The 50,726-nt window shown below is 39.2% G+C and overlaps 1 protein-coding gene across 1 annotated transcript; it reads left to right on the top strand.

Moving 5' to 3' along the window:
- Nucleotides 1-11,135: 11,135 nt before the first annotated feature.
- Nucleotides 11,136-50,452, top strand: slc26a2 (solute carrier family 26 member 2). The gene is made up of 3 exons (XM_059990206.1): nucleotides 11,136-11,252; nucleotides 35,251-35,868; nucleotides 42,340-50,452. The coding sequence occupies exons 2-3, from the start codon at nucleotides 35,263-35,265 to the stop codon at nucleotides 43,867-43,869; spliced, it is 2,136 nt and encodes a 711-aa protein (XP_059846189.1). The 5' UTR covers nucleotides 11,136-11,252; nucleotides 35,251-35,262; the 3' UTR covers nucleotides 43,870-50,452.
- The last annotated feature ends 274 nt before the right edge of the window (nucleotides 50,453-50,726 follow it).

Raw genomic sequence — 50,726 nt, 5'->3', positions numbered from 1 at the left:
GGCAGATGGAAACAGAACTAGATGAGGGAGCGGACAGAAGCAAGTGAGTGAAATGTGCGAGTAGTAGATGGATAGAGCAGGAGAGAAAGTGGGAGGAAAAACACTAATAGGCAGCTGGAGGAGTATTATGGGAAAGGGGACAAAAAATGGGAGTCGGGTGGAGGTGGTAAGGTTGAATGCACCAGAGCTGAAGATTACCTGAATGTGATTCAATGTTCTTACCATTGGGTTGTAGACTATCCCATGAGAATATGAAGTATTGCTCCCATAGTTTATATTGCTTCTCACTGCCTCATCTGGAGAAGTCCAAGCATGGACAGGTTGGAACAAGAACAATGTGTGTGGTTGCAGGAGGAAGGATGAAGTGATAAGCAGGGAGGTAAAGGTGGAAGAGATAAAGGGCTGAAGGAGGAATCTGATAGGAGACAACAGTGTAGCATGGAAGAAAGGGAAAGAGGAGGGACACCAGAGAGAGGCAAGGGGAAGAGAAGGGATAAGAGGGGAATGAAATCGATGCTTATACCATCAAGTTGAAGGCTACTCATACGGAATATGAGGAGCTGCTCTTCCAACCTGAGAGGGGCCTCATTGTAACAGTTGTCAAGGGAGCCCTGCAGAAAGTGGGGTGGCGGACAGTGTAAAGCTGAACAACATCTGCCTCTACACCTTCTCCCTAATGATCTTTCAGGATTCCAAACAGGCTTTCAAGGCGAGGCAACACTTCACCCGTGAGCCTGTCAGAGCCATCTACTGTATCTGGTGCTCCCTTTGTGACCTGACATAGATTGGAGGAAATGTTTCATTCGTTACCTTCACTCCATCTGCCACAAAAGGCGGTATTTCTCCTGGTGGCCACTCATTTCCATTTGACTTACCATTCCCATTCTAACATGTTGCTCCACGGCCTCCTCTACTATTATGTTGAGGCCACTCACTCTGGCTTCCGTCTTATCCCAGACCTTATAAACTTTGACTGCTTGTTCCTCACCACGGAGGCTGCCTGGCCTGCTGAATTCCTCCAGCATTTCGTGCCTGTTTTGCTCAGGACATTTCTTTTGCTCTTCTTCAAACAATACAATGAAATCACTGCTCAAAGCCGAAAGGGCAGGTGGGGATCTCAAGTTCATACATCAATGGCAAAGGAACACTGAGCACACAGGGAATTACAGCATTGGAATAGGACAACAATCAAGTACCCATCATACAAACATATGAATTTGGACTAAGAGTAGGTGGTTCACAACCTCGAGGCTGCATTGCCTTTTAACTCAGAGAGTTAACCATAGGCGATTCATGGAAACATTTCATTTAAATTTGTGTGGCTCTGGACAATGTCAGCAAGAACCAGCTGGTGCAAAGTGCCTGTTTCCATGCCTTGTGACTCTGACCTACTCCCATTTTTCTAAGTTTCTCTCAGAAAGGCGATCTCTTTTATTTTTATATCATGGATATTTGAATGAATTCAGTCTACTATTTCTGTATAATCATTATAAATTGATCTTACCTCCTCAGTGGTAGCTAATATGAAAACAGGTCTGTTAAAACAAACAGTAGGAGATTTAAATTTGCATTTTATTTTATCACCCATTCTACATTTTATCTGATGTCAAAACGGTGAGTACTGTCAACAAGTAATCTAGTTACTCATTTTATGTGGAATTAATGAAATCACTGTGAAGAATTTGAGAAAGAGACAAAATAGTTTAATCTTGGTTACAATGACTGGATCATTCTGAAGTTAGAAGAGTCTCCCTTTTTCCTTCAACATTATGACACAAACAGGAAGTAAAATGGAACTTATTCAAAAGTCTGCATGTCAGGTAACAAGGATAGGCAGAATTTCATTAATGGATTCAGCATAACTGGATGATAACAAATAACATTAAAAAAGCAGTGGAATAGCAGGTTGAAGGAATAGACACAAAGTAACACACACACACAGAGTTAACAAGTTGAGCACATTACACATGCTTTAATCACATGAAACATATCAGTCATTTCCTTATAAATTACCTTACAGGCTCTCCTATAGACAATGATGATTGTTGTTTCTTTTGCCTTTATTTGAAATAAATAGATTCTTTTGAAACTACAGTAAGCATAATCCTAAACTAGTTTCAGCCTCATGCTTATTTCCTTTGGGAATTGTCTATAGCTGGAAATCTCTTCGATATAAGGGAATTTGCAGCAACCACAATGAAAGAAGGAATGGTGGGGTATTTCACTGATTTTCAAATGGGATTTTAAAAGGATAACAAATATTACTGAAATTTTCAGTGTATTTCTAAAATACTTTAGTTTATATTGAGACCTTTTTAATTCTTATTAAACTTCATTAGTGTTCATAAAAATCTTGATTTGTTCTTTAACTTTTTTCTTGCATTACAAGTAAGTGATTTTGGATCTATGTGGTATTGGAATTTAGATGAGTTAAATCACTAAGCAATTGTGCCTTGGCTGGGTTTCTTAGAACACGACTTTCCACTCCTTTAAAGGCTATTCATTTTTCTCAGAGTTTAAAAGACAGCAGCCAAGTAAAATGTAATAAGTGCAATGCTCTTCTGGGAGTTTATTGGAAACCATGAAAGAGCAGCTCACAATCAGGCTTGTCTACGTAAGTCTAGGACATTCTATGGTCACCAGCCAATACCTCATTCATTGTGCAGATTCTGCTGACTGAAGAATCAGTCCGTTAGAAGAGGCCATTGCTTGCCATTGCCTCTGGAAACATGACAAGAAAAAGACAGCAGACGTTGTGAAGGAACATATGTGCCATATTAGTGTGAGGAGCAGGAGGAAAAGGAAAAAGACGACCCAATAGTCAAGCACTATTGACTGGACTCAATCTCTGAGCACGACATTCTTATCAAGAATTGAAAATACACATGGACTAAGATGTTAGCTGTCCTGTGCTATCAGCAATGGGATCATCAGTTGATCTGCCTCCTGTCTTCAGGAGTTCCGGCCCGCTTATGATCAAGACTCCCTCAAGGTGGTGGGCCAGCAGTGCTAAAGCACCACCTCCCACTGATGAGCTTAACAACTTGGCATCTGCCTCTATCAGAGTTGTTGGTCACTTCCATCCAACAGAGAGTCTACTCTTCAGGTATCTATGCAGCTACTGAAGAGCTTACAAAAGATGGATACACTGTCCAACTATCTGCCCCTCTGGACGTACTTGGTCCACACCCATGATGATCCTGCCTCTGCTGCCTCAGCTACAGCCCTGCTGGTTGACTTGATCTCTCTTTTAGTAAAGCCAAGGTCATGCAGCCACTTCTGGAAAGTGAACGCAATAAAGCCACGGCACCCTACTTCAGATGGATAGCATGAGACCTTCCACCCTCTGTCTCTGCACTCTGATCTTAATTCTGCGTACTTGGTTAACATGCTCATGGGCTTCATCAATGTTGTCTTCCCAGGGGACAATAACCACTTCTCTACTGATGTCAGACCAGATGATTATATCTGGACACAATGTGGGGAAAATTATTTGCTCAGGGAAAATGCCTTTCCCATCCAGGTTGGCCTTGACATACCAATCATTGGCTGAAGAAAGTATGCTTGATCGTGGGCCTGTGCTGTACACCCTTGACTTACAGCCTTCTTTCACAAATGATATGCGGTATTCTGTGCAGCATGGGGCATGAGATAAATTGAGCTGCAGTACTCTCTGCTCAACCGCTTCTGTTACAACTTTGAGAATGTTGTTATGTCTCCAAGTGTACATGCCGCTGTAAAAATTGACTCTGCACGCACTCAAAATATGCTGAAGTGTTCCCTTCTCACCACAAGCAGCACACCTGTCCGTCTCATCTTCATACCAGGTGCTGAGGTTGGCAGGTGTTGGGAGCAGGTCATACACTGCTCTATATAGAAAATAAATGCAGAGCGGTTCCATCTGCCACAGGACATTCCAACATAGATGTCATTGTTCAACACTTTCCCACCAGGTCCAAGCCCCTTGTTTAGTCAGGCCAGCTGTTTTAGCTAACCTCTTCTCCTCTCCTACCTTTCGTATTTCATGCATTACAAGCTCACGATGCTCCTTACCTGTAGAAGATAACCACCACTTGTGGGTTGTCTATCCAAGTCCCTGACAGGCCTAGCTGGGTAGCCCCAACTGTCTCCTTGAGCTTCAGTCTAGAGTCTGCCTCATCAACTACTGCCTGGGCTGACCACTTCCTGACTGATCTCACATCTGGCTGGAAGTTCTTGATGACAAGGTCTTTTGAGTCTCGAAGCATCAAGAATGATCCTACCTTGGCCACCTTGACATCTTCAACAAGGGATTGCACTGGGATGGTAAGCTTTGTCTGGCTAGTGTGGATTGCAATATTAGTGAGGCTGCTCAGTGCCCCAAGCCACTTCTTCACATACTTGTTCATCTTCCATTCTATTGCCTCAACATGGGATATTGCCACTTCATAGACAGTTTGTGGCCATGTTATCTGTAGCATCAGTCTGTACTACAAGCACCACAACTTCAACTTGCCAGGCAAGCCACACTTGTTGACAGACATCAGACCCCTGATGATCTGTTCCCCTGTCTCTTGAACCCTCTTGGTGTCTCTCAGCTCCTCTGTGTACCATCGCCTGAGGCTCTTAACTGGTTGGGCCTGAATGGACGGAATCTCCTCTCCACAAAGGGTGAAATGAAAGTCAACCAGCTTTCCTCTCCTAAGAACAAGGCTCCTTGACTTCTTGGTCTTGAACTTCATTCTTCCCCAATCCATTAGCTCCTCGAGTCTAGATAGTACACTTTCCACTGCCTCCATGCTAGGACCCAAAAGGGTGAGATCATCCATGAACGCTCGTATTGATGGCAACTCCCCTCCGCCATCAAGTGCGACACCTGGTCCCAATGATTCTGCAGCCCTCACAATGACCTCCATGGCTAACACAAAAGGGATGAGTGAAATCGCACATCCCATTGGGATACCAATGTCCAAGTTCTGCCACCTAGTTGTAAACTGCTGAGTGGAAAACCTCATCCGGAAATTGTTGTTGTACTGCATAACGAAGTTCCTCACCTTAGCAGGAATCCATAGGAATTCCACCGCAAACTCAATCAAGACATGGGGAACAGAACCATTCGCATTTGCAAGATCAAGACAAACTACAGCCAGATTTCTTCTCAACCTTTTCGACTCCTGGATGGTATGCCATATCATATCAAGGCATCCCAGGAAGCCTGGTATTCCTGCCTTCTGCACAGATGTATTTACCAATCCATTTTCTATTACAAATGAAGATATTCTTTCTGCTAGAATGCCAAACATAATCTTCTCCTCTACATTCAGGAGTGAAATTGGTCGGAACTGATTCAATGTAATAGAAATCTCTTCCTTCGGGATGTATACCCCTTCAGCCTCACTCTATGACAAAAGAACAACACTTTGTCTCCACACCACCTTTAACAATTTCCACAAGTACTTCCTCAGCTCTTCACACTTCTTGAACATCTTATAAGGCACTCCATTAGGTTCTGGCACTGAACCTGACCTTGCCTTTTTGATGAACTTGCCAGTTTGGGTTCTGACAGATCGAACTTCACTCCTGGCACCGTAGGCTTCACAAACCCAGAAATGTCAAGCAAAGGAGTCTCCCGCTGTTCGTTAGAGTAAGTGCTTGTCAGGTGATCCTCAAGTTCTTGTTGAGAGATGGTTAGCTGCCTGCTCTTACTTTGTTCAAACAATCTCTTTGTGAACTGGTGAGGGTTCTCAATGAACACCTTTCTTGCTTTCTCTCTCTTTTTACGCTGTGACTCTGCATGACAGAGTGATGCTAACTTTATTCGAAACTGCTCTTGGAGATCAGCAAGCCCTGACTTGTCACCCTCACTTGCTATCTTCCACCTCTGTCTCAACGATCCAAGTTCTCTCCTCAACCTACTAATCTCCTTCTGGCGCCTGCTTGGTTGCTGTGTAGGCTTTTCTTTCTTCAACTCAACTAAACCAAACCTGTACTTTCCAACATTATAAATTACATCGCCCATCACTTCCAACTTTCTCTTTGATGTTCTCCTGAGAGTGTACTCCAACATTATACTGATATCCTCAGCAAACACACGCCAAGCCTTCTCATCTGCCATTGTTGGCCATTTGACCTTCCTCTTCTTCTCTACCACCTCACCACCGCCATCATGCAAAGGATCTACCTGGGTACTGTAGTCTGCAACCTGACCTGGGTTATCTCTCGTCTGACCTGGATATGATGACTCTTTCCAGAGTGAATCACTGTGGCTTGTATATCAGTGGTTGAACATTTGCATTTCCACTTTTACTTGTACTTACAACTTGCTACGCCTACATATAGGTAGCTTCCAAACTGATGGCATGAACATCGAATTCTTGAAATTCCAGCAATACCCCCTCCACCATTCCCCATTCTTGTTTCTATCTCATACCTTTCCTTCTCACCTGTCCATCACCTCCCTCCGGTGCTCCTTCCCTTCTCTTTCTTCCATGGTCGTCTGTCCTCTCCTATCAGATTCCCCATTCTCAAGCCTTTCCTCTCTTTCATCAATCAACTTCCCAGCTCTTTACTTCACACTGCCCCCCTCTCCCAGCTTCACCTACCACCATGTACTTCGCCCTCCCCTACCCCCCCCCCCAACCTTTTTTATTCTGACTTTTCCGCTCCCTTTCCAGTTCTGATGAACGGTCTTGGCCTGAAATGTTGACTGTATTCTTTTCCATGGATGCTACCTGGCCTGCTGAGTTCCTCCAGCATTTTGTGGATGTTGCTTTGAATTTCCAGCATCTGCAGATTTTAGAAGTCTAAACCATTCTTTGTCATTCTGAATTTCAGTCAGTCTGCTCTGTTTGTGAACACAAACATACAAAGACCTATATTTCTTGGTTAGTGACATGTGTACATATAGAGACACAGAGTATATTATATTTACCAGATAATTCTAAAACTGCATATGATACCAGTTGGACTGTTCTATGAAAACCAAGTACAGTTTTGTTCATGAGATTATATGAAAGACGATGTCACATTGGAGGAGGTGCAGAAAAAATTTTAAGGCTGGACTGGAAGCTGAAAAATGTAGCTAATAGAAAAGGTTGGTCAAGTTCATGGAATTTTCTTTGAAACAGAAGGGGTAAATGTGGTGAATGAAATTATGATGTAATCACCTACATGACTTCACATATCACCTTCCAGTTAGCTTCCTTCCCCTCCCTCAACTTCTTATTCTGGCATTTTGCCCCTTCCTTCTTGGTCCTGAAGTAGGGTCTTGGTCTGAAACATTGACTATCTATTCTTTTCCATAAATGCTGCCTGGCCTGCTGAATTTCTCGAGTATTTTGTGTGTGTTGTTATGGGTACTGAGTCTGAATTTATAGCTAGGAATTATTATCTAGCAAAGGAGTAATAATAATCCATGCTCGTTGGTGTAAAGTAATTGATGGAATGATTAGAGGGAGGATGAGGAAACTAACTTTTACCATAAAATGGTAGGTGTCTGAAACTCAGTGCAGAAAGGCTGGTAGAAGCAGAGTCCCTAGATTTAAAAAAAAAAGTGCCTGAAATAATCAGCCAGTCATACAGAAACTGTAAAGAGGTATATAAAGTTAATGTTGCTGTCCAATTTTCTTTCACCGGAATGAGACAATTCTAGAAAATAAGCATGTTTTAAGTTGCAGAGAAGAGGGGCAGAGAAAACGAAGGGAACATCTGTGATAATGTGGAGATCAAGAGAAGCTGGGCGACATAGTCATTGATGTCAGAAAATATGATAAAGATTATTGTTCTGGGGGAAAAGCAAGGAGAAGTGGATGAGTGAGAATAAAAGGGGAAGGAAAATGACTGGACTTGTGAGACACACAACAATATGGATACAAAAAATCTAAAATAATAAAAAATGTTTGAAATACTCAGGTTAGTTAGCATCCTGGAGGGAGAAAAAACAGAATAAATGATCCAGTTTGACGGCTTGTTCTGATACAAACTGGAAAGGATGATTGTTGAATTTAATGAGCACAGTCAGACAAATGCAGTGCTTCCAACTGCTCACGGTCCCTTTCTGTTTTATGATCCTATTTAGTAAATTTGATTTACATTGGTTGCTGTAATATTGGCTAGGTTTCTAAGCATTTATTTTGCCCTAAAATTCAAGTAACTGACACATATGCATGATCCATGTTGGCACTTAGTATCTACACAATTAGGAGCAGGAATAAACCATATGGCTCTCGTGTCTCCTTTAGCATTTATCAAAATCATGGTTGATATTGTATTCCAGCTCCCATTTTTCTCTATTAGACCTTGATTGCTTCAATATCTAAATATCTATTTATCTTAGTTTTGAATGTAATGAATGACCAAAAGTCCACTGTCCTCCAGGATCTGATTTACTTTTCACTGGGTGAAGTGACTGCTCACCTCAAGTACTTATTCTGAGACAACACTTCCATATCCATTGTTTTCATGAATACATTAAAAAATAAGAGCGAAGTAACCAGCTGCTGGCAGTGTAGGGGTAAATCAGTAATGACACACTATCATACAATACGCAAATACAATTGAACTCTAAGTAAATGCAACACCAGTCAAGGAGTTGTAATGTTGGCCTCAACTGTCCCTTCACTGACCCAGATTCTGCCTAAGCCGCAGAGTACATGCTGAGGGGTGCATTCAAAGCAGCCAGGGCTCGGTCTCTGAGGGAAGGACGACAGTGTAGGCTCTTCTGCCACTCTACATGGAAGTAGAGAAGACTGCTGATCTTAGGTGGCCACAGGAATGGAGTGGTGCTGATGTCAGTCCAAGCAGACAAAGGCCCTTCAGCCTATCTTGACTGAGATGCCAGAGGCAACCTCTTTTTGGAAGGAGTTCCCTTTCACTGGAAAATGCCCAGGAGCATCAGAGGACACTTTGGGCCTGAGTAGGAGGTAAGTGTATTCTGGCCGACACACACACACACACAGTTTGAAACATTTTGTGATGAATCAAGATGCAGACATGAAATAAGCCGATGAGTACATTTTGTGTGTAATTTATGTTATGGTTTGAATAATGATTTGAACTTCTTACATATGATGAACTGAACATTGTTATTTGTAATAACACATTAGTTACAGTATTTGGAAGGTCTAACATCAAACTTCTTGACTTCCCCCTCTCTCTCTCTTTGTCATGGCTTTGGATAGTTTGAGAGTGGAAAATAGTTGGAACAATGCTTTATATTAGTCAATGGTTTTTGAGGCAGTGAGACATCAACAAAGGGCCACTGCCCCCTCCCTCTTCAGTCCTGACGAAGGGTCTCAGCCCAAAACTTTGACTGCTCATTTCAACGGATGCTGCCCGACCTGCAGAGTTCTTCCAGCTTGTTTGTACGTGTTGATTTGACCACAGCATCTGCAATATATTTTGTGTTAACAAAGATCTAGGTTTGCCTTCCTACTGGGCTTTAATCAATAAATACTTAGTAGCACTTTTGCTGGTGTTCTGTCTAAGACCAGGTTTACTTGAACAGCTGCTGCATATTGTATAATCATGCTGGAGCTTGTTGGAAACATAAAGACATATATAATACATATACTTACCTACTGCCTGTTACGCCACTGGCCTTTAGGGCCTCCATGAAGAGCCTCCATCTCTAGCAGAGTTCGGGCTTCCTTCATCACGTCAGTAGCTTTCTCTTGGTTTTCATTACCGTCATTCATACAAATCTTGGGTAGTGACTCAAGAACACTGTCACATTTAGATTTAGATGCAGTTTTGTTTGACCAGTCAGGGTTGTTAGCTCTGAGCTGAACCCCCGAACCTGGAGGACTAGTGGATCGCTCTTCGTCTGACCTCTACCATTTGACTTGTTTGGCATGGAAGACCCTACCAAGAGCCTAATCATAAAGCCCTGACTCCAGCCAACATAGCTCTCCAGGTCATCAAGGTACACAGGTCTCCAAGCCACAACAAGGTTGTGATCCTCTTGGAGGAATAATACATACACTCAAGTCAAATTCAGGGGATTACGGCACTGAGAGTTGTGCATCTACAGAACCTAATGACTGACCAACACCCAGCTACTGTTTCCTGTGTAGAATGGCATCTCAGTTTTAATCTCAATTTTATTTTTAAGAACTGGCTGGATTTTAACATTAATTCTATATGCAGAAATAACTTTTGGCTGTCATTTAAAAAGCTATTTGCGTTTTAAGGAAACTGACTAATGAGTTAAAAAAAACAATAAGGTTATTGCATACACGAGGTAATGTGCAGATGCTGGAAATTTAAATAACACACACAAAATGCTGGTGGAACACAGCAGGCCGGGCAGCATCTATAAGGAGAAGCACTGTCGACGTTTCGGGCCGAGACCTTTCGAAGGGTCTCGGCCCGAAATGTCGACAGTGCTTCTCCTTATAGATGCTGCCCGGCCTGTTGTGTTCCACCAGCATTTTGTGTGACGGTTATTGAATTCCTGCTTGTGATACATTGTCAGAGATCTTTAAAAATGGCGATGATAAAAGTTCCTGAAGAACGCCCCCGGCGCGAAACGTCGAATTCGTTTCACTGATGCTGCCTGACCTGCTGAGTTCCTCTAATATTTCGGTGCGTATTGTTCGGGGCTTCCAGCATCTACAGAATCTCTTCTGGATATAAAAGTTTTACTATTTTGTTTTTTTTTCCATCCCAGTCCCTCTCCTCGACGTTTTATCTGTCCGATTTGTTATTTATGGAAATGAATTAACGTTAAGCCACAGCTTTTGTGCATTCTTTCTATACCATGAATCTGCTTGGCTCCTGCACTGTTTGACTTTTAAAACGAAACACCACCGACAGCCATGAATGAGAAATCTTATTGCACTATTTCTTCCTTTATCTATACTGTTCCGTTATGAATAACATTTCTTTTTAATAAATGAACTGAACTCATCCAGTAACTCGCGCATTTTAAGAACGGGTATCCTCACACAAGTCCACAGAGCGCTCTTCCATTCAGAGTTGCAACACTAACCAATCGCAACATTCAATTCATATCACGTGCTCGCGGAGCCGCTGGGCGCTGCAGGGTTATGACCAATCACAGCGCTCCGCAGCGAAAGTGGGCGGGGACTTGAACAGCCGTCGCTCTTTGAACTACGCTGGGAGGCTTGCGTCAAGCTCTTTTGCTGACGTTTCACGCCGCCTGGTTCTGCCGGGGTCCAGCGCGGCCAGAAATATTGCCACAATCTATCTCGACATCTCAGACAGCAGTTGTCAGTTACATTGTGATCATTTCTTACAGAAATCCTCGGCAGGTGAGTGCTCTGCAGCCAACAGCGTTTTGATTAGCTACAGCTTCCTTCAACGATTGCTTCCACGTTATTACCTTAAAAGTTTTTAAATTGTTTCTTTATTCTCGTAACCTAGTGGGCTTTAAAATGATTAATTGCCACCACTAATAGTGCTTATAGATATTGTTCCTTTACAAGAGGAGGATAATTTGGATTGGTGATGCTTTCTTGTATTTCCTTAGCCGGCTTGGTGACATGACATTTAACAGTAGATTACTCTTGGAGATGGTAGGTAAATGTCTGGGGCGGGGGACGAACCCAAACATTTCTTTTAAGTTTAATTTAAGATTATGACGTGAGAGCAGATCAATTGATACTTTTGGTGGATGGACTTCCAGCGGTGCTGAGCGGTGGACGATTCCTTTGTGATTAGTTCAAACCAGTTTTGCAGGTTACAGGAATTCTCGAATGAAAGTGATACGGTAAACCAGGGAACTGCATACACGCACTATAAAAACATTAATTCGTTGATCTCGAGTAGTATTGTTGCCACATGCAACAATATGGTGTATGGACATAAGGATTAGTAACTATAACCCTTAATGGATTGAATGCAAATATTTTATTTTCCGTGATTACGTGAGTATTTTTAATAATACAAACTGCTATCAGAAAAACATAGAATTACCACAGCACGGGAAGAGATCATCAGGCTCAACGTGCAGTATTAAAAGTAAATTTATTATCAAAGTACATATGTCACCAAATACAGCTATGAGATTCATTTTCCTTGTGGGAAATCACAGTAAATACAAGAAACACAATATAATCAATAAACCATCAGGACGGAGAGCAACCAATGTGCAAAAGCAAAACAACAAACTGCAATTTTATAAAGAAAGAAAAATAAACAAACAAGCAAGTAAACAATAAATGTTGGGAACATGAAATGAAGAGTCTTTGAAAGTTGAGTCCACAGGTTGTGGGAACAAGTGATATGGCAAGTGAAGTTGTCTCCACTGGTTGGGAGCCTGATAGCTGAGAGGTAAGAACTGTTTCTGAACCTGGTGGTGCAGGTCTTGAGGCTGCTGTAGAGTCATCGTGAAGGTAGCAGTGAAAAGAGAGAGCATGGCCTAAATGGTGGGCATCTTTGATGATGGATACTGCTTTCCTATAAAGTGCTCTGTGTAGATGTGCTCAGTGAAGGAGATGGTTTTACCCATGATGAACTGGACTGACTGTAGGCTTTTCTGTACAAGGGTATAGTCATTGTGGAGTTTAGATTGCTCTGCCATTGGGGGAGTTTGTCTCAAGTAGTTACACACTTAATTATTTTAATTACCTCCTATTATATATCCTCAGAAGGAAATCTTGTTTTGCATGAATACGTATAAGTAACAGGAAATAAATCTACACTATTGTACTATGCATTTAAAGTAAAAAGGCATTTAGTTAGATTGCTGATGGATGAGAGCAAGAATAAGGTTGGAAAATAGATCAGAGTTTTGTGTTCGTTAAGTTTTCAATGAATTAAAGAATGTGTTACTATTGTTCCCTACAATGGGCTGGATCATGTTACTGGTAGCAGATTGATGCATGTCAAAGAAAGATGCAACAGCAAGGTGGTGTGACTTTCCACTTTCTTGATATGATTTTAATTTGAATTTACTCCATGAATGAGTCTCTACAGCTGTCTGGATACAGAATTCCAGAGATTCTAGAAAGCTACGGGAGTCTGTCTGAGCTTGCATTTGTGATGGCATTGGAAGCCAACTAAATGGAGTAACCTCACACATTGGAAACCTGGAACTCTTAAAGATGATAGCTTCTTTGAATAACTTCTTAAAAAATTTGTAGAGATCAAAGTAAAATTGGGATATTCATAATAGAAACCGAATATATTTAACTTAAGTAAAGCTATTAAGGTCACTGCTGAAGGCAATTAGACACCTATTGTGCAGACAACTATTGAGGCTGGAGTAGGATTCTGCACATTGACATATTGGGTTAATATACTGCTTAAAGACGGTTGTGAAAACAGTCTTTAAGCAGTATATTAACCCAATACAAGTCTTAAACAAAAAGATCCCTGAAGCCACACAGAAAACCAACAGGAAAAGTGGTTGGGGTCAGTGTTGACAGGAGCAATCGAAGTAACTATTAAACCAAAGGAAGATGTTTTAATTTGCCAGAATTAGCAGTCAGCCTGAGAATTAGAACATTTTAGAACTTACCAAATGAAGGCCAAAGAATTGATATTTTTTTTTAAAAAAGATGATGGACTGCAAGAATAGATTGGCAATAAATATAATAATAATAATAATAATATATTCTATAAATAGGTAAAAGGTAAAGAATGGCCTAAGGAAAGTGTGGGTCTGATATTCAGACTCAGAAAAAGTTATAATGGAGGGAGGAAGGAATATTGTGTTTAAGGACATAAGAAATAGGTGCATTACTGGCTGATTAGCACCTTCATGTGTGCACCATTCATTAAGTTCATGGCTGTTCTATCTCAGTTTCTTTATCCTGCACTTTGATTCTCTTAAGTTTTGTGATCTGTCAGCATGAGAAAATCTGCAGATGCTGGAAATCCAAGCAACACACTCAAAATTTAAATGGGCCCAAAACTTCGACTGTCAGATGCTGTGTGGCCTGCTGAGTTCCTCCAGCATTTTCTGTGTATTGCTGGGATCTATCAATCTCACTTTTGAATGAACACCAGACTGAGCCTCTGCAGCTCTTGGGATAGAGAATTGTAAAGGTTCACTGCCCTCAGAATCCAGAAATTTCCCTGCCTCACAGTCTTAAATAACCTCCTTCCTGTGAACTGGTGCCCCTCCTATTATTTCCCACAGTCAGGGAAAATAATTTCACTGTATCTAATTTGTGAGGTCCTTAAAGAAATGTGTAAATTTCAATGAGATCTATTCCCTGATTCTGCCAAACTCTTGAGTTTAGTATCAGTCTACTTGATGCTTTTTGTATGGCAAACACACCGACTGTGGATCGCATCTAATTAGTGTTTACTGCCCTCCTTTGGTAAGCAAATGCTTTCCTTGGCAAGAAAAACAAAATTGTACTCTAGGACTAGTCTTTCCAAGGCCCCATACAATTTCAGTTAGGTTTCCTTACCATTAATTTTAAGCCTTCTTCCAATAAACTCAATTTACAGAAGACACAAATCCTTTCCAGAGAGCCAAGTGTCTAGTGAGAAAGATGAACTAAAAGATTATTATTGATAGTACTATCATAGTGATGAGATTAAAGGGCGTTCCTCTAAAATGCAAGAGCTTAGAAAGAGATGGTGGCTGTATGGGTAATGTCTTTTGAAATTCTTTAGATTCTTGAATAGTGATTGGTGATTGGAAGTAGCTAATGTGACCACACAAAGTTAGAAAGAAGGAAGTGAAATGGGTGGAAACATTGATCTGTTGGCCTAGCGTCAGGAGTAGGGAAAATGCTGGAGTGAGTTCTCTAAATATGATCTAGATCAAGATCTGGAGGAACCAATGAATGCAGTGCATTTGGATTTTGAGACGCTTGCACGGGAAATTGGTCAACAAAGTCAGACATCCCACCTATCCCCAAAGTTCCGGGAGTCTCCCGCATATTGATAGCCCACAAGTTATATACAACATCCTGGACATCGATTTTTTTTTTAGAGCAAGCAAGAGGAGAGAGAGAGAGAGAGAGAGAGAGAGAGAGAGAGAGAGAGTGAATGACAGACGTAGCGAGAGAGTGACACAGCGAGCATCCTGATTGGTTTCTCTTTGTGCTAAGTAGACCTATCAGTTTGCTCTGCGGACGGGTTTACAGTCAACCTCTCTCTCTCTTTCATTGTCCATCAGTTCAGTTTAGTGTCCTGCAGCGCCATGGTAGAGTGTTCCAAAAAAAGAAAATATAAAACGTACTTCACCCCAGACTACACTAAAGTGTACTCCTGCCTAATAGGGGTAAAAAATAATGACAGTGTTGCTCGCTGCACTGTTTGCAACAGTGACTTTTCTATTGCCCATGGTGGGTTAAATGACTGTAAAAGACATGTTGAGGTGAGTTTAACAGGTGTTATTTGTTCATTAGCACGGCTCGCATTATTGAAACTAGCTGGCTAGCTGCTAAAGAGCTACTCTATTGATGTCTTGAGGCCAAATGCTTAAAGTTGTAATAGAATTAAAAAGTGACTCCATGATTATATATAGTATAAGTACATATTTTAATGTCACATTTTCTGCAAAAGACAATATAATAAGGATACACCTCATGCATTTATTTATTTTAGGGACCACAACGTATTAGGGAGGTTAAGTGCAGGGAAGGCTGCTCAAGTATTTCACAGTTCTATATGTATGTGTAAATAGTTTCAATATGTGATCAAATAAATTATTGTGTTCTTTCATTATCAAATGTCCTGTATACATACACCCTTGGAGGTTGACCGGGTGTGGGGAGGTTATGGGGTTGCAGGGGGCAGGGGTGGTGGTGCTCCTCCCTGAAATGAGTTTTTGCACGGTGGGATGTCTGCAAAGTTCAAGTACAGTATGTGGATTTGAAGGTCTTATGTCATGGCAAAAATTGAGAATTGCTTAACAGACATAAAGCAACAATTGCAATTGAACATTTTCTTTTGCAGTTTGCCAGGTTGTATTATGCTGAGTATTGTGAGATTTAGTGTTTAGTCCTCAGCTAGTCATTTTATGCTCCAGTTTAGTTGAAGTACCTGCCTAGTATTCTGATGATGTTAACCTCCCACCTTGCCATAGAGAGAGAGTTCAGTGAAGATACATCAGATTGGTGCACTGTGGAAGGCAGGTTTGCTATATGATCAATTGACCAGATTAGGTTGAACTCTTTGGAGTTTAGTGGACTCTTACAGGTTAAACGTAATGTATTCATAGATGTTTTCCTTGGGTAAGGTTTGTCAACATAGTGGTCATGCTGAGATGAAGAGAAATCTCTTCAATCAGATGGTGATGGACTTTTGGAATTCTCTGTCCTTGATGGTTGCAAAGGCTAACAACAAAAGAAAAAGTTAAATATCTGTATGTTAAAGGAATGGGTAGGAATGGGATTAGTGCAGGAAAAGGATACAGAAAGATGGCACTGAGCTCGATGGATAGCAGAGGAGATTCAGAAGCCTACTCCTTGTTGCTTTTTACATTTGGATTTCTCCAAGGATATAAATTAAAGTTTTTGTTAATTTGATGTTTTTAAAAAATATTTCTATTGAAGCCTTCAACAACGTACCTCAGTAGAAAAGTTGTGGATTATCAACAACAAATTCCACACTTCAATCTTAAACCATGCATATTCATACTCCAGAGGTTTCTTATTTTAATGATGGTAACATTTATATTTCAGCCCTTATTACAATTGCAAATGTCTGTAATGTTACTAAATAACCGACAGTCTTTCAAGCTATGGTTAATATTTCTACCACGTATATAGATTGATGAACAAAACTTGTGTACTTAGCTTGTGCAGGACTGTAAAGAAGAAAGTTATATTGAATCAAGCCAGCACAATGTTACTCTTTCGTAATTAGAAGGGACTTTTAAAGTATATAATTTGATTACATAAGAAAAACAAGATACAAGAATTCTCAACAGTTCAGGCAAAATCAGCAGAGGTAGAAATAACATTTCTGAGTTTATGACATTTCAAAGTTGGCAATAGAATACAATGCCTATTAAAAAGTATTCACTTACCCCCCCCCCCCCAGAAGTTTTCATATTTCATTGTTTTACAACATTGAATTACGGTGCATTTAATTTGGCTTTTTTTGACACTGATCAACAAGTGTCGAAGTGAAAACAGATTTCTACAAATTGATCTAAATTCATTACAATTATTAAACATAAAATAATTAATTGCATAATTACTCACCTCCAAGTCAGTATTTAGAAGATACACCTTTGGCAGAAATTACAGTCTTGAGTCCGTATGGATAGGTCTTTATCAGCTTGCACATCTGAACACTGCAATTTTTCCCTATTCTTCTTTACAAAACTGCTCAAGCTCTGTCAGATTGCATGGGGATCTTGAGTGAACAGCACTTTTCAAGTCCAGCCTCAAATTCTTAATTGGCTTCAGGTCTGGACTCTGACTTGGCCTCTTCAGGACATTAAATTTGTTGTTTTTAAGCCATTCCTGCGTAGCTTTGGTTTTATGCTTGGGGTCATTGTCTTACTGGAAAACTAATTTTCTCCCAAGTCACAATTCTTTTGCAGACTACATCAGGTTTTCCTCCAGAATTTTCCTGTATTTTGCTGCATTCATTTTACCGTCTACCTTCACAAGCCTTCCAGCAATGAAGCATCCCCACAGTGTGATGCAGCCACCACCATGCTTCACGGTAGGGATGGTGTGTTTTTGATTATGTGTGGTGTTTGGCTTATGATTTTGCCTGAAGGACAAAAATCTCAATTTTAGTTTCATCAGGCCATAGAACCTTCTTTCAGCTGACTTGTCTCCCACATGCCTTCTGGCAAACTAGCTGAGATTTCATGTGAGTTTCTTTTCAAACAGTGGCTTTCTCTTTGCCACTCTTCCCATAAAGCTGCGACTGGTGAAGCACCCGGGCAACAGTTGTTGTATGTGCAGTCTCTCCCGACTCAGCCACTGAAGCTTGTAACTCCTCCAGATCTGTCATAGGTCTCTTAGTGGCTCCCTCAGTAGTCCCTTTCATGCACGGTCACTCAGATTTTGAGGACAGCTTGCTCTAGGCAGATTTACAGCTGATTTATTCTTTCCATTTCCTGATTGAGTTAACTGTACTCCAAGGGATATTCAGAGTCTTGGAAATTTTTTTGTATGTATCTCCTATCCTGTGCTTTTCAATAACCTTTTCACAGATTTGCTTGAAGTGTTCTTTGTCTTCATGGTGTAGTTTTTGCTAGGATACTGACTCACAAGCAGTTGGACCACCTTCTACTGACTTTTAATGGCAGTACAACCTAAACATTCATTACCCCTACCAACTGGACTGGAGTGTGATGTAGAGAGTTGGGAAATAAAACCTCAACTGGTTCTTCATCAAATTGAAACTTAATTACCCCAAAAAGCCCTGTAGTTTGTATTAATGAAAGACAGTAGTGTGAATTAAATTAAAGTCACTTCCATAACTGACTGAAGTTTTTAACTGAGAACTATCAACCCCCAAAATAGTAGTGCAACCTGGATTTACTTTCCTTCAACCTTATATACCTCACATTGTGAAAGAATGTGTTCAACTGTTTCATAATGATGACAGCACCTATACACCCCAGAGTGATATTTTCCAACAAGATATGAGGTATAAAATAAGCATTGTTTGCCCAATTCTGAGTGGAGTCAATCTAATTCCTTCCCTTGTTTTACCCTTTCTCCCAAACAATCCAACAGTTTTATGTATTCTGTAAAGGTGTCTCCCCTTATACCCTTTATCCCACAAGTCTTGCCATAATCCCCTAATTCTTAGCCCCACCAGCCCCCTAGCTTCTGATTTGATAAGTGGGAGGTCCATATCCACAGTTGAACTTTGAACAGCTTTTTTGGCCAATCGTTCAACACACTCATTCCCCTCAACACCTCTATATGGATGACCCTTAAGAAAAAGACATGTAAACCAATACTTTGAATATGAAATAAAGCTTGAAGATCTTCCAGCAGTAAATCTACTGCTAGAATTGCCTGTTTTAGTCAAACCCGGAAAAAGAATATGAAGAAATTACAACTTTGCAAGAACAAATTTCCACCATCCACTGTAAACCCAAACTGATGGCTACCAGTTCTGCTGAATATACTGATAGATGGTTAGCAAGATGTTTCTTTATTGTTACTTGTAATTCAGGCACAAATACACCCACACCAACATTCCCAGTTAAATTATCTTTTGATCCATGCCTAAAAAAGATTAACATTCCACAATAATTTTCCTTAACATATTGATGAACCTCAGGCATATTAGGATCTTTGAACTTCATCTAAAATCAACTGAAGTCATTGGAAAAAAACAAGGTGGGGTTACTGAAAAAACTACAGTGGGACATACTGCATAATCCAGCAAACCCTTATACCAAGTGTGATAAGAACGCAGTCACCCAAAACTAAAAACACTGTTACGTATTCAGGCAACAATAAATATATGAGTTCGGCAAGGGTTTCTTATAACAAACAACACGTTTATTAAACACAGAAAAAAAAACCCAAAAGTAAACAAACACTACCGTAACCGGAAACAACTGCGGTGCGGCAGCTTAAAACAGTTCTTAAAGCGATATTGCAAAAACAGTTCTTAAAGCGATATTGCAAAAACAGTTCTTTAAAGTGGTATTGCCAAAAGTTTGATATGCTCACGGTCCATTTAAAAGGAGAGACTTTACAGGACGATTTGAATTCTCTTTCACGTCGCATGGCTTCGATCCCCGACGTCGAACTTCCCACGAAGAATTTACGAAACAGAACGGCTTAAAGGCAGTGACCTTTCCTTCCACACTATCCTCAATCCTTTCTGGTAAACCCAGGGATTAACACGAAGATAGTCAACAAAATCCTTCCAAATAAGGATCAAACAAAGGTCGAACCCATTTCACCGTAGAAAGCAATTCTCCTCGATCTTTAACTTCCGAACTTCCAATCTTCACTCTCCACTGTCTCGAACTAACAGAATCGTAAAGAACCTGCTGGCAATGACCTTTTAAACTTTAGGCATTAAATTAAAACTTCATCCTTCAACTAAACTGCGTCATCACTTAAAACACGCAATGGCATTAAGTCAACTTGGCAAATCCAGCCACGAACTGCCCATCCTCACAGGGTGGGGTCTAACTTTTATAACCTGTAAAAAAAACCTGTCACATGATCTCTACTGGTGGGAAAATGACATCATTCCACTATCACAAGACCCATCACCTCAAGTCCAGTACAGCTTCAACCCCAGTCACATGACAAGGGCACCACTGTCATGTGTCACGAGTACGTAACAACACTTTTCTTGTGATGTTCCCAATAGCCTTCCAACACAGTTTTAACAGGATGATCATTTCTCTACCCCTCATATTAATCCAGTATGTTAACATCGACTTCACCCTTCGCAACTGTAAGGGTAATTGTCCCATTTCAACCAGTAAAGCTGAATCAGGAGATGACCTTACTGCACCACAACAGTCTTAGTCTGCACTTATATCACATCCAAATATTTTAATTTTGAAGATTAAGCTGATCTTAGTCAAGTACAGATCAAATTAAACAAATATGAATGGTCAGCAGTTAGATCTTCCAGATACAAATGCATTTTTACTACAAACAGTTGAATCACCTTGACTGCACACAGGTAATCTCCATTTAACTAATTATGTGACTGATAAAAGAAATTAGGAGCACCAGTGATGATTTGTTGTGTCATACTAATGGAGGTGAATAATACAATTAATTATTTTATGTTTTGTACTTGTAATTAATTTAGATTACTTTGTAGAGATTTGTTTTTAAACACGAAAGAGTCTTTTTTTTTCTGTTGATCAGTGTCAAACAAAAGTCAAATTAAATCCACTGTGATTCAATTTTGTAAAACATGAAAACCTCCGAGGGGAGGTGAATACTTTTTATAGGCACTGTATATTGGTGCTATTAATCTTCTTTAAGTTTGTTATCTTTGACTTCAGTTGTAAATGTTGGGGAAATACTGTGTAACTACATAACCTTTTTGAAATTATGTAATATTTGCCTTTTAATGGTCTGCTATTTTATTTGCATAAACTATTCTTAGTCACAAGCAGCTATTGTTTTCTTCTATCCACGGCAAAGGATTTTAAAATATATTTGAATGTTTTTGCAGTCCAAACATTCAATCAGATGCTATCAACTTACTCTTAGCCTAAATGTTCACAAGTAATGGACAGAGTTTCGGTCGGTAACTGAAACATGTTGGGATGGCATGGTTGCATAGTAGTTGGCACAACTCTTTACAGTACAGATGACCCAAATTGAATTCTAGCCGCTGCCTGTAAGAAGCTTGTACATTCTCACCATCACCGAGTGGGTTTCGTCCAGGTACTCCGGTTTCCAAAGATATACCAGTTAGTAAGTAGATTGGTCATTGTAAATTGTCCGGTGGTTTGGCTAGCATTAAATTGGGGGATTGCTGAGCAGCACAGCTCGAAGGGCCTACTCTGCTGCATCTGAAAGTGTGGGACAGTTCCAAAGTTGAATCTTCTGTCAGTTTTTCCAGAGATCTCTGCATTGTAGCAGCAAACGAATTAATATTGCTGATGATTCAGGCTTCTGAAGAGAGAGACAGTCAATAATATCCTATTATCCTATTGTCCTATTCAAAGGCTCATAAGTAGAAAATGGGCAAAATTGTGAGTCACCAGACATCAGGTATGTCTATCAGTTTATACTTGAATCTAAAAATAAGGCCACTTGCGCAGCATTTGGACAAGTCTGTTACAACTGACATTACATTTACTTCTGTAACGTGGCTAAACCATGATAAACTACTTTTTGCACCTTCTATAGAGTCAAATGATTAGAACTGAGAAGCTATGACAAATTGTAATTAATAATGTATGAGGTTCTAAGTAGAGTCTTATATGATTCTTCTCCTCTGCCATCAGATTTATGAATGGATAATAAACACTATGCTATTTGTGCTTTTATTTTTTGCACTACTTTTTAAATTTTAAATTGTATATATCTTATAATTTATAGTATTTTATGGATAATAATGTGTTGCTGCATAAAAACAAATTTCACAACATCCATCAGTGATATTAATCCTGATTCTGATTAAAGGCTTTTGATATTGTGCATTGTATAAACAATTGTCATAGTTTTGAGTCCAGTAAGTTAACTCATTAGTAATTCTGTTGCATGCCTACAATTTGTGTGTACATCAAAATTCCTTGCTTTTCTGTCAAAAAAAAATGTAAGGAATCTGCAAGCATAGATTTCTCCCTAGCCTGGGTGTTTGATGGCAGCTTGGCTGAGCTAGTAGAGAATTACCTTGGAATCAGGCGTTTGCGGTCTCAGGACGGTGGTGTAGAATATATAATATGTGTATTGAAGTACTACTGCTCTGACAAATTCCATGACACCAGCATCTAAAATGGCCTACTTTGTTTAGGTACATTGGATCATGTGGCAGAGAAACTTAAAATAACAACAGTAATTTATTATGTATCTTACTGCTTATGGGAGCTTACAGTCCGTTTGCATGGATGCATTCGTTTATACAATAATGGTATTTATATTTCAAAGTAGTTTATTGTGTAACAAGTTCATCTTGGTCCCTGCTTAATTTCTGTATAATTGAGTTTCCTCGAGTCCCTTGCCTCTGCCTCCTATCAAGAATGCAGAGCTAGACCTATTACCATCCATGACTTTGGGAATAGAATATAGTTTTCACAATTTATTTTTCATAAAGCTAAATGTTTTCATTTGTACAATTTTTCATCTTTCATTCTTTCACCAACTTCATTCAATAAATCTCCAACAACATGGAACTAATTGTGCAGAAACCCTGATGGTTTGGCATCTGGCTCACTTTTCCTTTCCCAGCACCCCCATCTCTTGCTTTTCCTTTAAAGTCAACAAGGCCCAATGTAAAATTTCAATGATGCTGTTGTGCCACCTGTATTTCCTCCTGGTATGCTGGTTTTCTTCTCTGTCTCAAAGCAGAGTGGGCTGGTAGCTTAATTGGCCATGTAAGTTGCTCTAGTTTACAGGTATGTGGTAGAAACTGGGAGGAGTTGATGAGAATGTGGGGAGAATAGAAATCGAGATTAATATAGGTTAGTGTAAAGTGAGTGGGTGATTGATTATCTGTGTGGACTTGATTGGCTTGTTTCTATCCTGTGTCTCTCTATGATTTTATACATTGACATTCTACTTCATCATGTATTGTATTTACATTTGCTTAATAATCTGGAATTAAAGGGAAAATTGCAACCATTCTTGCTACTCATCGTGAAACTACTGGATTGTTATAATAATCTATGTAGTGAGCTAGTTGGAAGGAATCTGTTGTGTGTACTTGGTCCGACTTGAATTTGGCTCCATTGTGTTTGTGTCTTAACTGTACTCTGAAATAGCTCAGCAAACTCTTCAGTTCTATCACAACCAACGAGTCAAAATAGGGGGGAAAAAAGATGAAACTAGACGGAAGAGTTGGCAATGACCTTGTATTGAAATCTGACATGGCAAAGTTGCTCCTAGCTCAGTCAACCTTGTAAATCTTTGCATGCACATGGAGACTTGTATCTAAACTTCAAGAACTGACCCATAAATTACTCAGGGAATTTATAGACTCATTGTTAGAAATGTAGCTTGCAGGTAATGTGCTACACTTCTCCATTACAATCACTGGTACATCCTGTATGACTGGCTGTACTGACCCACCAGTGGTATACCAGTAGAAGTAGCCCTGAGTGACTCCAGACCATATAAAGCCTCATAGAATCAGGTCAAATATGGATAAGGCAATCTCCTACTGCTAGCCCTTCCTTGACCCATAGATTCGTCATCTTCCCATGTTAAACAACACTTGCATGAAATGCTTCCAAGCCCATTACCAAAAGTAGCCTAGAAGCACTGCGGTTGACTGACCTGGCCAAGACTTCAAGAACTAGTGTGTTGAGATTCCTATGCAAATGCAAAGTCTGATCTTCCTAGTTCAACTTCATTGGGGATTTTCTGCCTCCATTTGAGTGTTGGTTTCCTCAGTTACCCAGCATTAACACTGAGGGAAAAACTCCACCAGATTAAACCTGATGTAGAAAAATACCAGCTCTGTAATAGGTGACCAAGACTATTCATCTGGAAACGTGAGTTTGAATTCCACCAATAATAGATGTGAAATTTTGTTCTTAAGTAATATAATGCATTAAACAAATATCCTGAATCAATGTAGCATAAACAAAACTATCAGATTATAATTGAAAATCTGGTTCACCAATGTCTAGTAGGGAAATAATTCTGCTATCCTTGTGTAGTCCAACCTATGGGCAACATCCAGACCTACAGCAATAGGCTGGGTTTCCTGAAGTGCCAGTTGCTGGCTATTTTCTGTGCACTTACCACCAACATGTGCACTGTTTTCTTGCTCCTTCTGTTTCTTTCTGAACTCTCACTTCTGTCAAATTCAGCAACGAACTGACAGCATTGATATGTGCTGCAGACCTTGTAGCATATGTTGATGTATACACCCATCCATGAACATATGCATCATATGCTTATAGCCCCAAAGAATGAGGAAGAAGGAAACATTAGGCGGGTTAAACGCTTTTCCAGTGGCATAGAGATGAGCAATGACAATGAAAAGGAATAATGTGGGTAAAACTCAATTCAGTAAAATGAATTTCGAGGTTGAATGGAAAGAAAAAAAAATCATTGAAGGAAGTTTGTGCTCCCTGACATTGAGCTGTGGAGTGGTTTCACCTGTTTGTGCTATTGTCTTATTGGTTTCAATACAACTTCTGATTTTAATGGTGAAATCTTTAGGGGTGTCCTGAAGTTGAGAAATCATTTGTTTACCTTTATTAACTCATGCTTCCGGGTGGTATCCTTATCATGTCACTCTTACATAATTTCATTAGCAAGGATCTTATTAATATAATCCTCAACAGTTTTTGTGAATTCCAGCTGAAGCAAACTAAGAGCATTTTTCTATTGTCATCCATCTGAACAGTTTGTCTCATGAATAACACCCTATCACTAACTAATTTCCACTTGGCATTATTTACTTATTATTTAATTATTTATGGTTTTATATCGCTATATTTCTTCACTATTCTTGGTTGGTGCAACTGTAACAAAACCCAATTTCCCTCGGGATCAGTAAAGTATGTCTGTCTGTCCATCTATTGATTTCCTTTTTGTGAGGAAATGTGCTTCATACCACCACTCCTAAAGCTGCATTTTACAAAGTAGTTGTGGTATTTTCTTGTCTCACATTTCCCTTATGATACAGAGCATTCAACCCTTTGAACCTATGTCATCTCCCATAGCATCCCATTCCCTTACTCATTTCTCTGCAACCCACACTCCCTCGCACATGCCCTTCCATACCTTCCTAATTAGGGTAATTTATATTTGAAGAATTAGTGTAGTTTACAGAAAAATTAACCTAACTAGTTGTAGTCTTTGGAATGTGGAAGGAAACACTAACGCACCCATGGGACATTCACGAGCACATGTTCTATATGGTTCCTGTTTCAATGCCCTTTTATTTTACCTTAGTGCTCAGGGGTTTCATAAAGGTTACTAGAGGTCAGAATTGAACCTAGTTCTCTGGAGCTGTGAGCATCCTGCATTACCTGTAGTAATGTGAAAAGCATCCTTTACAATTACTTAGTTTTCCAATCATTTCAGGTATCCTGTATTTTCAGAAGAACATGTATACTGTACTTTCATAAGAACATGTTAGCAACGTAATAGGAAACAGTATCCAGGGAAACTGGAAGTTTGGTGGCTCAAAGTCATTATTTTTTTTTGTTTTACTTTCTGAAGTGGCTCAAAAAATAACTCAAAATAGGACTGGAAGATAAATGCAGCCCTGGACAACAAACTCCACATCCCAAGAGCAAAACGTGTTTAATTTGAGGGAAGGTCGATACCTGTAAAGCAAAGATGGCGCGACTGGGACAACATTCAGGCAAGGGTGATAAGTGGCCAGTAGCTTAAAAGCTACACAAGTACAATCTAATTCAATGCCAATATGACTGTCAAAATGCCAAGAAATATAAAGAGCAGTAGCAGTACTGATAATAAATTGGGTAAATGCCAAGATAGTTACGTAGAAAATCCAAAGGTAGTGGAGATATGATATAAGGACAAGATGTGGTAGAATATAATGTGAAAATATGAGGGCCTCAATTTATTGCATAAAGCAGAAAACTGCTTATTTTAGAATGGTAACAGATTATGAAATACTAATATTCAGAGATCCAGTCCTTCCACAAGTCACTGAAAACTGCAAGCACAGGAGGTTTTGCGGATGCTGGAAACCCAAAGCAATACACACAATGCTAGAGGAACACAGCCGGCCAGGCAGCATTTTGGGAAGGAATAAACAGTTAATGTTTTGGTTAAGAGGATGAATAGTATAGTAACACTGAGTGGATTTGAGTACAGGAATAAAAATGTCTATTTCTATTATTTGGGATCTTGATAAGAACACACCTGGAGTATTGTGTATGATTTTTGATCTCTGTCTTAAAAGCAAAGATCCTGTAATGGAGAGAGTGCTGGATTAGTTCCTGGAATCACAAGCATAAGAAAGTCTGCAGAACTCCATACAACACACACAAAATGCTGGAGGACCCCAGCAGACCAGGCAGCATCTATGGAAAAAAATAAACAGTCAATGTTTCGGCCCAAGACCCTTCACTGGGACTGGAAATAAAAGCGAAGTCAAAGCAAGAATGTTGGGGGGAGGGGAGGAAGAAGTACAAGGTGGTAGGTGAAACCGGGAGAGGGCGAGGAGTGAAGTAAAGAGCTGGGAAGTTAATTGATGGAAGAGATAAAGGGCTGGAGAAGAAAGAATCTGATGGACACAGAAGACCTTGGAAGAAAGGGATGGGAGAGGAGCACCAGAGGGAGTTGATGGGCAGGTAAGGAGATAAGGTGAGAGGGGAAACAGGAATGGGGGAATGGTGAAGGTGGAGATGCAATTACCATAAGTTTGAGAAATCAATGTTCATGCCATCAGGTTGGAGGCTACCCAGATGGAATACAAGGTGTTGCTCCTCCAACCTGAGTGTGGCCTCATTGCAGCAGTAGAGGTGGCCATGGCTTGAGGGTTTGCTGTATGGGAAAAGACTGAATACACTAGGCCCATGGTCTCCACAGTTTGGAATGGTGAGCCATAATCCCATTGAAACATACGTGCCCACAGGTTGAATAACATAGGGTCACAGTCTCAAATAAGCCATTTGAGACTGAGATGGGTAAAGATTTGTTATTTAAACTGAAATTAATGGAGTAGTCTTAAATGTGATGTGTTTTCTTTAAACATTTTATTTTCTAGTTAGTATCTTTTTAAAGATTTTGGATGTTATTTAGAATAACATTTAAAATGTTTGCTGTTTTTGGCTGGTTTGACAGTTGGGCAAACTAGTGGGTATCATGTAAGCAGCTGATGGTGAGGTTTTCTTTTACAGCTGTCTCATGAGTGAACTATATTCTAGATCCTCTCACTCCCCACCCCCCCCCCAACCCAGTGTGACAATATTACATCTGCAGGGTTTGATCTTTTGCTGCAGAATCAGAGCAGCATTTTTCAGCATGATGGAATGGGCAGAAGATAAATTTATACTTAAGATCAGTGGCAAGCTCAAATTAATGACTGCTGGCAGAAATTCTTGTCTACTATATGTTGTATGTGTACCTTTTGTTACTAAAAGTACCCCATTATGATATTCGGTGTAATATGTTTTGTTATGAATAGTAATTCCAGTATTACTTTTATCACCTGTATTCCATGATGCTGCTACCTGTTTGATAAATTGTTAAATCTGCATGGAAATCTCAGATTGGCTCAGATTCATTAGGTTAAAAACATTGAAGTTTAATATTAAAGCTGTAACTGCTCTGTATCAAGTGACTGTGAACTTGGCACTTAAACCATCTAATTTGCATAGAAGTATTCAAGATAATCACAACTACTTTAAATGTGTAATCAGTGTACAGCAATCAAGATCCAATGACTATGCAGTATCTTGGTGTAGGTCCAAAATTCAGCAAACAGTGTTAAATGTTCTTGAGTCAAAATATTACTAAGTATTAATGGATTGTATTGAAATGTTATTGGTAGCTAGAAGCACTTGGTAATGTGGGCAGGGGCCAATATTTCCAATGTTTTATGTCCTTTGTCTCTTTTGGGGATTTCACAAGAATGTAAGAACACAAGACAGTTAGACAAGCCACAAGACAAGAACACAAGACAAGCTATTAGGCCCTTCAGTCCTGTGCAGTAATACTCCTAGGTGCCATAGTAGAACAGGGGGACACAAGAGTATTAGTACTTCACTGAAAGCGTCACAATAGACAGGGTGGTAAAGTGGGCTTTTGACACATTGGCCTTTATCAGTCAAGGCACTGTGGATAGATTTGGGACATTATGTTGCAGTTGCACAAAACATTGGTGAGACCACACCAGAGGTTTTATCTACATTTTTGGTCACCTGTAATACAACCGCTGCCTTGAGTTCCCCTTGTCTTTAATTGCCACCCCATAAGCCTCCACATCCAATGCATCATCATCAGCAACAAATTCCAATGTCTGCGATGGGATCCTACCACCAAACATGTCTTTACCTCCCCCATCTCTCTCTCTCTGCTTTACGCAGGGATCAGTCCCTCTGTGATTCCCTTGTCTTTTTATCCTTCCCCACTCCTCTCCCTCCTGGCACTTATCCCTGCAAGCAGTCACATTCACCTCCTCCCTCACCTCCATTCAGGGCCCCAAGCAGTCCTTCCAAATGAGGCAGCTCTTCATCTGCTCATCTGCTGGGATAATCTATTCAGTTCAGAGCTCCCAATACCGCTTTTTCTGCATTAGTGAGACCCATCATAAATTGGGGGATTGCTTCATTAAGCACCTGCACTCCATCTGCCAAAAGTGGAACTACCCGGTGGCCTAACATTTTAATTCCATTCTCATTCCGACATGCCAGTCCATGGCCACCTCTTACTGTAGATGAACATACCATGAATTGAGATTGACAGGTATGATGTTGTGGGCATCACTGAGTCATGGCTGAGGGAAGATTATGGCTATGAGTTTAACACCCAAGGTTACACATTGTATCAAAAGAAAAGACAGTGGTAGGATGGTTCTGTTGGTTTAAAAAATAAAATCAACTCCTTAGAAAGAGGTAGTGTATGATCAGAAGGTGTAGAATTCTTGAGCATAGAGCAAGCCAACTACAGGAGTTAAAAGATCCTGATGGGAGTTGCTGTATATACAGGTCTCTGAACAATAAACAAGATGTGGGCTACAAATTACAACAGGATATAGAAAAGGCATGTCAAAAAGGCATTGTTACAATACTCATGGGGAACTTCAATAGGCAGGTACTTTGGGGAAAAGTAGGTTGGCATTGGATCCCAAGAGGAGGAATTTGTAGAATGCCTACGAGATAGCTTTTTAGAGCAGGTCGTGGTTAAGTCCACTAGGGGATTAGTTATTCAGGACTGGGTGTTGTGCAATGACCCGGAATAGGTTAGGGAACTAAAGATAAAGGAACCCTTAGGAGTACAGTGATGATAATATGATAGAATTCACCCTACAATTGGAGAGGGAGAAGCTAAAGGCAGATGTACCAGTATTACAGTGGAGTAAAAGGACTTGCAGAGGCATGTGAGAGGAGCTGGCCAAAGGTGATTGGAAAGGGACACTAGCAGATGTAGTGACAGAGAGCAATGGTGGTTATTTCTGGGAGCAATTCAAAAGGTGTAGGATGCATCCCAAAGAAGAAGTATTCTAAAGGCAGCTTGAAACAGCCAGAAGGAGGTCATATAATAGAACAAAATTAGTGGGAAGTTAGAGAATTGGGAAGCTTTTAAAAACCAATGGAAGGCAACAAAAGAAGATGTAAAGAGGAAAAAGTTGGAATACAAAGGTTATCTAGCCAATAATATTAAATAGGATACCAAAAGTTTCTTCAGATATATAAAGAGTCAAAGAGAGGTGAGAGTAGATATTGAACTGCTGGAAAATTATGCTAGAGAAATAGAAGTAGGGGACAAGGAAATGGCAGAATAAATATTTTGCATCAGTTTTAACTGTGGAAGGTACAAGCAGTTTGCCAGAAGTTTGAGACTGTCAGGGGGCAGAAATGAATGAAGTTGCCATCACTAGGGAGAAGATGCTTAGGAAGCTGAAGGGTCTGAAGGTAGGTAACTCACCTGGACCGCATGGTCTACACCCCAGGGTTCTGAAAGAGGTTGCTAAAGATTTTGTGGAGGCATTAGTAATGATCTTTCAAGAATCAGTAGATTCCGGCATGGTTATGGATGACTGGAAAATTGCAAATGGTGCTCCATTCTTCAAACAGGCGGAAGAAAATTATGGGCCAGTTAATCTGACCTCAGTGGTTGGGAAGATGTTGGAGTTGATTGTACTTAGAGGCACATGATAAAATAGCCCATAGTCAGCATGGCTTCCTTAAGGGAAAATCTGTTGGAATTCTTTGAAGAAATAACAAGTAGGATAGACAAAAGAGAATCAATGTATTTTGTGTACTTGGACTCTCAGAAGGAAAGATACAAGCATGGATAGAGCAGAGAGTAGTTGGCCATTGGTAACTAGTGGTATTCAACAGGGATCTGTATTAGGACTCATTCTTTTCATATTATATGGCAATAATTTGGTTGGAGGAATTAATAGTATTGTGGCCAAGTTTGTAGACAGGTAATATGAAGGTAGGTGGAGGGGCAGGTAGTGTTTAAGAAGCAAAGGCTGCAGAAGGACTTTGATAGAACTGGAAAATGTATAAAGTGACGAATGGAATACAGTGCCAGGAAGAAATTGAAAAGGGACTTGGCAGTGCTCATGTAAGATTCCCTAAAGGTTAATCTATAGGTTGAGTCAGTGGTGAGGAAGACAAAATCAATGTTGGCATTCATTTTGAAAGTATTAAAATATAAAAACAAGGATGTAAAGTTGAGGCTTTATAAGTCACTGGTAAGGCCTCACTTGGAGAATTGTGAGCAGTTTTGGACCCTTTACCTAAAAAAGAATGTGCTGACATTGGGTAGGGTTCTGAAGGGCTCAAGAGAATGATTTTGGGAAAGAAAAGGTTACCACATGAGGATCATTTGATGGCTCTGGGCCTGTGCTCACTAGAACTCAGAAGGATGAGGGGAGATCTCATTGAAACCTATCAAATGTTGTAAGTCCTCAATAGAGTGGATGTGGAGGGGCTGTTTCCTGTCATGGGGGAGTTTAAGACCAGAGGGTACAGTCTCAGAATAGAGAATTGTCTATTTAGAATGGAGATTAGAAGGAATTTCTTTGGCCAGAGAGTGGTGAATCTGTGGAATTTGTTGCTACAGGTGGCTGTGGAAGCCATGTCGTTGGGTATATTTGAGGCAGAGATTGACAGGTTCTTGATTAGTCAGGGCAGTAGGGACAGGAGAAGGAAATGATCTGCCATGATGAAATGGCGGAGCAGGCTCATATAGGTTATGATGTTTTGTGTTAAGATGAGGCCATCCTCAGTGTAGAGGGGCAACACCTTGTATTCTGTCTGAATAGCCTCCAACATGATGGTAAAAAAAAAGAATTCCCTTCCTCTCCCCTCATCTTCTGTTTGTCATTCTGGCCTCCTTTTTTCTCACTTTCCCCTCCCCCGAGTCCCCTCCTCCTTCCCTTTGTCCTATCGGATTCCTTCCTCTCCAGCCTTTTACCTTTCCTATCAACCTGGCTTCACCTGTCACTTCCTAGCTGTCCTTCTTCCCTTCCCCTTACCCTTTTGTTCTGGTGTCTTCCCCTTACCTTGTCCCGTGGAGGGGTCTTGGCCCAAAACGTTGACTGTTTATTCATTTCCAGAGATGCTGCCTGACCTGCTGAGTTCCTGCAACATTTTGTGTGTGTTACTTTGTACTTGGAAAGAGTAGAAAGATGATTGAAAAGGATGTTGCTAGGACTGAAGAACCTAAGTTATAGGGAGAGAATGAACAGCTTAGTACTTTGTTTCTTGTAATGTTGATGATTGAGGGTGACTTTATGGAGGTGTATGAAATCATGGTCATCCCTTAGCCTCCAGTCAAGGAAGGCAATCGCAGACTACCCAGTCTCTCAATAACTCAAGCTTTTCAGCCCTGGCAGTGTCTTTGCCTTCATTACTTCTTAAAGTATGACAATCAGCACTGTTGACAATACTCCCAAGTGCTGACTAACCAACGTCTCATACATTTGTAACCCAAAATCTCAACCTGTGTATTCAATGCCCAAAGCAATAAAGATAAGTGTGTCATATACCTTCTTTACTCCCATCTACCTATGTGGCTACTTTCAGGGAACTATATACATTCCCTTAAGCCTTGCAATTGAAACATATGTCCTGCTCTGATTTACATTCCTAAAATGCATCACTTTGCACTTGTCTGAGTTACATTCCATCCTTTCCTTTTCTCTTAACCCAGTTATTCCTTTACCCTTTTTTCCCCAGTTGATCTGAATTCTGTTGTAGAATGAGAAAACCTTTTTCGCTTTCCACTACGCTAATTTTGGTGACATCCTCAATTTACAAATTCTGCCACCTATTTTCTCATCCACATCGTTATGCCACCACTAATCACAAGGTTCTTGCCTGGAAAAACAAACCCCCAATACCACCTTCTGACTACTTCCTCCAAGCCAGTTTTGGGTGATCCAACCTTCTATACCAGCCAAACATGCAGGTGAAAAGTCTTGCTGAAGTTTGCGTAAACAACATCCACTGTTTCCCTCATCACTGTTACCATCAAAATCTCAATCATATTTGTGAGATGTGACATTCCATGCAAAAAGCCAGGTTGACTATCCACAATAAGTCCTTGGCTTTCAAAATACAGGTGGATAATATCTCTGAATTCTCCCAGTAAACTTCCCACTGCTGATCTTAAGTTCACTGGTCTATGGTCCCTGCATTTGATTGTGGAGCCCTTCTTGTATAAGGAGACAGTATTAGTCACCCTCCAGTTTTCTGGTACGTCACCTGTGGCTATCAAAGATGCATAAATCTCTGCCAGGGCCCCTACAATTTATTTTCTTGATTCCCATCATGTTTTAAAGATTCAAAGCACATTTATTATCAAAGATTGTTTAAATTATATACCTTGAAATTTGTCTGCTTACAGGCAGCCACAAAGCAAGAAACTCGAGTAAATCGGTTTTAAAAAAAAGACCAAAAACACTGTAGAGGAAGAAAGAGGAAAAGAAAACATACCCATCATGCAAACAATCGAAGCAAGCCAACAGCATCCCAGACCAGACGGAACCAGGACATGTACTTGTTCAGGCTCCAGATCTCTAAGCTAGCAACACCCCATTATCACAATATGCCCTTCCACCTACTTTTGTATTGCTGGAAAATTACGAAACCTTGCATGCTGTTTCTTCCTCCGGGTCATTAATGCAAATTGATAAGGATTGTTTACAGGGCATATGGTGTGTTGGCCTTCATTCGTCAGGATATCAAGTTCAACAGCCACAAAATAATGTTGCCGTTCTATAAAACTTTGGTTAAACCTCACTTAAACCTCAGTATTGTACTCAGTTCTGGTCACATCAATATAGGATGAATGTGAAAGCTTTCGTGGCTGCAGAGGAGATTTACCAGAAAGCTGGATTAGAGGACATTTCTTATGAGAAAAGGTTGAGCGGGCCAAGGCTCTTCTCTTTGGAATCAAGGAAGATGAGAGTTGATTTGAATAAAAGTGTATAAGACTTTAAGACACAGAGATAGAGTGAACAGCCAGCATCTTTTTCCCAGAACAGCAAAGGCTTGTACTAGAGGACATCCTTTTATGATGAGTGGAGGAAAATTCAGAGGAGATGCCTTTTATACAGAGAATGCCTTGAATGTACTGCTGAGGGAGGTGATAGAGGCTGCTTTCATTAGAGACATTTGAGAGATGGGCACATGGATGAAAGAAAAATGGAGATTTATGGGCTCTGTAGGAGAAAAGAGCTGGATTTACTATGGATTAAGTTGAAAGGACAGTCCAGTGTCATGGGCTAAAGACTGTATTGTGCAGTACTGATCTATGTTCAGATTCATTTTTATAATTCTTTTGAATACCTTCATACATTTCAAGATCTGAAATGATGGCAATTGCTAAAGATCTGACCTAGTCTGATCAGAACACTGCCAATCCAAACCCCACCTGAAAATTTTTTACTTGATGCACTAAAACACGGTTTGAATCTCTAGTGCTTGGCATCATAGTACCTTGACTGGAACTTTCATTGGTTTTTGTTTGAAATGGTACATTGTTGCAAAAGACAGTACGTAATTCATCTCCCGGAATGGAGTGCTGCAATATTTGAAGACCCTTGAACCAGTCAGTGACAGGAAAGTAAGACTGCATACTTACTGCAATTATGTTTTTCTAGATTAGATAAACATTTTGCAGTGTCACTATCAAGCAGAAAATCAATGTTTTTTTTCCTCTTACAGTGTGAGACGGATACAGAACCAAGTAAGTAGAGAGATTTATATTTATTTATTGGTTAAAGCTAGTTGCTAGATTTTTAATTATTCAGCAAGACTTCATGAGTTTAATTATTATTTCAGGCACCTAAGGATAGGGCTGTAATAAGGAGATATTGTAAAGTCAAGGAAAGCACAGAACAGTGATAGTGACTGAGGGATTGTCATAAATTTTAGATAAATGTTTATATACTTTGCACCGAATGCACCTTTGTTAAAGGAGAAGAGATGTATATTTGTGATAACCCCAGTAATGTTGTATGCTGCAACATTGTTCTATGTTATAGTCTATAAGGAAAATTTTGTTATGTTTGAGTGAATGTTACTATTATCGGAAAACACTACTAAACTATTTGTGTTCAATCATTTATATAGCTTGACTATTTTACTTTTATGATAAATTATTTAACATTCCCAAAATCTTCATGAGGAAAAGTATGTCTTTGCTGACTATTCTGAAATGATTAATTTAAATTACTTAAAAAAAATTATCCAAGTTACTGTTTTTGATATCTTTTGAAGTACATTTTTCAAAATAAAGAACGGCAGAAAATTCTTTCACAAGATATAAATGTGTTTTGTATCACGATTGAGCATCTGTTTGAAATGTTTTCTTTTGGCTTTGGGAATAAACAAAGGTAAGAAAAATATTACCATAGAACAATGCTGCCTTAAAAAAGATCTAAGGAAGAACCTTCAGGATGCAGTTAATTCAAGTCTTCAAGATGCAAAGTTACAATATTGCTTATGATACCATTTTGATTGTTCAGAATTTTTAAATATTTTGACAAACTGTCATACAGTATGTCGAGAACTAAACATTTTTTTCTTTTATTTAGGCATCTTGCAAGATGACTTCAGCAGACTCTAATAATGCTGAATGTTTGGTGGTGGTCAATAATTCGACCTCGTGTGACATGAAGAACAATAAGTATTCTCCTATTGTTTTAGAAGAACAAGAAAAGGAACCATTAAATGTGAAGAAGTTTGCAGCAAAAAGGCTGAAGAAGTATTTCTCTTGCACCCGAGCAAAAACAAAAGACTTCTTTTTTGAATTATTTCCTATAGTAAGGTGGCTCCCAAAATATAAATGGAAGAAATGGATTCTGGGCGATATCATGTCTGGGCTGATTGTAGGTATTTTGCTGGTTCCTCAGTCAATAGCTTATTCATTGCTTGCTGGGCAGGAACCAGTATATGGGCTTTATACCTCGTTCTTTGCCTGCATCATCTACTTTCTGATGGGAACATCAAGACACATCTCAGTTGGTATCTTTGGTGTGCTGTGCTTAATGATTGGCGAGGTAGTGGAAAGAGAGCTGCAGATTGCTGGTTATGACCTCTTCAATGACTCTAATAGCACTGATCTATTCAACTATTCAGTGAATATTTGTGACAGAAGCTGTTTTGCCATTCGTGTTGGCTCAACTTTGACCTTCATGGCAGGAGTGTACCAGGTAAGCTGATAATCACGTTACCTTTTATGAACATAGAAATATAGAAAACCTACAGCACAATACAGCCCATAAAGTTGTGCCGAATATGTCCCTACCTTAGAAATTACTGGGCTTACCCATAGCCTTCTGTTTTTCTAAGCTCCATGTACCTATCCAAAAGTCTCTTAAAAGACCCTATCGTATCCGCCTCCACCACCGTTGCTGGCAGCCTATTCCACGCACTCACCACTCTCTGCATTTAAAAGAAAACTTACCCTGACATTTTCTCTGTACCTACTTCCCAGCACTTTAAACCTGTGTCCTCTTGTGTCAACCATTTCAGCCCTGGGAAAAATCCTCTGACTATCTACACGATCAATGCCTCTCATCATCTTATACACCTCTATCAGGTCTCCTCTCATCCTCTATTTCTCCAAGGAGAAAAGGCCAAGTTCACTCAACCTGTTTTCATAAGGCATGCTCCCCAATGCAGGCAACATCTTTATCAATCTCCTTTGCACCCTTACTATGGCTTCCACATCCTTCCTGTAGTGAGGTGACCAGAACCGAGCACAGTACTCCAAGTGGGGTCTAACTAGGTTCCTATATACCTGCAACATTACCTCTCAGCTCTTAAGTTCAATACCATAATTGATGAAGGCCAATACACCATACGCCTTCTTAACCACAGAGTCAACCTGCGCAGCTGCTTTGACCTCCACACTGCCGAGAGTCTTACCATTAATACTATATTCTGCCATCATATTTGACCTACCAAAATGAACCATCTCACACTTATCTGTGTTGAACATCTGCTACTTCTCAGACTGGAACATTAAATAAATGATATGAAAATAGACAGAAATGTATATTTTTTCCCAAAACAACATTCCTTTTTCTTTCTCCCACAGATGGTGCCTGACCTCCTGCATTCCTCAAGCAATTTGTTTATTGCCCCAAATATGTCAATTAATTTCATTGACATTCCTTACTACAGGAGTATAGATAAGGCTTACAAATAAATAGTGGATAGAGAAGGTTCTCATCATAAGAAAACTTCCAAACTTCTGGACAGGACAAGATAATATCAGGCAGTAGCAAAATGGATAATGATGGCCAGTGATGGTCAGGAAGGAACAGAACACACAAACATGAGTTAACTTCCAACTGGTGATATGAACAGGGAAAATATGTAAAAAGACACAATGAAAATAATTTTAGCTGAATTTTGCCATCAGTTAGGTGAATAAATGACACAAATACACTCAAATGGAGACTTTGTTAGCTATGGGAGTGGAATCTGGTGTGATCATCATGCTGCTGTAGCCCATCCACTTCAAGGTTTGATGTTTTATACATTCAGAGATGCATCTTTGCACATCACTGTTGTGACACATGGTTATTTGAGTTACTGACAGCTTGAACCAGTTTGGCCATTCTTTTTTGTCCTCTCTCATTAACAAGGTATTTTTGCCCACAGAACTGCCACTCACTGGATGATTTTTTTTTTGTATCATTATCTGTAAACTCTAGAGCAAGGGTTCCCAACCTAGGGTCCATGGACCCCTCAGTTAATGGTAAGACTCCATTGCATAAAAAATAGTTGGGAACCCCTGTTCCAGAGAATGTTTTGTGTGAAGATCCCAGATCACCAGTTTCTGAGATGTTCAAACCAGCCCATCTGCAACCAACAATCACTCCACGGTCCAAGTCACATTTCTTCCCCATTCTGATGTTTAGTCTGAACAACTGGACCTCTTCATCATGTCTGCATATTTTAATGCACTGAGTTGTTGTCATATGATATGACTGATTAGGTATTTGCATTAACGAGCAGGTGTTTTAATAAAGTGGTCACTGAGTGTGTCAGCAAAAGAGTACAAGCTTATAAACATTGCAGAGATGTGGTTGCAAGGAGACCAAAGTAGGGATTTAAATAATCTAGGATAATTAGCCTTTTGAAATTATAAAGGAAAAGCAGCATAGTCTTAATGATGAAGGCAGAAGAGGAACAAAGATCATAGCTCAGAGAATTAGGCATTGAACTAGTCTGGGTTAGAATCATTTCAGTTAAATAGAACAAGGGACATGAAACCTTCATGGATATTGACTATAGCCTTGCAAAGTGTAGTGGTAGAATAAATGAGAAATTAGAGATGCATTTAACAGGGTTAATACGTAGAAAAAGGATATTTTATGCTACACATTTGTGAGACAAATCATATTTTATATACAGTATGAGAAATCATAATAGCAGCAAAAGTATTGAAAACACTTTGCGTACATTATTTGTTGGTGCCTTAGGTTAACATTTCTCTGGACCTTGGATGAAATTCTGACACCTGTATTAGAATGTTTCAACTGACAGTTTAAGTAGATCTTGGAGAATATGGCAGTGCAGAGCCCTCTAGATATGCAACTTTAGGCTATCTTGCTGGCCTTGCATGGTGCCTGGGATGGCCACTTATTATTTCCCCACAACAGTACCCATAAAAGGTAGGAAAAGGAAAATAGTTTCTTGTGGACCTAGAACATAGCAGGATCCTGCAGTGGAGTCTGGATGGTGGTATGAATTCCATTTGCATAAATAAATCTTTACACCAGATTTGTCAGTTTAATAAAATTACAAGGGAAAACTATTTAAATTGGAGTAAGAGTTAAGGCATTAAAGAAGTTTTCCCTTTTATATGACTTAAGAATGTCCACTAATGCCTGTAAAGCAAAGTAGTTTAAAAGTAAGTGATCTTACCTTTGCCTCCGAACCAGTGACCCAATAAACACCATTAAAATCAATGAGTCTTGAAACTTGTGTGAATCTCTCCTGCCGCAAGATCAAAGGTGCAATTTTGCAACATAATGCTGAGAATCTCAGCGAGAGTGGGATCCACAACAGGTCTTCACATAGAGCCTTGAGGCAGAACGATCTGACTAATTGTGTCCTAGGATGTCCTGTTTGACCATGCATGACAGATCTATTTAGGCTGCCCTTTGGCTGTTGAAGTTAATAAGAAACAATCCTACATATTTAACTTTATTTTCTTCCAGTCCCTGAATTCCACACAAATAAGAAATTAAGTGGATAAGAAATTAAGTGAATAAGAAATTAATTTTGCATAGTTAAGTCATCTTTAATGAATAATTAAGACTACCTGAGGTGGTGCGTTACTTTAATGAGACCAAATACCAAGCCATTTTATGCAAGAGATAGCTCAGAAGATGCACGTCCTCTCTGTACCCACACCTTAATTATTTTTAAGCAATTAGGCATTTGCTTGCATTGCTTTACACTGGTGTACTTTTTGCACTTGTTTAATGATTTTGGATCATATTTGCCAATTTTAAAATATCTGTATTCAGAAAAAAGTCTAATAGTAAAATACTCAGCCCATTTAATTTTAATGTCCTGATGGAAATGCAACAAGAGGTTAAAGCTAGAGATTATGATAAACATTTATGCCCTATTTTTTAGGAAGCTACCTAATGTGAGTCAGCAGATAAACTGTTTTACAACACTGAGCACAGTTATGTCATGAGGGCAATTAAAAACGGTTCATTGCTTTAGATGATTCAATGCCAAATTCCATTGCATGGCATTCAATGTCGTATAGATGGGTCTGTGAAATTATTCTTTGAAATTTTAAATCAACAATTTTTTAATCCCCTTTCATTTTTTATTAAAATATTTTTGTGTATGTTCGGTATAAAATTGTCAAGATATGGCAGTAGTGCTTTAATATGCTTTTTATTGCTGGGGAGGGGCGAATGGGGTTAAATGGAGCATGGCACTGAAAAATGACTGTGGGCCATGGTACCGCACGATATATAGAGACATACCACATGGAAGCAGGCCTTTCAGCACACCAAGTCCTCAATGACCAGCAACCACCTACATGACTGTTTGTCATACCCCTAGTTTGACAACTCCTGATTGAGAATTCCGGAATCTGACAATGGAAGCACTTATTTTAAGTTTGATATCACTATGAAAATGAAAGCTAAAACTTGCCTGATCCAGGTAAAGGAAATGTGGTTCTTCAGCAGTCAAAGAGAGAGAATGAAGATCTGATCCAGTAACAGATTTGCCTATCAATGAAAATCATTATGTAAAAATTGGCCTCTCAGTTTTACTAAAATATGATATTCACTAACTTTTGGTAATGTACACCAATTAGAGAACATTTTAAAAATATTTTATAGAAAGGTTTCTCTCCTAAATATTTTGAATTCAAGCATGTGCCTCTCTTAGTTGGTGCTAGATCCATCAATTACAGGAAACTATCTTACTTGCCCATAAATTCTGTTGTATCCTAATGTGCTTTGAACTTCACTGCCAATGTCATCCTAGACTGAAGTCAGGATGGTGGGTGGTGTAGAAAAAACAGACTTAACCTGTGATGAGCTGGGTGACTGAAATGGAGATAAAGGCAGTTGGTGGGAAGGGAGTATTGGAGGCCCAGTTTAGACCAGGGTGGGTAGGCAAACAGTAAACTGAGATTTGTTAGGAGGTTAGTGTTTCTATTGGAGACTTTCAGGGATTAGGGATGCAAGCAATGGGGAGAAAATGAGTGGGTTATGAGATCTTGTGTGAGGAAAAGGGTCATGGTCTATGCCAATCTAGTAGTGGGGGAAGATTGAAGAGTAGAGAGGCTGATTACCTTGGAACTTGGTTGCAGACAAAGTATGTAATCTAAATGTGGGATATACTCTGGAGGATCCATATCTACTGCTATGTAACGGAGACCTCATTTACACAAGAGAATTGATGGTACTCATATCCAAAACATCTGCACCTAATGAATCAGTAGGACTCCAAAAGGAACAGTGGAATGTAAATGCTAGCATTTTCCTGTACATAACATCTCAACTGTCATCTGAAGTACCTGAAGGAATTTCTGAAGGTTATTTTGAAGCGGTTAATTGAAATCATATTGAACAATATTATTTGAAAGATATGATCAATAGTTTATCGATCATAGGGAATATAAATTGCAAACAGCATGTCCTGCACATTAATTTCAATTGGGCTGTTGACAGACTGCCAAGGCCATTTTTTTATTGATTCAGTCTTGTTAGGGAGCTACATAGCATGAATGCATAGAGAGCAGTGATTTGAAGAGTCCCCTTCCTCAAATGTTTTGCATTTACTGGACCTCAATAATATCCACATCTTCAAGGTGTTGCCACTTTCCATAACTCTTTTCCCTTCTGCATTGTGGAGGGATAGTACCTTCCAGGACATGGTTCAACCTTCTATCTTCAGGAATAATCATTTGACTTATGGCAACTTTCCATGGAACAACAATCATTAGTTTCTCTTTTCATCATCCAAGATCTTTAGCTCTTTCACTCCAAAACTGATTTCCTAGTATCTCATCCACTGCTTGGATTCCTCTATACTAGATAGACTATTTGGGGTGCTGCTTTGCAGCACATTTCCACTCGATCTGTATGGTACAGGTGCCTCATAATTTCTTGAGGCCTGTCACGTTAATGCTTAGTCTCTCCCATTCCGATCTCATTGAACTTGGCCTCACCCACTACTTCATCAAAGGCTATTTAAGATTAAGGGACAGCAATTCTGCTTCTAACACATAAGCATTCTGGACAAAATCATTTAATAATGACTGAAGGGACAGTAGGTGATGAAATCAATTGGGTGGGGAAAGGAGCTACTGTCATTTTGCGTTGGGATCCTCCATCAGATAATGAGCATATTTGTATTTTCATTCTGGATTTCCAGCATTCTCTTCAGTTTGGTAGCTTCAAATAATTGCTTGGCATTGATACCTGCCATTTTGTGTTTTTTTTAATTTAACTGTCTTCACCCCTACCTTAGACTTTATCTTTTGTTTACTCCCCCCTCCCTATTTTCACTGCATCTTGAAATTGTGCATCACTTTCCAGTTGTTTTTAGTTAAAAGACCATTGGCCTTGAAACATTAAAGCTGTTACTTCCTCAGCAAGAGCTAGCTGTCTGCATTCTTCTTTTACTTTTCCATCACCCAAATGCTTTCCTTTTATATTATTAACAGAATCTGTTTTTCTGTTGAATACTTTGCTGCTGGATGGAATTGAATGCTGCATGGGAAATAAATGGGTGTTTACAGGTTTAGATACAGGTTGGATACAAGTTTAGAAGATGACCTAATTATTTTCATGCTCTTGGAAAAACTAAGCACTAAGCAATATCCATTTGTCACAACAGGAAGGCTAGCAGATTTCATTAATTACTGGTGAAAGATCCTTTTCTGGAACACATGGAAGTTAACTGCATATTAAGCAGTATTTTCTGTCTTTGTTTCATTTGCAGTATTTGATTTTTATTGCTTTTTATCTGACAAGCATTGCTTAACATATTGAATGTAAAAAATTAATAGTTTTCAGATTAGAATTGGAAGAAGCACCATTGCACATTATAAGGATCTAAACATTAATCATGCAAACTTTTCCCTACCTCTGACTTTTGTGTGTTTTTTTTAAAACTATTTCCAGGTGGCCATGGGCATCTTCCAAGTCGGATTCATATCAGTGTATCTGTCTGATTCCTTGCTCAGTGGATTTGCTACCGGAGCCTCATTCACCATTATCACCTCACAAATTAAGTACCTCCTTGGGATCCGTATTCCTCGTGCCAATGCTCCTGGTGCACTTGTGAAAACTTGGGTATCTGTTTTTAAAAATATCCATGAGACTAATATCTGTGATCTTGTAACCAGCATATTGTGTCTTCTGGTTTTGGTGCCGATGAAAGAGATAAACGAATGCTATAAATCAAAGTTAAAAGCACCAATTCCTGGTGAACTTCTGGTAGTAGTTGTTGCTACCTTGATCTCGCATTATGGCCAATTGAATGCAAAGTTTAATTCCACTGTTGCTGGAGACATACCTACTGGATTCATGGTACCTAGCCCTCCAGACTGGAGTCTTGTACCTCGAATTGCGATTGATGCCATTCCAATTGCTATCATTGGCTTTGCAATCACTGTAACTCTGTCAGAAATGTTTGCCAAGAAACATGGATACACTGTGAAAGCAAATCAAGAAATGTTTGCTATTGGTGCCTGTAATGTAATCCCTGCCTTCTTTCATTGCTTTACGTCAAGTGCAGCCCTGGCAAAATCCCTTGTTAAAGAGTCCACCGGTTGCAAGACACAATTATCAAGTATAATCACTGCACTGGTACTTCTCCTTGTCCTGCTTGTGATTGCTCCACTTTTCTACTCCCTTCAGAAATGTGTGTTGGCCGTCATAATCATTGTAAATCTCAGGGGTGCTTTAAGAAAATTTATTGACTTGCCTAAAATGTGGAAGGTGAGCAAGGTAGACACCATCGTGTGGTTTGTTACAATGCTAGCGACAGCCCTTGTCAGCACAGAGTTGGGACTGTTGATTGGGGTTTGTTTCTCTGTAATTTGTGTAATTGCACGAACCCAGGTGCCAAGAGCCACTGTACTTGGAAATCTGAAGGGGACAGAAATATATGAAGACTTGAGGAAGTATAAAAATCTGCAAAATTTACCAGGTATCAAGATTTTTAGATTTGAAGCTCCAATATACTATGCAAACAAGGAATTTTTCAAGAGGTCCCTATATAAACAGACAGGAATTAATCCCACTTTGGTAATACTAGCCAGGAAAAAAGCTGAAAAGAAAACCAATCTGGAACTGAAACAACAACCAACAGTGCATTCTCTTTCTGTGGCTAAGTCTGAGGTTACGCAGCGATTGTCCTGCGAGGAGTTTGATATCCATACCATCATCATTGATTGCTCGGTTATTCAATTCTTGGATACTGCAGGGATAGCTACAATAAAGGAGGTTTTTAAAGATTACAAGGAGATTGGAATCTTGGTTCTTCTCTCAAACTGTAATGCTTCTGTTATTGATAGTCTCTGCAATGTGGAGTATTTTGATAAAGGTTACATCAATGGGTTGTTTTTTTACAGCATTCATGATGCTGTCAAGTTTGCTTCAAACGTACACCAAAAAAATGGTGACCGTGAGGTAAACGCTTTAGGTTAATGTTTACTTGTGTTCCTTTGATTAAAATGTATGAAAACAGCACAACATTAATGGCTTGAGAAACAATCTGAAACCAATCTGTATTTTATCAGATGATTTTTTGTACATTTATAGAATGTTTTATATGAGTATTTGTACATTTTTAATCATGGATATCTTTTTTAAAAAATTGAATTAAAAATTCAGAAGATACGTCAGCCATGTTACTAGGATTGTGTTCAAATTAACCATAATTTGGGTGTAATTGTCTGCTGATGAATGATACTCATGACTTTTAAACACTTAATATCAAAAGTTTAGTATTTTCAGAAATATTTTCTTTTTAGGATATTGGTTTGAGTAGATTTTATCAAAGATGTTTCATCAAAAATGCTTCACTAGATTTTACTGAATGGTCTTTTTGATCAGGTACAACTGGAGAACTCAATTTAGTATTCTGCCTGTTAAAATGGTGCATTTTACTTGTGAACAGAAAACTTGGATTAGTAATATTTAAGTTTTATTAAATCACTAAATTCTGGATAATAAATCTGAAATTAACCAAAACTTGCCAGTAATGAGCCATTTACGTTGCTGGTAATCTGCATGGTAAGCTTGAGCCTACTTTTTGCTTTTCCACATTTATCAACTTGTAACTAAGTGCCTGTTCTCATGTTCAGACTTTCTCTGACAGCTGGATCTTGCTCAAGTAAAACCTTTGGGATGGGGATTTTCCCAAAAAATACCCCCAAAAATGTGCTGGAAAATGCCTTTGAACATATAGAAAGGACCTTCGCTTAGCTGACTGACAAACCATTTAAAACTGAGTTTATTTCTGAGTTATTCAAAAAATTATAAAAATAAACTAGACCACCTAACTCGCTTAATTCACAAAAAGGCCCAGATTTTAACTGTAAATCATCTCTCTCCCAAACTTAATGTGATCCGGAGTTACTCTGACAGCACTATGATTTAGTAAAGTAGTCCTATACATGAAGTTGTTCTGATGTGTTTTCATAGGCAACATTTTACAGACTTCAAAATTATTTTTTTTTGTTTGTAAAAGTAATTATTTAAAAACTAAAAATCAACCAAAGCTGTCAAACTACTGATAAAGCAACTGCTGTTTTCCCCATAGCCCTATACACTATCGCTTTAAATGAAGAGTCCGGCAAGGAAGTAGTTAGGAAATAGATGGCAAAGTTTTGCTAGTAAATTTGATACTGCTTGTGTGTGTGTGTGTGTGTGCGCATGTGTGTGTTGTGCACGTGAGCTCACTTGCACGCAAGGGCATTTAAATTTACTAGCAGCTGCACTAAGATATGCTGGCAGGTTATTGCAATAGGAGTGGTATTTACTGTTTTTTTTCTCCTAGGGAAATTTAAATTTAAATATGGTGGCACAACTTCATCTATATCTATCCATTAGAAAGTGTTTTCCCTTAATACAAACCAATATTTCCCTCAGTTTAAATCAAAAATATCTGTTTACCCAGTCCAATTATTTTAGTTTCTAATATCTAGATACATTGCTCTAATGGCTGTCTTGTAAATTACCAACCAATAGTGTAGAAAATTGAAGATTAATCACTACATTTTTACTTTTGGATTTCCTGTTATTTCCTTTGTTGATTTTATTAAGATGACAATATTCCAGCTTCAGAATTAGATAGACCTCTAACTAAGGTGTTCTGATACAGTGGCAATACCAGCATCCTGACAATATGGATATTTGCCCAAGTAAGACTTTTCTCACAAAAGCCAGGATAAATCAAATCTAGCTAATCAACACACTTTTGTTTCATCAGTTTTCCTGTCATGTCCACTGGGTTTGTGTTTTAAACATGTATTCTGTTGATTTTAAAGAAAACGTATACAGACCTACCTAACAATGGTAAATTGTAGTTTAGTTCTCAACTGCAGATGGTTTTGCACTATGCAGCTTACATAGTAGTTATACTGAAGGAATATGAAACTACAGTCGGCCCTCCTTATCCGCAGGTTCCGCATGTGCAGATTCAATCAACCGCGGATTGGGAAAACCTGGAAGTTCTCTCTCCAGCACTTGTTTGAGCATTGTTCGCCTCGCATCTCGTGTACAGACTTTTTCTTGTCATTATTCCCTAAACAATACAGTATAACAACTATTTACATAGCATTTACATTGTATTATGTATTATAAGTAATCTAAAGATGATTTAAAGTAGTGGTCACCAACCTTTTTAAGCTCAAGATCCCTTAGCTCGCCCTTAGTGAAAGGCAAGATCAACCTACTAAATTGTTTGGAGAAAAAACAGCTCAGATTGTACTTCCAACTTAAGGCCTTTTATTTGGGCTAATTGTATTTTAATTACATAAAATGCGTTTGTCAAACTTTCAAATTAATTCAACCAAGAAAGCACTAACTAGCATATCAAACAGGCCATAGTGGCATCGAGCTACCAATAACGCCTTGAATAAGTGGTGATGAAGCGCTTTTGCTCGAATCGAGTTTATCAGTTTGACCACCAGTGTCATTACATGAGAAAAGTCCACGACCTTCCCAGCCAAGGCCTGCTGATGAATCACAGAGTGATAATCCAGGAAGTCAGGAAAATCAGGGTCATTACGGCACAGTGTTATAAAACCAATGCGCACACCGCGCATTGCTGGGACCCCATCAGTAGTAACTGCCACCGGTTTATGAATGGGGATGTCATTTTCACTGACTTTTTTTTAAAACGCGTTGTTTTAAAAACTCATTATCCTCACCTCTCGTTCTCTCCTTTAAGTGCAAAGGAAGTCCTCTTTTGTTGTAAAATCCTGGAAAGCCATTCTGACTAATATAACAAACTGAGCTGTTTGCATTACATCCAGGGCTTCATCGAACTGTCATGAAAAATATTCAGAGTGTCAAGTCCTTTAACACTTGTCGATCCACGTCCTCTGAGCCTTCAATCCCGATTTCAGCTCCTCAACTTTCCTGGTATTGGTAAACTGTTACTGAGACACTAGTATGAGTTTCAGGGTTACGCAAGCTAATGACACCACTGTTTTTGTTTCCCATTTCTTTACATTTGGGGAATGTTGGAATTTAAAGGGGGAGAAGTGTTGTAATGTGAGCATTATAAAGATAAGTTAATACCAATTAGGATCATGGTAAAGCTGTTTGTAAAGATAGTTTGTTTCCGGGGTTGCAGGGTTTTCCTTCCAGTCTTTTCTGCCCGGTGTGCATTAGTGAAAACCTCTATGTGAGTATCATTTTACCATCCTAGATAAAGTTGTCCCTTTTGGGCATGAAGTTGTCGAATGGTCCTTTTTCAAAGTAGAAGTTACTACAAATTTGCATCAAAAGCTTCATCAGGCATAATGAATTTGTGTATTTATTTTTTGTTTTTTTTTGGGATCTACTGGGAAAGTCTCAAAGATCGACTGGTCGATCATGATCGACTGGTTGGCGACCACTGATTTAAAGTATATGGGAGGATGCGCTTAGGTTATATGCAAATACTACGCCATTTTATATAAGGGACTTGAGCATCTGCACTTTTTGGTATCTGCAGGGAGTTCCGGAACCAATCCCCTGCAGATAAAGAGGGCCGACTGTACTGACAAATGTATTTTAAGTTTTATTGGAAAGTAATAGGAATATTTCAATATATTTGATTTGAAAGTTCGTATGACAATAAAAGTACTTATTTAGATTTATTGTTATGATAATTCACCTATGTGGATTCAACATGATAGTATACACTCCTAGAAACTTTGTAAGGAAAAACAGGATAGTTAATAAAATCACAGCCCTGGGATATACCTACAGGAGTCTCTCAGGCATTGTCTGAAGAGCAATAAAAGCTACTTCCCCTCCTTCATTACTGGCCTTCCTGCCATGAGGCCAGAAGTAGAGACACTTATTGATACTTGTGCAATGTCCAATTCCTTGGCAATTTAAATGTACAGACAATGTACAGGAAGAAATTGAAAAGGGACTACATTATTAGCCCTTGCTCTTGTGCTTGCTGCATTCTATGAAAGTGCCATGAAGTACACTTCAGGAGCTTTGCATTGTCAATATCTTTTGATGATAGTATTCCATTTGTATTAGAGTAACTGAAATTACTCTAATACAAAGTAAGTTTGGCTGGCTGGTGGCGTAGTGACATCAGCGCTGGACTTCGGAGCAATTTGGAATCCAGCCGGCTCCAAAAACCTGGAGAGGGATGGGCTCCGCTGGGTTTCAGATGCCCAAGACACGTCGTATGATGAGCAATCACCAAAAAGATCGGTGGAAAAAGCTTGTCATGACGGCGCCCTGATGACTCCACCAGAAGCTAAGGGTGAGCACACTAACTAAAACTATCCCACAAATTTGCACTTCTATATCCTCACACCATTTGGTGCACTTCAGCGCATTTTCAGTGGCAACATGGCTCTTTTTGACCTTTGCAGGACTATTCAATTAAGGCTAACACTATCACTCTTTCTTACAGCTGTAATTGTGGCATTAGTGTTTTTTTTAAATCAAATCTCTCATCTCCTTATCTAACCTGAGAACCTGTAATCGAGAATATGTAATTGATATTCCTGTCCCGCTTTTCTAAAAAAAACACTAGCAAATCTACCTGAGAGGATATTGGCCCCAACTCTTTTGATGTAGAAACCCTCTTTCCACCCCCATCCTCCTCATCAACTCTCGCCACTCATTTGCATCATCCTATCTGATAAATGGTGCTTGATGTTACCCACAGATGTTACCTCTTTCAGGTGCTGTTTATTTGTCTATTTACTTAGCCTGCAGGACAGAATATTTTGTCTAGATCTGCTGCTGGTATTGATAAGGACTGTCTACTCACCCTCCCTTAACAATGTTCTGTGGCCTTATGATATTGTGATATTGTTGACCTTGGTACCAGTGATGAAACATACCACCTGCAAGCTGTGTCTGTGACCACAGAAACACTATATTCTATGTGAACACTGTATTCATACTGTTACCATAGATCCTGCTCTGCTGTTCAATAAGATGATGGCTAATGCAGTCTTAACCTAAATACTTATAACTATGAAATTCCCCAGCTATCAGTGTTGTGTTGTGAGCTATTAAATCTCTCCTGGATCTGAGTCACGAATATTTCTACTGATGTTAAACTTTATATGGTCAATTTTAATTTGAGAATCCATGGAATCTCTTCAAATCTAAAATTGAACTAAATAACTAAAGCTATTAATACTTCATGTTTGAATTATTTTTATGAAGAATTATTTATCACCTTTGATGTATCCTTCATAAGAATGTTCAGTGTCAGTAGTTTTTGTTTTGATTTTGGTTGAATCGGGTTGTTAGCCTATGGAATGTGTGATGTAGTTTTATCCTCCCTCTGACTGTTTCATTTTGTTAAGTGTATTTGATCTAAAATGTTTGCCCCATTGTCAGCTAAAGATTGCTGCATCGTTGTGCCATCAACTAATCTATGCTACAGATTTGTAACTTCAGAAATTCTGGCTCAATCCTGACCTTGTGCTCTCTTTGTGGAGTCTGCACATCCTCTCTGTGACTGAGTTTCTTCCTGGCCGTGTGTAGTTTTCTCCCACAGCTTGAAGATGGCTGGTAGGTTAATCGGTCACTGTATATTATCCCTTCTGTGTCGTCAATGTCAAAAGAGAAATCAAAGGTGAGTAGATGGGTAATTATGTTGTAGGGATAAAGGGGAGAGGAAATAACAGGACTAATGGATTGTTTCCATTGCAGTTATCATGGACTCAGTGAGCCAAATGGCCTATTGATAGAAGATTCTTTCCCCTAACACTTCGGTTTCATTACCATATGTACAGCTTCTGTTGTTAAGCAATGCACCAAACCTGCTATAGCAGTTTCAGAGTTCTACAAAGGCATTGTTTCTTTAATTTTAGTAAATTAGTTGATGGCACAGTGATGCAGCAATCTTTAGCTGACAATGGGACAAACATTTTAAACTACTTAGGCCTTGCTGTACAACTGAATGTGTTCATTCATCTGAAGATATAAGAACAAAAAAAGCAGGAGTGGGACGACCAACTAGCTCTCCCCCCCACCCCCGAGCCTTATCTCTCGCTCTCACCCACCATACCCCTTTATTCTTTTGTATTTCAAATGGCTGCTGTTTACTGCTTTGAATATACTATATTCAGTGACTCCATCTACACAAAAGAATTTCAAAGATTTACACCCCTCTGAGATAAGACACCCTTCTTTATCTCCAATTGATATGGAGAATCCTTATTATGAAACAGACCTAGTTATAGATACCTGCACCACCTATGAATTACTTTGCTTACCATTTGTCATTTAATAGAATATCTGATGAAATAATGAATGAAAAGCTGCCAAAATATAAATCCAGACATCCACAGGTTTCAATTTTTTTCTGAATGCAACTATTTTTTACTGACCTTGGAGTGCAAGATTTCTATAATTAAGGCATTGTGTCAAATCTGAAATGTATCATTCCTTGTTAAATCTTAGTATTTTATGTGAACCCTGACTTTTCATATTTCAGAAACGATTTAAAAATTTTACTTTGTACAATTGATGTTCAATGTACATAATAGTTCTATTGTTGTTAGCTTATAAAGCTAATTAAATGATATTTGAAAACTTTAATTTGCATTATTTTTAAGTAATTTTTCAGCAGTTCAATTCTGATTACCTTATCACCTTGGAGTTTTGTTTCTCAAATTTTACGTAACATTCAGTTAAAAGTAATGCATTTTCATTCATTGATATCCAATGGCATTTTTGCAAGTCATCATTTGTCCAGGTACAAGGTTCTAGTTGCTTCACATTTTGGCTTAAAAAAAAAGCCCTATTGGATCTCTGACAGATAGTGTATTGAACATTCAGCACAATACAATCTCAGCTTG

Source organism: Hypanus sabinus, chromosome 15 (assembly GCF_030144855.1).
Source record: "Hypanus sabinus isolate sHypSab1 chromosome 15, sHypSab1.hap1, whole genome shotgun sequence".
NCBI lineage: Eukaryota > Metazoa > Chordata > Chondrichthyes > Myliobatiformes > Dasyatidae > Hypanus > Hypanus sabinus.
The sequence above is the reverse complement of the archived record's forward strand: the minus strand, read 5'-3'. Positions and strand labels throughout refer to the sequence as shown.

Coding starts and splice junctions, on each gene's coding strand:
- slc26a2 (XM_059990206.1), top strand. CDS start 35,263: ATGACTTCAGCAGACTCTAATAATGCTGAATGTTTGGTGGTGGTCAAT. Junction 35,869..42,339: donor TCATGGCAGGAGTGTACCAG/GTAAGCTGATAA, acceptor AACTATTTCCAG/GTGGCCATGGGCATCTTCCA.